Genomic DNA, 70303 nt, shown 5'->3' on the forward strand with positions numbered 1-70303 from the left:
CGATATACATGCGAAGGGTCTCATGATTAATTACAGTAATAAATGACCTTTCCCTAACAACAGCTAGCCGCCTTAAGGTCCTGGAAACCTTGCTTCCAAAATTCCTTAGAGACTGACGCTCTCCCTAACCGCCTCCCAACTTGAAAGTATATAATGGGCCACTGCTCATGACCCCGGTTCAGCTTTTTCTGCCCACGGGTCCTGTCCCCGGGCTTTAATAAAACCACCTTTTTGCACCAAAGACGTCTCTAGAATTTTTCTTGGCCATCGGCTTCGAGCCCTAACTTCTTTCCTACATCAGTACCACACGGTGCCCAGCCCAACTACCCAGCTGGAGGACATGCAGGAGACGTGAACTTCACTCCGTCCCCTCTCCCGAATCCTGGCCCAGCCCCTGACCACTGTGCAACTCAGAAGGACACGCTCAAACTCTGTGCCTCATCTGTAGAACCAGCTAATAGCCCCTGACTCCTAGTATCTGCCCAGAATCTAAGGAAGTCACAGTCAGGAAGCACCACCAAAGTCCTGAGCACAAGGTAAACCCTCTTAAAACTTAAAAAAAAAAAAAAAAGATGAAACTTCTTGTCTTAGTCCATTCAGGCAACTACAACATAGACTGGGTGCTCAAACAACAAACATTTCTCACAGTTCTGGAGGCTAGGAAGACTCAGATCAAGGTGCCTGCCCCCTGTGAGGTCCCTCTTCCCGGTTCATAGCTGGCCGCCTTCTCCCTGTGTCCTCACATGGGGCCAGAGGCCAGGGATCACTGCAGGGGGCCTCATCCGTGAGGGCAATGACCCCACTCATGGGGGTGTCATCCTCATGACCTACTCACCTCCCAGAGGCCCCACGTCCTACCACACTGGGGGTGAGGATTTCACCATGCAAATTTGAGAGGGGGCCAGAAATATTTAGTCCATAGCATCTATGTGATTACATTTCCATTAAAAATAACAAAAATTTTAATTTGTATATTTATTGTACTCATTTAATATAACTGGTATCACAGATTATATGTTCCAAAAATATTGACCATAAACTCTCCCTTCTCAAGTACTCCTCCTGATGCTTTGGGTGCCTTTTGTTGGCTGCCACTGAACAAGAACCAAGATGGCGCCCAGAAATTCCTTTATCCTCCCAAACTCCTCCCTGACAAAAAGGTGCCTAGTTACTACCTTCCCACAGGAAATTACATTAGTCTAGGGTTTGTAAAAATAAGAATGCACGTGGTTCTCCTTTTACCACCTCTTCATTACATTTCAGGAGGAGGGAAGACATTTCACACATAGAAGTCAAGCTATCCTTGGGTAGGAGTCAAGCTTCATGTCCATATCACCAATGCCATGGTGAGATTACGAGTTTAAAGTCCATAAACAACCACACAAGAATGCCCAGGTTCTGAGAATTGGGCCACAGCCTCCTTTCTCAAGACCAGGACCTCGGTGTTTTTAGTCCTTGGGAGGATCATCCCACTCACTCCCACCATCACTGTTATTCTGTAAAGATAGAAAGACTCTTCCTTTCGCTCTCTATCTTCTTGGTGGCTGGGGCCTGGAGAACACCTGTGAAGGAATCCTGACATTTGTCAGATGCCATCCAAATGTGGTAACGACAGGCTGAGTACAGCAGAGCCTGGCAAGCGCATGTTCTTGCCTTCTACACCTGTGTCCCTTGATCGTCCTCGTAACCCACTGTGTCCGGCTTGGAGAATTTCAGCCACTTTTCATGACCACATTTCATGAATGACGGTGCCAGGGCTTAAAACCAGTTGTCTGGGGCGCCTCAGTGGCTCAGTCGATGAAGCCTCTGCCTCTGCCTTCAGCTCAGGTCATGATCCCGGGGTCCTGGGATCAAGTCCCACATCAGGCTCCCGGCTCGGTGGAGAGCCTGCGTTTCTCTCTCCTTCTGCAACTCCCCCTGCTTGTGCTCTCTGTCAAATAAATAAATAAAATCTTTAAAAAAAAAATTAAAATAAAACCAGTTGTCTGACTTTAACCAGCTTGACCTGAACACACTGGTCAGCCAGCCCCTCTCCAGGGAGCACCTATGCATCCCAAGCAAGAGTTAATTATTGGGATCAGAAGGCGGCCGAGGGGGCCATGGCATGGGGCTTTTAGTTCCAGCAAAAGTGGTCTTTCAGGTAAATAACCACTCTTTAATGTTTTTTTATTTTTTTGTTTATTTTTGTTTTATTTTATTTATTTTATTTATTTTATATTTTATTTTATTATTTATTATTTATTTTATTACTTATTTATTTATTTATTATTTATTAATTAATTAACTAAGAACTGCTTTTTTAAAGACCAGAAATCATCCTGGTCATTCACTTTTCTCAGTTTGCTTCTCTCCCTCCTTCCCTTTCTATCTTACACTGTCCAGCCAGCCCCACCCCCAACCCCCGCCTCCACTGGGAGGCACCACAATGGATTCTGCTCCCAGCCCCTCTCCAAGCCTCCTCCAAATGCTCTACTCTGCCTGGCACCCCCTGCCACGCCCAGCAGCCCCCTTCAGTCCCCGTCAGTCCGCCACAACGCCCCCCACATGTCCTCCAGGCACCCGGCGCAGGTGAGGCTCCTCGGGCGGGTTCCCCACTCAGTGCTTCCAAATGCTCACATGGGTCATTTAACAGGAGAGCCCGGTTGGCTCTCAATATGACTTGTAAAATACAAGATTATCAAAAATACTGATTATCAGTAGTGGATGTGGTCCCTTTGGCTACTCACCCATGGAACAGAATCTAAATCCAGTCCTCTCTTCATCTCCGTGCTGAGGGCATCCCAGGGACAGCACGCTGGGGACAAGGTGGGGAGGTTTGTCAAAATATTGCTTCATGACTTGGGATTTAATCTTAACCGTCACAACACCGGTGTGAAAGCCAAGCTGTAAATGTGTCACCTTAAATATGCCATTTTCTTTCCTGATGATTTTAAAAAATTTTAAATTAACAAAAGAAAGCCAGCAAGACAGCAGCCTCTGGGGGCCTTTCGGTCCAGCTGGTCACCATGGAGGACAGGAGGATAGCTCCCCAGGGAAGTCACAGTGCAGAGCTGGCCCTCACCTTCCAGATGAAACCCCACTCATCTGATGACAAGACATAAAACCCTGCTCGGGGCAGCTTCCCATCCCCCAGACCCCGGGGCGGCTTAGAGGGGGTGTACAGACTGCGTTCCAGACCACCAGCATCAGCCTCGCCCCCGAAACCACTGAAGAAGGCTCTCGGAGGCAGGGCTCATGCATTTGCATTTTTTTATGGAGCTCTTTAGGTGATACTTCCAAAACATGACATTGGAGAATGACTGGAGACATCACACTCATACATACATGCAGATGACCTCCATGATGGCCCTTTTCCCATCTTCCATGTGTGAGCAGCCCTCTCCTGTTTTGTTTGTTTGCTTGTTTCAGCTGTATCCACACGTTTGACTGAATTCAGGTAAGGTCTGGTGCTGGCTATTTTATCTCCAGCATGTGGCATTGGCCACCTATGCTCTCCTCCACTGTGAACTGACTTGCACAATTTTACTGTCAGAAAGCAACTGTTCGGCGCGCCCGGGTGGCTCAGTCGTTAAGCATCTGCCTTCGGCTCAGGTCATGATCCCAGGGTCCTGGGATCGAGCCCGGCATCCAGCTCCCTGCTCAGCGGAAGCCTGCTTCTCCCTCTGCCCCTCGCCCTGCTCATGCTCTCTCTCTCTCTATCAAATAAATAAAGCCTTAAAAAAAAAAAAAAAGAAAAAGAAAACAACTGTCCCATTATTTTCAATTTCTTGGGTCACCTCCCTGTCCCTCCGTGCAGGACAAAAAGGGCTTTTAAACAATCCTGTTGTTTTTTACTAATCTCCGGTGACAAAGGAGTCTGCGAAGCCACCTCGTCCGGTGCGGTGGTATTATCTATGGTTCCGTGTGTGGCTGGATAGTTTTAAGCATTAATTCATATGCTTTCTTACTCTCCCACTTTCCTCCCGGTCCGGACCAAGCTGGCTCTGGACTTTGTTTCTCTGAGCTCAAGGCAGACTGAGGGAAGTGACCAGAAGCGGGTCTTTCTGGTTCTTAGAGTCCAAAAGCCTAAATCCTTAGGAGAATGTTCTAGGAGCACCCTTTTAAAAGGCTGTAAAATGAAAGGAAGAAGGGAGTTTGCTTTGAGGGGAGGAAGTTCCCTTTGCCAGGGCAGGTCCTCCTCCTGGCACTGCAGGGCCCAAGGGGACAGCGCTTTGCAGGCGGTGCTGGTGACAGTTTCCCGTCATTCTCAGCAAAACGTCGAGGCCCGACGTGCTACCTAGCGGCAGGACCCCTTATCTCCAGCTGTGCTCTGCGTTTGTGCCTTTCTTTCTAAGCCACTGCGAGGCATCAAATTGTAAATTTTTATATTGAAATGAGGAGATTCATTTGGTTTGAAAATTCAAGAATTAGATGTCATCGTCATCGATGTGATGAAAAAACATACCCTAAAAATAAATCCAGGGGCACCTGGGTGTCTCAGTCAGTTAAGCGTCTGCCTTCGGCTCAGGTCATGATCCCGGGGTCCTGGGATCGAGCCCCGCGTCGGGCTCCCTGCTTGGTGGGGAATCTGCTTCTCCCTCTGCCTGCTCGCGTGCTCTATCTCTCTGTCAAATAAATAATTAAAATCTTAAAAAAAAAGAAAAAGACCTGAACAATAAGGTGACTGAAATAAACAAACAACAGAAGCCTGAAAAGCAAGCAAAACAAAGCAACGGACTATAGAAGTGGACACAGTCAATTTGCTTCTGAGCTTCCTGGAAACCAAGGGCAAGGCAGGGGGGAGCGCTCTGAGTCATATGGAGGGAGAAGCAGAGTAGCTCACCGTAGCGGATGATGGTCCTTTCCAGAAGGACCCAATTCTGCGCTGCCATCCCCCCGCCGGCGTAGACAGGGCTGCGTGGGGTCTGGGAGAGCCAGTAGGAATGCCCATTCTCTACATTGGCTGTTCCTTCTATAGACAGTGTAGAAGGAAGTCCTCTATTGTTGGAGGGCCCTTAAGACTGTGCTTCAGAGGGGCATGAGGTGTCACCTTCTCTCGTTCTCTCCTGACTCCCCAGCCAGCCAGGCTTTTGTCACCGCGGGTCCCCTAGAATTGTCTCCGCCACGCCCCCTGGATCGAGTCTGGCCTCCCGCACGCCATAGTCCGCTGCTTCCTTCTCCTTGGACCCTTTTGTCACTCAGCCTCCCAGGCGCTTCCCTCCCTGGGCCGGCCCCCATCCCACCTGATGACGGGCTGCCCCTTCTCATTCTCCTTCCGTGGGTCCCCCTCACCCTCACGCAGGTGCTCCTAGTAGTATCTCTCTGCTGACCCCCACTCTGTGTCCACTCCCTCGACTCCAACGGCGTACTGACCATCTCCACTTAGAGGGCTAATGGCCTCTGTGTTAATTTCCCAGGGCCACCGTAACTAAATACCGCAGACCGGGCAGCTCAAGGGATTTCCTTCCTCACAGTCCTGGAGGCCAAAAGTCCAAGATCAAGGTATCAGCAGGGTTGGTTTCTCCTGAGGCCTCTCTGCTTGGCTTTTGCGCGGCGGTCTTCTCCCCATGTCCTCAAATGGTCATCCCTCCATACATCCAAATTCCTCTTCCTGTAAGGACTTGAGTCAAACAGGATTAGAGCCACCCCAAGGTCCTCATTTTAACTCATTTTATAGAGGTGTGTCCACCTCTATAGTCCGTTGCTTTGTTTTGCTTGCTTTTCACGCTTCTGTTGTTTGTTTATTTCAGTCACCTTATTGTTCAGGTCTTTTTCTTTTTTTTAAGATTTTAATTATTTATTTGACAGAGAGATAGAGAGAGCACGCGAGCAGGCAGAGGGAGAATCACCCCTTTAAAGGTCCTATCTCCCAAGTGCAGTCACTCTGGGGCCCTGGGGTTAAGGCTTCCGCATGTGAATGGGAGAGGGAGAGGAGAGACAATTCAGCCTTTAGCAGTATCTCAAAATCAACATGCCCACGGGCCATGTTCTTGGTTTCATCTCCCAAATCTGCTTTCCCCATCCCAGTCTATGGCACCTGGTTTCATCCCGCAAATCTGCTTTCCCCATCCCAGTCAACGGCACCCCCGTTGCTCTATGTTGTTCAGACCGAAGTCGCTGGGGACCTCTCTGACTTCTCACTGCAAGGCCCACATGCATTTGGCTAATGTGAATCCTATCTGCTCCAAACCCGTCCCCAGGCACCATGACCCTCTGGGCACCGCTGGACGCACCTTCTCCAAGGACCCTCCTCACCTGCATGGCTCCCCAACAACTCGCTCATCACAGGAGAGAGCATAGTGCTCCTTCCAAACACAAGCCCGGTCGTGTGATTTCTCTGCCACCACCCAACTCAGAATACAACCCCAAATTCCTTTTCTTGCTCTGAGGACTTGCATCATCTGCCCCACTCCCAGTCTCTTATATTTTACGGTTCTTGTCTCTTGGGCTTCTCCTCTGGGCCCCATGCCTACTCCTGCAGGGACCCCTGCCTGGAAAGCTTTTCTTCTGGCAGATGCACCTGTTATCTCTCTTGTCCGACTGAGGGCCTCACCCTGCCTCTGGTATGAGCAGGAGCCAACTCCTATCATCACTCTGCTGCCTTGCCCTGTTTTTTTTTTTTTTCTTTCTAGCCCTTAGCACCATCTGATTCTATGTATTTATTGTTTATGAGTTTCTGCCTTCTCTGATGGACAAAAGCTGCAGGATGACTCACCGTGGGCTCCCTCTGTGTCCCCAGCACAGGGCCTGGCACTCTGCAGTTGCCCAGTAAGTGTGTGTGGCCACCCCGCAGATCAGAAGCAGAAGTGTGCGAGTGGGGGCCCCCTGCTGTTTTCCTCCTTGCTTCTAAGCTGAGGAATTTAAGAGGTGAGGAGGGAGGACAGAGAAGGCAAAGATGTTTCCTACTTAGAGTAGCTTCTGACCTCAGCCCTCCAGGGAGACAGGGACTCTGGGACAGGCTGCGAGGCATCAGGGGTCACCCAGACCCAGCACTTTCTGGAATAGCCCATGGTGGTTCCAAGCCTGTCCCATGCCAGGGCCAGCCACTCGGAGGCCATCCCTGCTCCCTATGACCCGTGCAAGCCGGCAGCCAGATCTTCCAAGTTGTAAAGAGAAGCTGGATTTTTACGTGAAGTTTCTCGATTTTAAACTATTAGTGCAAATGGTTTTAGCATTCTGTTTCTAGTAAGACATGTCACACTGGGTTTGGCCCACCTCAACCAAGTAAGAGCTTTGTTATAAATCAATCTAAAGTGGCTTGACCCATTTTTAAAGTGATTGATTAATGCCTTTACTTCTGGTCTCTAATCATATATTTAAGTCAAAGACCGATTAAGATACAAAACCATGATTCAACTTTACAGACCACGTGGAGGAGAGTACTGCTGTACAGTTAGTTTCTCCTGTCTTACAAGACAGTGCACGGACAGGCAGCCTCACGAGGGGCTCGTGCAACACTTTCATATGAACTGGAATAAATCACCTTCTCCACTAGACATTTTCTGGCATCTGCCGGAAACCTGACATATTAAAACTGCCATCCAGGGGCGCCTGGGTGGCTCAGTCGTTAAGCGTCTGCCTTCGGCTCAGGTCAGGATCCCGGGGTCCTGGGATCGAGCCCCGCATCGGGCCCTGCATCAGGTTCCCTACTCTGCAGGAAGCCTGCTTCCCCCTCTCCCACTCCCCCTGTTTGTATTCCCTCTCTCGCTGTGTCTCTCTCTGTCAAATAAATTAATAAAATATTTTTTTAAAAAACTGCCATACACATGACCACAAATGTGAAAAGCACTCCCTGGATTTGCACAGTACGCAACCTGCACAGCCACACAGGACAACCCCGGGTATGGATGTCTCTGTCCAGGCCATCCTAGGCCTAAACTGGTTTGAGAATTGTCTGAATTCTCCCTTCCTTAGAAAAGATGACAACTTTTACTTGCCTAGCTCTTCATGGTTTGCAAAGTCTCTCTTCATTCATTGGCTAATTGAATCCTGTGCAATACAGAAAGGTGTTATTATGCCTATTTTATGGATAAAGGAATTCTCAGAGAATTTAAGCAATTTGCCTGTGAGATTCTGCAAGTACTTAGAGGCAAAGTGGAGCACCAACCCCAATGCAACCCCAATGCTCTGACCTAAGGGGTCCCTGAGGTCTGGGCTGCTCCATCTGACGTGGGTGGCACTTCACCCTTATCCTTTTGGCTGGTGGGCACTCTCATGCCCACTCGGCCCTTTAGCTCACTCAGCAGTGATCTCCAGTCCCTCCCAGGGCACACAGCCAGGGAGATATCTGGGGGGGACTGTGAACAGTCCTTTTTGCAGTCAGTAAAGAAGGAAGTAGATTTTTGTTTTCTTCCTTCTTTATAGTGGAAAAATTTACTGTTTTACAACCGACATTTTGTACCCAGGACTGAAAGACTTTTACAATGGGGAACATGACCACTGTTGTATTTTATTACTTTGCTGAGTAATTTATCACTCTGCGGGGACCCTGGGTGGCTCAGTCGTTAAGCATCTGCTTTCGGCTCAGATCATGATCCCAGGGTGCTGGGATCAAGCCCCGCATCGGGCTCCCTGCTCGGCGGGAAGCCTGCTTCTCCCTCTCCCTCTCCCCCTGCTTGTGTTCCCTCTCTCGCTGTGTCTTTCTCTGTCAAATAAATAAATAAAATCTTTAAAAAAAAATTATCACTGTGCAGCTACATAAAATTGTCCATTATTGTGAGGTGTAGGCTTCCCAGATAACCATCAACACACCAAGACAAAGACCAATGTATCAGTCATGGTGATAAAGAAGAGCCTGCCAGCAATGTCTGGGAGAGGGGAGGCCCGGCAGGACCGACTGAGGACTGGAAGTTTAGCTTAAGACGGGGCCTTCAGGGCGGGGTGGGGGATGGTTTGAGCGGAATTGGGTGTGGATCTTGGACTCTAGAAACAGCCCGGCAAAGGGTTTGAGGCAGGGATTTGAAGAATCTCGGGGCATAAACTGTTGCTACTTGCCAGTGAAGAATTGGTGGGCCTTCCCAGAGGCTTCAGTAATGAACCATCAAGTCATTGGCCTGGGCCAGAGTCTCCTGGAATAGAGAAGTCAGGCTACTGAAGACAGCAGAACAGTAAGACCTTGTTAATGGAGACAGTGAGCTGTTTTGGGAGTGGGCCTGAGTGGTTTCCGTGCTCATTCTTGAAAGGACAGATTCACTAAAGCAGTTGTGGTTTCTGAAAACCAGTGAGAAAAAACAATATATATATATTTACACATACATATACATATTGTATACATGTGTGTGTGCGCACACACACGTGTATATACACATACATACATATGATCATGTGTGTGTGCGTATTTAAATTGTGCTCAGCATGTCCTAGATCCCCAAATGAATAGAGCAAGAAGCATTCAAGTCAATATAAACTATGCTGTTTGTCGACCAGCTACGGTTCATTTTCTAAGTGTACGTAGGTGTGACAACCCAGTTGCAATGTGGAGTGTCCTTGTGCCTGAAGAAAGGGAAGGAGGAGCAGGGCTCACAGCAAGCTCTTGGCTGTCCCGTATGTTCCTGTTCTGTTTTGGAGTGCATTGACCCATCCCAGCATAGCTGTTGCCCACTTCACATGTTATAGTGGCTCTCATGGATGGACATTGTTTCTCTGGGGAGAAAGATGTAAAGGTTTTATGAAACTTTGGGCCAGCCATTACCAGGAAAGAGACAGAGAACAGGTACAGCTCCCTAAGTTGACTTCCTAACTCTGAGTAGTAGATTTGGAGAGGGGGGCGGGTCAGGAAGGGATGGTGGTAAATTCAGCAGCTGTACCAAGGTCTGGCTATGGAGACTTTGGGAGTCCCAAATGTCCACTCAAAGTCTGAAGGATATTTAAGTGTGAATACCTAAGAGATCATCTGTAGAATCACCAGGCTGGTTTAATCTTTTTTTTTTTTTTAAGTTATTTTTGAGCATTTTAGCCAGAAAAAAGAAAACATATATAAGGGGGGGGGGGGGGGGGGGGGGGACATGTTTAATGATGAGAAATATCTTTAAAATTTTTTTTAATTTTAGATCTTTAAGAACTTACTATGGGGGTACCTGGTGGGCTTAGTTAGTTAAGTGTCGGACTCTCGGTTTTGGCTCAGGTCTTGATCTCAGGGTCATGAGATTGAGCCCCACATCAGGCTCTGTGCTCAGCAGGAGGTCTGCTGGAGATTCTCTCTTCCTCTGCCTCTCTCCCTGCTCACTCATGCCCCCTCTCTCTCTCTTTCTCTTTCAAAAAAAAGAACTTACTATGAATGAAATATTTCTAATTCTTCTCTCATTCAAAGAAAAAATTTATCCAGATCAACACCCCTAAAAAGACTTCTCTTTGTAAGGTGGGGGTGACAGGAGGGCAAAACTCCAGGGGTCACACAAGGGGTTTGGTGAGACCCATTTCATCAGAGCAACCTTTCTTGAAATAGAATTGCATTTGGTAGTTTAATACATTTTAATTTCTCTTGATAGACCAGAGGTAATGTGCTGATGGGGAAGAAAAATTTTCCTCTACCCTTTCGAAGTTCTTGTGGCTGGTCTAAGAATTAAATTGACATGAGACAGATTAACAGGAAAAAGTAAAATTTAATTTCATAACTTGAAAACCCTACATATATAAGAGATTCCAAGACAGAAAGGTAAAATGAGGTTATCTAGTCCCTCTTGAGCTAAGGAATGGGATAGGGGTCTGGGTTTCAAAGGGGAGGAGAGCACTTCACAGGGAGATAAGATGAAGAACAGATGTCTGGTAATCAGATGTCCGCCCTTCCCACAGATGGGTCACCCAGATAAACTTATCTCTACTAATAACCCCAATTCTGGTAAAGACCCTCAATTTGGATTCTTCTACGTAGTTAAGGGAGGGGCAAAAGTTTCTCTTGAGCCCAGAGGGTCTCAGCTGCCTTCAGCTCAAAATAGTCCACATGCCAAAGGGGTGCATTTTGGGGAGACTTACTCTGAACCCCTTCAGGGCATTCTGAGATGAATAATAAAACCTGCACTACTCATTTAGAAACAAATTTAATAAAATGCTAAAAAAAAATAAGAGGGATGGAAGAACATTTGCTATACAAATGAGGCTGAACACTATTCCTGGCTTCTAACTGCTCCCCCCCCCCTGCAAACACCGCCCCTCCCTGCCCTGCACCTGAGTGGGGGAAGGGAAGGAGGCAGAAGCCAGAGGTGCAAATTCATCTCACCTTCCCTCTTAAACCCTTAAGGATGCCCCCCCCCCCCCCCCCCCCCCCCCCCCGCACTGAGATCAAACCAGATTCTTTGAATGGATCTTGGAGCTCTGATCCAGCCCACTTTCAAATGTTGTCAAATGTTTGTTCTTCCAGTGAAATCTGGCGCACCCTCTGCAAAACGCACCCCAGCAGAGGACAAAGGAGGGGATTTGGACCTGCCAGTGCCTGCCCTGCCTTGGTGCCCACCACAGGCATCTCCACGCCTGAACAGGAGTGGCCCTGCCCTACGTAGTTTGTCCCAGCACACACAAAGTGAGCGCACAGGTCTCCCTGTCAGGGGGGTGGGGTGGGGAAGCGGCTCCTTTATGTTCCCTGTCCCATACTGGAGCCACTCACTGCCTCCCTCTTGCCTCACCTTGAGGAGGCTGCCAGTCTGGCTTTGTACACGTTTCTGGTGCAGAGACCTTCCAGTCCCTCCCTGAAGAATCCTCATGGACAAGATAGGCAGCAGGTCTGCTGGGCCCTGGTTCTTCTGGAAAGCAGGACGTGCAGAAGAAAAGGCTATGGGGCAGCCATCCCACCTTGCAAAGTAGCCCCTGTATGCCTCTCCAGTCCTGACTTCTATCACCTCTCATGCAAAGCCCAGGAGGTGGGCTTGAAATAGAGTTCTGGAGGCTGGCCTTTAATGAAGTTTGTTTAACGATAAATTGTTATTGTTAGAGCTGGTGCTGCATTTATTAAAATGTTTTAAAGGGCCCTGCAGGTACCCGGGTGGCGTCTGCACTTTCCCAGGAGCCTGTGATGATGCTGTCATTTATGTCCAAAATGTTGGCATTCAACAATGGAATGTCAACCTTAGTCTTGACACAATGAAAACAAGTTTTGCATTCACTAACACAAACTGAGCATCTTCCACTGGGCCCCCTGAGAGAGAGTAGAGGGAGTGTAGACTGCACTGGGGAGGGCAGTCTTGGATGCTCCAATGCAGACATGTGGCTTGACAAGAGGCAGAACTTAGGACTCCCCAGGCGGAGGTTGGTGGTTCATCCACCCAAAGGCTAATTGTAGAGTGGATTAATTAGAAATGGATTAATTCACATAGGTAGGAAGTGAGTACCTTTATTTTATGGTTTTTAGAGCCACAGGTACCATCTTGAGAGTCTGGAATATGTCCCCAACGTGATGAGGGTAGGTGTTTTGCTAGACGTGTTTTAGGAGAGGCGGTGTAGCGGAGCGTTTTTCTAGTAGTAGGAGAAGTAGCGGTGGTAGTAAGTGGCATTTAGTAGGTGCTGGGTGCTCTTCGAAACCTTTAATATGTTGTAACTCCTTTAACCAGAGTTGCATCTCTCTGAGACTCTCCAGAGGAGTCTGGGGCATCAAGAGGTTAAGTAGCTTCTGTCCTGTTCTGGGTTCTCTGGGAGGCAGAAAGTTTCTTGGGGAGTGGTACTGGGGTCGACCTTTCTGGGAGTGAAGGTGGCAGAGTCAGGCAGAGGAAAGCATCGAGCTGTGGGGCCGTCACCCCTAAGGCGTCCTCCCCCACCCTGAGCAGCTCTGGCTCCCAGGGCGGCCCATCCGAGTGGTCCCGCATTGGAGACAGGGGCTCCAGCTGACCAGCCGTTGGATGCAGATGGCCTCAGAAAGGGGCTGAGCTTGCAGGTCAGGCAGCTGTCGGCAGGGTAGCTGTGGATTTTGTAGGCCGGGGTGGGGCGAGGTGGGGGGGATTAGGGATCGGGGAATCAGCGTCAGTGCAGGGGCTGGGGGAGGGGGGCGGGCAGGCGGGAGGTGGGCACGTGTGGCCAGGAGCTGACCAACATGCAAGTGAAGAGCCCGCCCTCTTGGCGGCACAAGCCCGGTAGCTCAGGAATTCATAAACTGTAGAGGAGAGAAGACATCAAGCAAGAGAAAGGTCACAAAGTCATGTGAAAGGCCAGAGGGTGGCCTCCCCTTCCAGGCCTGGCTGGCAGAGGGGGGCGTCTCCCAGGGAGGCAGTGGGACCTCTTTCCTGCACCTCTGCTCTCTGTGACAGGACACCGACAATCAAGGCCAGAGGCCCAGGCTTCAGTCTAGCTTGGAGGAGGTGTCCGACCAGCGCTCTGGCAGATGGATACCGCACCCCGGGGAAGCCTGGCACAGACCTGAGGCCAGAGATGCCCTGGTCTAGCCCAGAAAAGCCTGTCGTCCCTCCCTCCCCCCACTTCCAGGTGCCTCCCCCGGGTAACAGAGGGTGGCTCAGGCAGCTCCAAAGCAAGGAGAGCCCCCCACTACCACCCCCAGCCCACTGGACCCAGGAAGTCCTCTGAGGGCAGAGCTGGGGGCCACCAGGACCTCTCAGGTTAGCAAGGCAGGAATCCTGGTCCTTCCTGCTGGACAGGGTCCGAGGGAAGCCATGCAACCACCAAATGCTGCTTCTCCTTCCCTCCTTCTCAAGCGAAAATTTTTTATCACAATTACCCTATTTTCCGTCCATCGTTATGAATCAGATGTGTTGGGGACAGTTGAAGTTATAACTTAGCCTCCGGAGCCAGGCCCAAGGAAACTCACTGATCTCAGCAAGGGCACACCAGCCAGCACCCCGTCCTACGTCCTGCCACGTGGGGTGTCTCGCCCTGGAGGGGAGAACAGCTGGGAACGAGGACCGAGGTCGGCTGCGTGGGACTTGGGGCACGGCGGGAGGCTGACAAAGGGAAGCAGGAGACGAGAGGGGTTCTTCCGTCACTAACAGCTTCTGTGGGCTCCCCGCACTCCCCGGCACACCCCCTTGCCCCTGGAACTGCCTGCCTCTGGGTTCTGGAGCCAAGCGGCCTTTAGGATTTGGGGGCTCTGAGAGCAGAACGGCCTCCCTTGCAGGAGCCCCAGCCCCTCATTCCTCCTTAGCTGTCCAAGAGACACCCAAGACCAGACACCCAGTTCTGGTCTCAGCACACCTGTGGGACCCTGGGAGCTCTGTGTCCTCCCGGAGACCGTGTGTCCTCAGCTGTACAATGGGGATCCCTATGCGCCCATCCAGAGGTCACCGGCATGCTGGATGTTTAAGAAAAGGTCATTGTTATTTTTACAGAGCCTTGGAGCCAAGCCTTGCAACTTGCTTCAACGGTGACAAAGAACAAATACTGAAAACTTCTTCCTTGTTTGAACAACCGGGATGCGGATTCCTCTGAAGAACTCGCTGAGAGCAAGGTGTCTGCCGCAAGGGGCGTGAGGAATGGTGGTGTTTTGCCGGGAGTGGTGTTTAGGAGGGCCCCCCCCCCCCCCCCCCCCCTCTGCAGGAGGCACCAAACCTCCTGCGCTCAGGTTTCAAGTGGCTGAGACACTTGTCACTCCTCAGAGAGCGCTCCGCTGGGAATAAATTCTCTGTCCCATCTTTTCCAGGGATGTGTTCATTCTCTTTCGCTCCTGCTGACTGTGGGTACCAAGGGGACTCTTGGAGCTGGTTAACTCAACAACTAAAGTACAAAATTATCTCCTCCATCATGAGTAGCATGGGGCCAAAATTCTTATTAATGGCAGACCATGAATTATTCCCATCAACAGACTTGCTTTCAGGGCACACATTTTAAAACCAGTCAGTTCAATGGTTATGTGTACAACACTTTTTAAATCTATGAAATATTCCATACATACAACAGAATACATATAATGCAAAAAGAAGGTATAAAGAGAAAAGAAAGGGGACACCTATGTCATCCTGGTCCTGGCTAACAGATCGTCACCAATACCCAGCGGTCAGTCCCCTCACTTCGTATCCTCTCCCATTACACGCCCTTCATTCCCACTGGGGGAAACCACAACGCCAAATCTGGGTTTGCCCATTTCTTTCTATGGGTTTAGTATGTATGTATATCTGTAGATACCTCTAAGCAATATATCATCTAATGTTGAACGTTTAGATATTTATGTAAATGAAATCACCTGCGTGTGTCCTGGGACAACTTGCTTTTTTGCTCAACGTTTTGTGGGATTTATTCATGGTAATGGGTACAGCTGTGGTTTACACGCTTTCAATCTTTTGAATATACCAGTACATAGGTATCCTGTTTCTTATTAGAAAGAGCTGACAGGAGTTTCCTGTCAGCCTTTGGGTGATTTCCAGGTTTCTGCAATAGAAACAGTGCTTCTGTGAACACTCCCGTGGAAGTTTCTGGGCACACTGCAAGAGTGTCTTTAGGACGCACACTCAAGAGGAATTTCTGGGTGAAAGGTTTACCTATCTTCAACATGATACTGAAAAGGTTTCCAAAGTGGTTCTAGCAGTTTAAACCCTCCTCCCTTCTCGCCATCCCCTCCACCCGCCCCACTCCTCTAGCTGACTCAGTTTGGGCCATACATAGTATTGAGCAACTTTAATTTTTGCCAGTCTTGTGTGTATGTTTGTGTGTGTGTGTGTGTGTGCTCGTGTGTTAAAATATGCACCACATAAAATTTACCATCTTAACTGTTTTTAGGTGTGCAGTTCAGTGGTTTTTAAATGTATTCAATTTTTTGTGCAGCCATCACCACCCTCCATCTCCAGAACTTTCCATCTAGTCCAGTTGAAACTGTTCGCCTTAAACAGTAACCCCCTCCCCCCTGGCACCCCCCGCTCCATGAATCTGACGACTCTGGGGACCTCGGATCAGTGGAATCGTATAGGATCTGTGCCTTCGTGTCTGGCTTATTGCACTCAACATAATGTCCTCAGGGCTGCTCCACGTTGGAGGACTCGCTGAGTTTTAATCTGTGGTCCATGTACTATGATGGTGTGTGTGTGTGTGTGTGTGTGTGTGTGTGTGTGTGTGTATTTTCCAGGGGATGGGTTAGAGGACTTGAGACCACGCAGTTGAGGGAACTGCCCACCAGCCCCTGTGCGCCCCTTGTCTTCACATGTGATGCGGAAGCTTGAAGAGCACAGGGCAGGGAAGGATGTTGTCTTGGTCAGCTCGGGCTGCTACAGCAAAATACCACGGGCAGGGCACCTTCCTTAAACAACGGATGTTGATTTCTCAGAGTTCTGGAGGCTGGAAGTCCAAGATCAGGATGCTGGCCGGTTTGGTTCCTGGTGAGGGCTCTCTTCCTGGCTTGCAAATGGCAGCCTTCTTGCTGTGTCTTCAGCGGCCTTTGCTTCGGGTGTGCGCATGAAGGGAGGGAGACAGAGACAGAGACTGAGACAGACAGACACACATACAGAGATCTCTCTTCCTCTTCTTATATGGGCCATCAACCCTGCCAGTCACCAATCCACCCCGTGACCTCAGTTATCTAAAAGCCCTATCACATTGGGGGTTAGGACTTCAACATACCAATTTGGGGGAAGATAATTCAGTCCACAACAGACGTAAAGTGGGGGACAGCAAAGACAAGCTGGAACCCATATGCGCGGGCTGGAGCCCATCAGGCCAGATGGTAGCCCATGACCTTGATGAGGGTGTCCTACGCAAGCTGGCGCAAGGGCTCATCGTTGCAGAGCCAAACACACACATCTGGCCCAGGAGCTGGAGAAGCTGGAGGATCCGGGGGCGAGGCCTGGCTCCTGCTCATGCACGGCGGTGTGTCAGCTGACCATCAACACGCAACAGGAGCAAAATCCAGTCCTGCTTCACTTCTGCCCTCCAGACCCCCCAAGATCCCTTATGGCCCAACCCCATCCCCTTCGTGCACACAAAGTAGGGCATCCTGGTGAAGTCATGTCATTGCAAAGCTACCATATCTCCCAAAAATTACAGCACTTTTATTTTCACATATGGTCTTTAATTCACCCGAATAAACTCACACGTCTGACGTGACATAGGATTCTAACTCCATCTTTTTCCATGTGATACTCGGTTTCCGTGAGACTTCTCCACACATCTGTACGCCACCTGTTAACACTTCACGTCTCCATACATATGTGGTTCTGTTTCTTGACTCTCTGCTCTTCCCCATTCACTGTTTCTTCTTTTCCCCATGCCAGGACCTTGTATAGTTTTTTATAATGAAGTCATCAGACTCAATCTCCTACAATTGGTCTTCTGAGACAGTTTATTTGGGAAGAATCCTGCTGCGTCAGTGCTTCTGACAGGTGTGTCTTGGCCCTTTGCTCCTTCATGCTCTTGCATAGACATTTTAGACTAAGCTCAGCGATGAGCTCCAACACACAGGTGTCAGAATTTTGGCTGCAGTTGTGTTAAATGTATGACATCGATTTGAGGGGACAGTTGACAACCTTATAATACTACATCTTCTATACATGAATTGTATTTCTTTCTATTTATTTAGTCTTTAATACCTTTCAGTAAAGGCTTATAATTTTTTCCGTAAGAGTTTTCCCATATTTTGGTAAGATTTATTCAAGGTAACTTATTTTTTATTGCCTTATTAAGTGGTATACCTTTGTAGTTTTCTTTTTCAACTTTTCATGATGACACATTTCAAAGATGCAGAAAATCTGAAAGATTAGTACAATGAACACATGTACACACTCCTCCTAGAGCCAACAACTATTAACATTTTCCCAAAGGCGGCATTTTTTGATGAGCCATTTGAAATTAAACTGCACACATCATGACACTTCATGCCTTAATATTTCCACATGCCTCTTCTGAGAATGACATTCTCCCACAAAATCAGCTACCAATTGTTACAATAAACGATACATTTAAAAAGAGCACTTCCAGCGGCTGGTTGGAATCATCTGCAAATAATGACAGACTAGTTCCTTCCATTGTAATTCTCATCACGTTAATTTCTCACCTTTGTTGAAACACTCCATACAATGTTGAGTAGAATGCTAGCAACAATCCCTTCCATTTCACCATTAAGGGTGATATTTTTGGGGATTTTTATGGATCTCCTTTAGCATGTAAGAAAGCTTCCTTTTATTTCATCTTTGCAAAGGACTTCTTTTTTTTTTAATCACAAAGGCATGTTGAATTTTATTGAATGCTCTTTTTAAATATATTAAGGTAACTTTATGATTTACGTTATTGTGTTGAACTATACTGATAGCTTTTCTAATGTTAAAGCAATATTCTATTACCAGGATAAATCCAACTTGATCATAATCTTTCTTGTAGGGTGGTGGATTCGTTTTGTTAATATTTGTTACATTTATATTCATGAGTTAGATTGGCTTGTAATTTTCCTTGAACTATTTTTGCTGGTTTAGGTATTGATAAATAAGTGAATATTTTCTGTTTTTCGATTCCTTGGAAGAATTTTTGAAAGACTAGAATAATAAGTTTCTTAACTGTTCCTAGGAGTTAACCTGGAAAATCATCTGGTCAATTATTTGGTGTAAGTGTCTATTTATGTCCATTAATATAGTCTGCTCATTGTGTTGACGAGGGAGCAGAAAGCTAGCTGAGGAGAAAGCAGACACCCTCCCCCCACACCCAGACGGGATATATGTGACATTCTTCAGGCACACCCGGGGGCCCTAAAGCTAAGGAAAGGAAAAACAAATAGTTAACTTATTGAGATCACAATCCTGCAAGACAGAAGTCTCCCTCAGTTTACAAAAGTCTCAGCAATTTACAAGAACAAAGCATTTCTATCAATAACCTAGCTTCCAGAAAGAAAGGTAGATACAATTAAATGTCCTTATAACCTGCAGCCCATTGAAAGATACTTGAATTGGGCAGAGTGTACTGTTCCTCCAGGAAGCTCCCAACTATTTTAATGTTAATGTCTTGCTAGAGGGAAAAACAACCTTCACTTGACAATGGCAAGTATCCTGTGAGTCTTTTTTAACATATGAAAATCCTTTTGAGGGCGCCTGGGTGGCTCAGTTGGTTAAGCGACTGCCTTCGGCTCAGGTCATGATCCTGGAGTCCCGGAATCGAGTCCCGCATAGGGCTCCCTGCTCAGCGGGGAGTCTGCTTCTCCCTCTCACCCTCCCCCCTCTCATGCTCTCTTTCTCTATCTCATTCTCTCTCAAATAAATAAATAAAATCTTTAAAAAAAAAAAAAGAAAAGAAAAGAAAATCCTTTTGAAATCTCCCTTTTCCTTTCCTCCCCCAACTCCCAAGTATATAATCAGCCACCACTCACAACCCCGGTGCAGCAACTCTTTCTGCCCACCGGTCCTGTCCCCTGGCTTTAATAAACTACCATTTTGCACCAAAGACCTCTCAAGAATTCTTTCTTGGTCGTCGGCTCCGGACTTCACCCCACCGAACCACACCTATATTCCAAAACCACATCAGTGTTGTTCACATCTTCTGTATTTTCACTGATGTTTATTTGTTTATTTGACCTTTGATGGCCAAGAGAGAAGGTGGTGGATTTGTAAAGATCTTGTAATAATAATAATAATATATCTCCAGGTCTTTATTCCCAGGTCTATTTTGTCCATTATTAATGTAGCCAAACCAGCTTTCTTTTACATATGTTCATTCTACATATGTCTCATAAATAGCATAGCGTCTGATTGTCTTTAAAAACTAGACAATCTGATAATCTATGTATTTTTTAATCCATTCATATTAACTGGACAGTTTAGAGTATTTACATGTATTATGATCGCTGATGTATTTTGCATACACTTCTCCACGTATATTTTGCGCTTTCTTTTTGTCCCGTTTTTTCTGGGTTGAATCTTACTCCTTCCCCCCGCCCCCCCCCAGCATTCTTCGCTTCATTTAGTTTGGCTGCATTGAGTTCTTTCCCACTTACTCCATTCTTTCTTCTTTAGGTTGGACAGAATCAATATACACTTTATTTCTTATTCTATTTTTAAGGTTTTATTTATTTATTTGAGAGAGAGAGCATGTGAGAGAGAGAGAGAGAGCTCGCGAGCATGAGCTGGTGGGGGGACACAGAAGGCAGAAGCAGAGGGGGAAGCAGGCTCCCCGCTGAGCAGGGACCCCCCCCCCATGCGGGGCTCGACCCCAGGACCCTGGGATCATGACCTGAGCCGAAGGCAGACGCTTCACGACTGCGCCACCCAGGCAGCCCTCTGCTAAGTTATCTTTAAGAATCCTTGCTTCTAGGGGCGCCTGGGTGGCGCAGTTGGTGTCCGGCTCTTGGTTTTGGCTCAGGTCATGATCTCAGGGTCGTGAGATCCAGTTCCATCTCGGGCTCTGGGCCTGCCACTACGATGCCTTCTTCACTTCCCCAGATACATACTCCCATTTCACTTTTGTTGCTGAGGATTTCCCAAGTTTTCTTGCACATTCGGCTGTAATTTTAAAGGACATTAATAATATACACTCCAGCCAGCCTTGTTGGTTGTTTTGTAGTGTGAGCATTATTTCAGGATATCTACTCTGCCATATGAACAGAACTCTGTTGCCGATTTTTAACATATAATAATAGTATTTTATTTTCATTGTATCACAGCTACTGCCATTGGTAAGCAATTCTGATTTTTCACTTGTATTCATGAACGAAGTGGTAATGTGGGCTTGACTTCAGAGTCGATTTGATTCAGTGGTTCAATGATGCCAGGAAGAACTGGTTTCTAGTGTTCTCTATGCTGTCATTTTTGATGGAGGAGCTTTCTTTATCTGCAGCTAGCTTCCTGGTGATGGAAAGACGGTGATCAACAATTCCTGAGACTACTCGCTTCTCCCTCCAAGCACAAGGAAGTGGGTCTCTGCAAGTTCCCTTAAAAGAGTGAGAAAAGGGCACCTGGGTGGCTCAGTTGGTTAAGCGACTGCCTTCGGCTCAGGTCATGATCCTGGAGTCCCAGGATCGGGTCCCGCATCGGGCTCCCTGCTCGGCAGGGAGTCTGCTTCTCCCTCTGACCCTCCCCTCCCTCTCATGCTCTCTGTCTCTCATTATCTCTGTCTCAAATAAATAAATAAATAAAAATCTTTAAAAAAAAAAAAAGAGTGAGAAAACCCCCAAACCTCCTTCCCTAAGCCCCACATCTCACTGGTCATAAGTGGGTTGTGTGTTCATCCCTGAAGTGGCAATTCTGGCAGGGAATGAGATTAAGCTGCTGAGCCAGAGACTGGCTGCATGCCCACCCCTAGCGCTGAGGTCAAGTGGGCTACCCAGGCTGATAGCCGGCTCCAGGGAGGTGTATATACTCCAACAAAAATTCCATGAAGCTGTCAAGAGAAGGGGAAATGCACGTTGAGAGAGTAACCCGCAGAAGAGGGCTGGATATAGAGACACACAAGCCACCTGGTATGAATGTGGACATCAGGGGTTTGGTGGAACAATGGTGTCATTCCTAGACAGCTCCAAGCCACTACACAGAAATAAGTGACTTGCCAGGAGGACACAGTCTGACCTATCTGCTGTACCTGGTCCTGGAATGTCTTCTACTTGGGATGACCTGGACACCCGTGAAGTACGAGAGATGGGTGGGTCCTGGCATATTCAGGATGGTCCCCTTTGTGGATCTAAGCGTGGGAGCCCAAGGACAGTGTGGGAGGGAAGAATTTACTAGGAAAGTCCAGCTCCCAGGCCAAAGAGGCATGTGATTTGGAATGAATTGGGTTTTCGTCTTCCACTTTATTGGAGAGCAATCCAGGTTGCTTTGTGTTTTGCAAACAGCACTGGAAAGAGCTTCTGAAGGACAGGGAAAAGATAGGCCTTTTGGACTAAGGTTTATCTCACCCTCTTTCCTCTCCCCCGTCCCTTGCCTGCGGTGCGTGGGAAGGCCTCTCGCCACTCCTGGGGGCGTCGGGAGGGTGTGGGGGGGGTACTTGGAAGCTGAAGGCAAAGAAAGGCTGGCCCAGGCAGGCTGGAGGGTCCTCGGCGCACAGCCCTGTGTCCTGGGCGCTGGTGCCTGGGCCAGGGGTCCTCAGGGGCTGGCTCTCGGGTCCAGGAGCTCAGGGGGAGCAGCAGCTCCTGGGGCTCACGCGGGGACCCAATCTCCCCAGAATTCCCTTCCTTAATCCCAATTCGAGGCGCTCACAACAGGAGCGGTCCAGGGGAGGAAGGGAGGGAGACACGCTCCTACCGGCCCTACACTGCCCGGGGGGTGGGGGGTGAGTGGGGAACGAAGCCGGGAGCTTCAAGGGGTCCCCCCAGCCGGCCTGAGTCAGGAGCGCTTCTCGGGCTTTCCCTGGGGGAAACTCCTCCTCCCGTCGCCCCTGCCCGGACCCGCCCCGCGCGGGGCCGCCGCACCGGCCAGTCCCCTCCCCCTGCCGGAGGTGACCCGGGACCGCGTTTAGGGGTGTCGCCCTGGGCACTCGGACACCGCCTCCCGGGATTAAAGCGAGAGCCGGGGAGTGTCGGGGAGTTGGGCGCCGGGCAGGGGAAGACGAGCTCCGCAGGAGGCGGAGGAGGTGGAGGAAGAGGAGGAAGGGCAAGGGGCGGAGAGCGCCGGGCCCCGGAGCCCGGCAGGTAAGCCGCGCGCGCTGCCGGTTCTCCGTGCCGAGTCTGGGGTGCGGGTCCCGGGCGCGAAAGGAAGGATATGGGCGCCGGGGGACAACCCAAGCGCCCCCCGCGCTGGGTGGCGGCGGCTGGACGTGAGGCCTGGCGTGAGCAGCGCGAGCGCAGCAGGTGCGTCCTCCCGCCGGCGGGACGCTCCGGGCCGGGCCGGGCAAAGGGCCCTCGGTGGGGCTGGAGGGTGTGGCGCGCCTGGGACCCCTTGGTGCACCGCTCGGAGGCTCCCGGGCCACTGCGTTGGCTTCGCGCGGCCCGGGCACGTTGCTCCGAGTCCCTGGCTCATTGGTCGGAGCAGAGCGTGCCTCGGGGTCGGCCCCCTCGGCCAGAGTCGGCTCCTGGACCACCTGCCTCCTGCGGCCCGGGGCTGGGGAGCAGGGGAGCCTTTTCTTTGGGGGGACAAGGAGGACAGAGAGTTGTCTATCCGTTTCTTTGTTTCGGGAAAATCTCTGCGGCCCCGGAGTGTTACCTGAACTCCTCCTGCTTCTTGGTTCCCTCCCGAGGTGGGGAGAAACTGGAAACTCGCTGAGATTCCGGGAGCGATACGGCGGGAGCGGCGGGGAAGGGCTCCCCGAGGGCCCCCGGGCGAGGCGCGAAGCTCGGCCGTCCCGGCGAGGGGGTGTCGGCAGCCCGGACCCCGGCGGCGGCGACCAGAGTCAGGCCGCCCGGGCACCGGGGGTCCGCAGGAGCCCGCCGGGGAGGAGCGGTCCTGGCCCCGGGCGCGCGCTCCCTGCCGGGGACCAGGCCGGCCCCTGGGCGCTTCCGTGCGCCGCCCGCGGTCCAGCGGGACTCGAGTGTGGCCGCGCGGCGGAGCGCACCAGCCTGGCAGCGGACGTCCTGCCCGCCGCCCCACGGGCCCTGCGGGAGAATTGCCTTACGGCCCCGAAGTTCGGGCGTCCCCGCCTCAGAGGGCACTTGGGTGCCCGGAGCCCTGAGGGCGCAGCGTGGTGGCCCAGAATTGCGAAGCCCGAATCCTTTTTCCAGCGCACAGGCGGCGGGCCTGGTCAAGAGGAATCCTAGCGGCTCGCGGCCCGAGGTCCACCTGGTGGTCAGGCGTCACCCCGGGCTCGGCTCTGACACAGCGCACTCCTCGATTCCAACTGGTTAAGTGGTCCTGGGACTAGGATGGGGGCGCCCAGGGGGCACGCTGATCTTGGGTGGTGGAGCTGGCAGCTGTAGAGGGTCACCCGAATCATGGAAAATTACAAAGGCTGCCAAGCCGAGATCAAGGTGTTTAGGAAACCCGAAGGGAGCGGAGGCTTGTTGACCTAGCCTAGGAGGTCGGGGAAGGTTTTCCAGGAAGTGACGCTGCCACTGGTCTCTCCTGAAGCCGGGAGGCCGCTAGGAATGTGGGCAGAGATGACCCAGGCCCAGGAACCTGGGGGCGCAGGCCCCCACGGAGCCCAGGCTCCCAGGCTGCCCCTGCTGCGCGGGGTGAGGGGAGCCTGGTGGGCCCGGTGAACGGCAGCTGCTTCCGTTTTCCCAGCTTTTGCAGAGCTGAGGCTTTCCTCCCTGCCCCCAGCGCAGCAGACCTTAATGGGAGGTTGGGGTTATCTGGAAAGGCAAGGGCACCACCAAGCAAGCAAAGGCTAAGCTCCCTAGTTGGGGGAGTCCCCTCAGTGGGGGGCTTGTGCCTGGAGGTCCGTCATTCAACACCTTCCTCTCTGTTTTTGTTTTGCTTTTTGTTTTTAAATATCAGCGGTTGGGCAGCATGGGCCTTTGCTCTTGGCCTCGACAAGTCCAGCAAGCAACTTTCCTCTTCAGCATTCCCTAGGTCACCCTTCTCCGGCCGAGTCTGTGCTGCTGCCGGAGCCCTGGACAGGGCTCGGAGCTCGGGCCTCGCACCCTTGGCTGCTCACCGGGATTGTAAGAGAAAATGTGGCCACGTTGGTATTATAATAACAGCAAACATGGATGAGGCACTTTCTTCCTGTCAGGCGTCATTCCAAACTCTTTATAACATCCTTCACTTCACTGTGAGTTAACTGAGGCAGAGAGGCAAGATGCTTGCCCAAGGTCTGTGACCTGTGGGGAGCCATGGGGCTGAAGCCTGGCCATCCGGCTCTGCAGGGCTCTGGCCAGTCCTGTGACTGCCTTTTCCAGGAGATTGGAATGTCACAGGTGCTAGTGTGGAAGGCCAGGGTAGCTGAGAATGGGGCCCAAGGATTCCTCAGGCAGCAGGGGCTTGCTGGCAGGCCGGGCTGCTTCCCCCTGCCCACAGCCCCACCTGGGCTCTGTGCTGAACCTTCCAGAGTGACCAGGGCAGGAGTGTCTGGGACTCCTTGGTGGGGCAGTGCAGAGGGCTGAGCTCCCTGGCTAATGGGGCGATGAGGAACACGACTCGGGTCGAAATGTCCGGTAGACAGTGCAGCCCGGACACATGCGGGCCTCCCGGGAAGTGAACACCAGGAGTCCAGGCTGGTGGCCCTCACTCTTTCCCACCCACACCCTGTGGCAGGAGTCCCGGGAGAGCTCTGTGATCATATGGGGTCACTGCCCCGGTTCCAGTCGCAGCAGCAGACGGACAGGGGATCTCAGTTCTCTATTTTTCTAAACCCTCCAGAAAAATCTCAGGTTTGTGGGGCTGGGAGTCAAGTCCAAGCCTTGGTAATGGGAGCAGGAAATGGAAAGGAAATGGACTGGGTCAGTTTAGTGGTCAGTCAGTTTTGGTTACTTAAGGATTAGAAGCTGGCCTGCTGGTGAGGAGGGTGAAAGGGGGTCTGGAGAGGCACTAGGGCTCTGCACGCTTTCCCACCTCTGCTTACTCCCACTGCTCAGAATTTCCTGGGGTCATCCCGCTTCCCACAACTGCTGAGCCTTTCCTGCTTTTCCTTGCCCCCCTTTCCAGGGCAGCTGCAGGAGCCCCCTGACGTTGGGTCTGCCCCAAGACATGTTGGTGGCCCCTGGGGATGGGGTGCAAGGGCATCACGTGAGTCCCATCCTGGCTTGGTACCAGGGGACCCTAAAGGCCATCTCAGGGAGCCCTGGCTTGCAAGCCTCCAGGAGTAGTGGGCCTGGCTGTGGAGGAGGGGACTCGTACGCTCTGTGCCATTGACCATCGTGGCCCCAGCTACGTGTGGAATCCTGGGGAGTCGCAAAGGGCTTGGCTGATCAAACAGGCAGTTTCGGGGGACAACCTAGAGGCAAAGCTTGAGGTCAGGAAGGAGAAGAGCCAGCCTAGGACTTGGTCTGTCCTGGCCACTGGACAGTGGTCGGGAGCAGAGGACCCAGGGCATGTGGAAATGTCACGGTCAGCCTTAGAGGCATCGAGGAAGAAGGCAGACGCTGATTTTCTGGTGGGGATGTGGGCAGTTACTTGGATTGTGAACAGGGAAGAGGGAAGGTGGCCCAAAGACACACTTGTAAGGGTACCTGGGTGGCTCAGTTGGTGAAACGTCTGTCTTGGGCTCGAGTCATGATCTCAGGGTCCTGGGATTGAGTCCTGTGTTGGCTCCCTGCTCAGCGGGGAGCCTGCTTCTCCCTCTCCCTCTGCCCCCCACCCCCACTCCTGCTCTCTCTGATGCGCGCTCTCTCTCTCTCCCTCTCTCTCAAATCAGTGAATAAGATCCAAAAAAAGGAAAGACAGGTTTGTAGAGGTGAGTGCAGGGGAGGAGGATAGGGCTTGCTCTGGGTGAAAATTCCAGGCATTTTGTCAGTGTGGATCGCGCTCAGCTGTGAGGCATCACCGGGGTGTGTGTGCAGGGGGCCGAGGGTGCAGAAAGAGGATAAGAAAGCACAGAATGGGGGCACCTGGGTGGCTCAGTCGTTAAGCGTCTGCCTTCGGCTCAGGTCATGATCCCGGGGTCCTGGGATCGAGTCCCGCATCGGGCTCCCTGCTCTGAGGGGAGCCTGCTTCTCCCTCTCCCACTCCCCCTGCTTGTGTTCCCTCTCTCGCTGTGTCTCTCTCTGTCAAATAAATAAATAAACTCTTTAAAAAAATTTTTAAAAAAAGCACAGAATGTTTAAAGGGCACCAAGTCTTGGCAGGCACCATGGCTGAAGCCTGGAAGTTCATGGAGGTTCATGGAAGCGCAGAATTGACAGAAGGATCAAGTGGATCCTTCAGGTGGAACCGGGAATAGGCTGTGGCATCAAGTGGACGCTCGACAGAGAAATATCTTCAAGTGAGAGCTGAACTGGAAAATGAAACAGCCCGGGCTTCATGTGGCATGAGACTCAGCGCCAGCATCCCCCAAGGCCCCAAGGGGCCTTCCTGGTGGGACACCACACTGACCTCATTTCAACCCTTGATCAGAACTCCGGGGATGCGGAGCCTGTGTTTTCTAGGGATGTCAGGCTTGGAGGTCCTTCTGCGAGTGTCTGACCACAGGCAATATAAGATCATCCTGCCTAACCCCCCAGCCAAAGCTCAGTTCTGTTCTAGAACATGCTTGGATAAAATACTTGTGGATAGCCCGCCTTCCATATTGGATCAAACATTTCTCAGTTTGAAGAACTCTTCTTTCGAAGGCAACTCGTCGATATTTTTTTGTTAAAGATTTTATTTATTGGGGCGCCTGAGTGGCTCAGTCGTTAGGCATCTGATTTTATTTATTTATTTGACAGAGACATGGCAAGAGAGGGAACAGGGGAATGGGAGAGGGAGAAGCAGACTTTCCGCTACACAGGGAGCCCGAGGCGGGGCTCGATCCCAGGACCCTGGGATCATGACCCGAGCTGAAGGCAGGCGCTTAATGACTGAGCCACCCAGGCGCCCCCAACTCGTCGATATTTAAACCTGCATTGTTGGAAATGTGGTTTTCCCGGGTTGAGTTAAACCTGCCTTTCTGATATTGCTGACCATTTGGATCCTGCTTGCTTTTGTCCTTTGGATTTGCACAGAATAACTGAATCTATTTTGCACGTAGCCGTCCCTTCCATACTAGCAGGTAAACCTTAGTTGCCGTCATGATGTTATTATTGTGTGCCCATCATGTGTGTTGGCCACGGTGCTAGAAACAGACACACTTGGTCCTCGAAACAACCCTGTTTATTGATTATCTCATTTCACAGATGGGCTTGGACGAGGTCTTGAACCCTTGGCCGTGGCCTTTGCACAGCCTCGGTTCTCCTCCCTCCCGGAGGGACCTGGGCTCCTCTCCAGCCAGCCTGTCACATTAGGTATGCAGTCAGTGCTGTTCACCTGCGTCTGTGAGGTCACCCACGTCCTCACCTTGGAGGCTGGTTTTGTCCAGGTGTGGACTTCCCAGCCTGCTCGCTCTCTCTCGAATTCCATCGTACTCATTTGGCCTCTGGAACTCGGAAAATATCGGAACACTTTCTTGTCTGCTACAGAGCTTAGCTTGAAAGAAAGAAAGCAAGAAAAAAGGACCCGACCCAATTCCTGCCGTAAAAAGTTTGCAGTCACACCGGGACAATGAGGCATTCATAGAAAAAGAAACGTGGAAGACGCAGGCAGAGCCTCTCCTGAGATTCTGTCTCTGCCTCTGTCTCTGTCTATCTCTGTCTCATTCCCATGTGAATCACTGTGCAGACCTCTCGTCCATCCATCTTAACTGTTACTTAAACCCACCACTGGCCCATAACCGGCATCGAACTGGGCTTTGTATCCGCGACAGGACGCGACAGCATCTTTTTGGATGATGTCATTTTATGCGGTGGTTGAGACATTAGGGGCTCTGAGCGACCATTTGTTTATTGGATAGGGAGTGTCTATTGGCCTGGCTTGCTTTGGAGTTTGAAGGAGAGGTACGGGGGCGGGGGGGTGGGGGTGTCAAGGACGGTGGGGCCTCGTCATCCTGTCACGCCTCATCCCCTGGTCTTAAAGGCGCCCGGTGGGGTTCCACAGCAGCAAATGCTTGAAAGGTGGTGTGCGGTGAGCTCAGCGGGGACTGCATTATAAGGAAGACCCCAGGGGGCCCCCTGGATGGGAGTTCGAATCGATTGGCCTCATTTGCATTGACTTGCTGGTTTTCAAAATACGGCTCCAGGAGATGCTTTCTGAGATCCCCAAAGAAAAGACCTTTGTGGTTGGAAAGGGCTTCGTCACGCCATGGGCAGGCAGGACTGCATCGCACGGCCCCGGCACGGTCCTGCTGAGCCGTGGCCCGGCAGGTGCTCGGGGATGACTCAGCTCTCCGAAAAGAGCCCGGAGTGACTGAAACCGCCGGGTTGTGTTGTGTTGTGCTGTGTTGTGTGACTCAAGTGGGCCACTTTGTCCGTGTTGGCACGGGAGCCGGCCGAGGACAAGGAAGGACGAGGAACTTTGTCACATATTTGCTCTTTTGTCACTTGCAGGAAAAATGCATTGTTATGGCTGCCTTTCCGGAATCAAGGACAATCATCTGTGTCCTCGAAGTGACAGGAAAGCATTTGAGAGACCGTGTCGTCTCTCACTCCCTCGGCTGTCTTGTTCTGTTCAAAACCCAGGGGCAGAGATGCATGTCACTGCGGGGATGCCTGTGGTTTGTGTCTGTGTGTTTTGCTTGGTTTTGTGTGTTTTTTGGGCGCACAACGTTATTTATGCAAATGCCTGTTTTGAACATGAACGGACCCAGTGTGGCTCCTGGTCCTGCTGGACGACGGTGGCTCTTGCAGATCCAGTTCCAGAGGGAGGCACTTGTCCTTCCCTGCTTTTCAGCCAGAGAAATTACAGGCTGAGCACCACTCCTGTCTCCTGTTCAAAGTCCGCGGGGGCCCATCTGGGCGCACTGGGTGTTTCTGACTCAGGTTTTGCGGGCCGTGGGAACTCTGGATGAGATGGGATTATCCTGTGATTACTTCAGGGTCCTGTGGCTTTTACTGGACCGTTCGTGGCCGCGGCCGCCTGCACTCCTTCCTCTCCTGGCTTCCTGGTCTCTCGCTGTTAGGGATCACGAATGGATAGGAAGCGTGGATTTCGAGGCCTGACTGATCGTTCCTTTCAGAGGGCTCTTAAACTGGGAACGCCGCCAGGGGGATCAAATTCTCATTTCCTGAAACTGCACCCAAGCCTAGAACTGGTGAGATAGCTCAGAGGCCTGAAAATGCTCAGGCAGGACGCTTCGGAAAGTAACCCCAGGGATGTGCTGCGATTTTCTGCCCCGCGTGGACCAGCGTGGAGTGGGGGTACTGTCTTGATGTATCTAAGGAGCAGACATAGGACAGGTTTATTAGTAGGTGAGGATCACACCATTTAAAGGCTTACATGGTGATCCTCCCCACCTGTATATTGGACAGTGTACTTTCCTTGTACCCAGACAGGTGTTGACCTTTTATTTAAATTAAAAAAAATCTCAGAGCTGGGGCGCCTGGGTGGCTCAGTCGTTAAGCGTCTGCCTTCGGCTCAGGTCATGATCCCGGGGTCCTGGGATCGAGCCCGCATCGGGCTCCCTGCTCGGTGGGAAGCCTGCTTCTCCCTCTCCCACTCCCCCTGCTTGTGTTCCCTCTCTCTCAGTGTCTCTCTCTGTCAAATAAATGAATAAAATATTTTAAAAACATCTCAAAGCTATTAATATGAACTCATTCTTGTATTTTCTTTCTTTCTTTTTTTTTTTTATTAAGGAGGCTTCAAAGCCCAGCATAGATCCTGACACGGGGCTTGAACTCACAACCCTGAGACCAAGACCTGAAATGAGATTGAAAGTCAGGTGCTCAACCGACTGAGCCACCCAGGCGCCCCCTCATTCTTGTATTTTAGCTTTACGTGAAAAGTAAATAAATGACCTGTGCATTTTTATTGTGACGTATTCATTGGAGGCTTCCCAAGACCAAAAAGCCATACTCGCATTTTTATTTATAGCAAGTTGATGGTTTTTTTGGTGGGTTTTTGTTTGTTTTTAGTTTAACGAGTCCACTAATAATTGTGCTTTGGGGATAGAAGGCAGTAAGTGGGCTGGGGCTGGTTCTATTGCATTTAGCTCCACCGGCTTTTCAGAGCTGGTGGACTTGGGACTTTGGGAGAAACACCAGAGGAAATCTGCAAACCTGCAAACGCCGCATATCGGGCGCCTCCCCCTTGCCCGCTGGAAGCAACATCTATCGGTTTTATAATCACTTTTTTCTTTTAAGATTTTTATTTATCTATTTGACAGAGAGACAGCGAGAGAGGGAACACAAGCAGGGGGAGTGGGAGAGGGAGAAAAAGGCTCCCCGCGGAGCAGGGAGCTCGATGCGGGGGCTCGATCCCAGGACCCAAGGATCATGACCTGAGCTGAAGGCAGACGCTGAACGACTGAGCCACCCAGGCGCCGCCCCTATAATCACTTTTATTTGACAAAAACAGAGGCAGCACTTACCATATGCCAGGCACTGAGAGCTACATTGGTACCAACTCATTTCACACCCCAACAGCCCTGTAGTGGGTGCTACTCTTAATCCCCTTTTGCAGATGAGACCACTGAGGCACAGGAACATTAGCTGACGTGCCCCAGGCCACAGGTCCCAGAGGTCATGGGCTTAGCCACCGTACTGCCTGCTGCCATTTGGGCAACTACTGTGTGCCCGGGGGGTTTACAGGTGGTGTGAAGCCCAGAGCTTTCTCATCGGGAATGTGGTCTTGCGGATGCAGGATCTGGAAGGCTATTTCTCGAAGTATTCTTTGGTCATTCCAAGACAGCAGGGAGGGGCGGAGAGAAACCCTTCACGTGCGCTCAGGAGGGAAACAGTGATGCTAGAATGGAGGCATTCCGTGCTGATGGTTTTTCTAGAAATTACTATTAACTGTTCACAAACATCTGCAAACAACAGATTTTACTGCAAACCCTAGAAACTGTCAAAATTAGTTCTGAAATATTTTCTTTTCTGGATTTGGGGTAGTATGTGAAGAAATGGGTGCGTGTGGATGTGTTTTATGGAATTTTTTCCCCAGGTGTTTATTAAGAAGTGGGAGATTGCATATGGCTTATTTAGAAAGTCAGGTGTGGCCTCCATCTGGTACTAAGTTCTGGGCCACCTGCTCCACAGTGGGTGCCCACCCCTTCCTCCCCGTGGACCGTCTGCAGGAGCGAGCCAGGGGGCATCTCAGGGCCTGCTGTGGCTCACTGGACCCCCTCCTTAAGTCCTCACCCGAATGGGACCGTGCCCACCTCCACATCCATTTCTGTCCCAGATTCAGAGAGGTGCAGGCACTGGCCTGATGACGCAGGGAGTGGCAGTGCCGTGAGCTGACCCCCAGTCTTTGCCCCCCCTTAACCTCCCCTGAACGTGAGGGTCGGTGAGTCACCTTTGCATGCTTCCAGTCCCTGCGACCTCTGTAGCCAGAGGCAGCCTGGGGGACGTCTCGGCCGCGAGAGCCGTGGTACCTACAACCATCCCCGAAGCTAAGGCAGGTGAGCACCAAGCTCCTTGCACGTGCGTTGTGTGGGGAAGAGGTGGGCAAGGTGAAGGCCAAGGTGAATGGGAAAACTGCCCTTTGTTCCGGAGAGAGCTAACTCTCCTCTAGTCTTCTAGTTCTTTCTCCATGTGTCTCCTAAAAACGAACCGGTATCGAAATAACACAGTCTTATCGTTCTTTCTTCTAGGTCATCTTAAACGTCCCAAATCTTTGCCATTACCTGATGCAGCTGATAAAATCAGGATGGCTTTAAACTCAGTAAGTGGTTAATTATTACCTTCCCAGACTTTTCTTTGTTTCCTTATCCCCACTGTGATTTTCCAAAGTGTGTGCTGGGTGGCATTTTAAGCCCTGGCTGCAGGGACAGCGAGTGCTCTGTGGATGCTGGTCATGGCGCTCTCTCAGGTAGGGTGTGTGGGAGCGGGTTAGGGTGCAGACACACCACAGCTGCTCCCGCGGAGAGCGCCCCAAAGCTGTCGGGTGGGTGTAAGGTATGTGCACTGCTCAAACCTGGGCCTCTTCTCTTCCTGCCCTGCGGGTGAGTTTCAGGGTGAGCAGTCCGGACAGCCAGGGGCAGAAGGGTGCTGGGAGGGAGTAAGTCCCAGGGGAGAACAGGTGTGTGGGGCATCACCGGCCGGCAGACCCCTGCACAGCCCAGTGTCCTGATAAACTGGGGGAGGCCGTGATGGAATGTAGCATTGGGCTGACTGTCCCTCTCCCTGGATGCTCCCTAGCCCCGCAACAACTCTGGAGACAAATGCAGTATCTTTGTTCCCCATTATATCTCACTGGTTCATCTTATCCCTGCGAATGGGTGCATGCAATACAGAGTTGTGGTCAATAACCAATATTTTCCATATCTTGTATCTGGAAAAGAGCCCTTTTGTTTTTCCTTCTTTAGCAGTTGCTGGTTTTTAATTTTCACTGGTTCCATTTTAAATTGCATATCCCCTGCACAGGGCTTCGCCGGGACAGACCGCCGTGCCTGCCACAACCTTTCCTGGGTGGGACAGCATGTTCTTAGATGCTTCCGATAGAGACCAAACCCATGTGCTCTTTTTCTTTTGGCCTTTGGTGCCCCATTTAGATTAGAGATTACACTGTTTCCCTTTCTGTCCACTGCTCTGGTTCAGAGTTACAATCTTTGCACTTCTGAAGGAGAGCATCGGTGAGTTATTAAGCAGAGGTTAACTCTGGCCGCCGGCACTTGGCTCATTCCGGTATAATCTCGCTTCCCTGGAGGCCCCCCCTTTAAAATGCTAAGCATTGCGTTGCCTCGGCTCAGAATACCGGCCCTGTCCTGAGACCACACGGTCAACAAGAAGCAGGAGGAGAAATGAATGAATGAGTGGGAAGAAGTTTGAGGGGCCCTCAGATAGGAGGGCAAATGTGGCCTCCCCACATGGCCCCGCCAGTGGGTGATTGGGGAGGGCGGAAGCAGGGGACGTGCAGGCTGGCCGGCAGGGGTCTTGCAGGGGCAGCCAGAGAAGGCAGTGTTTAAGTGGGCAGAGGGCGAGGAGAAGGGTGTTCACAGAGATGGATGAGGCAGGAATAAAAGCTGTAGCTGGGGCAGCACCTTCCATGTCATGTGCGCAGAGACCCGGCGGCTCCCTGCAGAGGCGCTCGTGCCTTGGGAGGATGCTCCTCGCAGCAGGACTGCGCTGCAAACCCTTTACATGTCCCGTAGTAAATGGTGACACGTCTCCTAAGGGAGGAGGAGGTAGAAAAGGAACTTTTAGAATAACATGTATAGTATGAACCTTCAGGTAAATTTTTTAACCTCTATCACTCAACGTTCTTCTCTGCAAAATGGGTCCATGAGTCACGCCTGCACCTTCGTAGGGGTGTGGTCGGGTCTCCAGGAGGCCGCGAGTGCAGACGCCTGGCGGCCCCTCGACCATTACCTTTCTCGCTATAATCTCCATCTCAGGGTTTGGGTGTCAACCGCTGCCCAGACTTCCACACATTTTTTTCTTTAAATTTAAAAAAAAAATTTTTTAGTAAATCTCAGTGTTGACCATTTACTTTCTCTTTATTTCAAAAAATGATCAGTGAACAAACAAATGCAAAAACCGTTGGCAATTAATTGAAAGTTCTGGTTTAGTCAGTCTGGGTAAGTTCAGAGAAGAATCTGCAGCAGCTTTTCGGCCCCTTGTCTAAGTGTGACGGACGCGCGCCTAACCTTGAGGGTAACTGGGGTTTTATATCATGTACCTTCTCTGTCATTGTTTAGGGGTCACCGCCAGGAGTTGGACCTTACTACGAAAACCATGGATACCAGCCTGAAAGCCTCTATCTCCCGCGGCCCACCACGGTCCCCAGCGCCTACCCGGTGTATCCGGTCCCGTACTACCCATCCGAGGGGCCCCAGTCCACCCCGAGGGTGCTGACGCACACTTCGACACCCACCATCCGCGTGCAGCCCAAGTCCCCATCGGGGACGGCGTGCACTGCAAGTAGGACCCTTTTGCGTTTCTTTCCTACAACAGAACCGGCGCTGGGGTCTGTCTTCTCCAGGGGGTCTGTCCTCTGTCGCTGACTGCCCTCCTCCCTCTGCCGGGGCTTGTCCCGTGCTCTCCCCCTCTCCCTCGATGTCCCAGCTTTCACCCTCTTGCCTCCTGCCTGGGACCCTTGGAGAGCTGCCAGCCTGCGAAGCCCTTCCTTCACTTTCCTTAACTCTCCTGGGCCAGCTTGGCCCGTACCACCCAGGGTGGTCTTCCAAGCCGGGCCTCTCTGCCCTGTTCTTACCGGCGTGGCTTGTCGGTGCGTCATCCTGAGTGAATGGTAAGCTCCGATGCGGGAGTCACCTACCCACCCTTTCTTTGTGGCGTGGTTCCCTGGACACAGCAAGTCACGCTTAAGGTGCTGGACGAGGGCGGCTTGGCGCTCAGCGAAGGAAGTGGCTGGTGTGGTTGGCACTCGGAAGGATGTCTGGGCTTTAAGGGTCTCGTGGACAGAGCAGGGTGGGCGTAGAGCGGGTGAGGGCTCCAAGGACTGATCCCTTCAATGCCACGTGCTTCTAACTCTTACTCATCTCCTTTCTTCTTGCATCCTCCCAGCTTTTTTACAAATTTTTTTAATTGTTATTTTTTTCCCAGCTTTTTTTTTTGAGATTTTATTTATTTATTTATTTTTTATTATTATTTTTAATATTTTATTGATTTATTTGACAGAGAGAGAGAGCAAGAGAGGGGACACAAGCAGGGGGAGCGGGGGAGGGAGAAGCAGGCTCCCCGCCGAGCAGGGAGCCCGATGGGGGGCTCGACCCCAGGACCCCGGGATCACGACCTGAGCGGAAGGCAGACGCTCAATGACTGAGCCACCCAGGTGCCCCTAAAGATTTTATTTATTTGAGAGAGAGCAGGAGCGGGGGTGGGGGGGAGGGTGCAGATGGAGAAACAGATTCCCGCTGAGCAGAGAGCCCGACAGTGGGGCTTGATCCCAGGACCCCGGGATCACGACCTGAGCCGCCCAGGTGCCCCGCCCTCCCGGCTTTTAGTGCCAGCCAGTGCGAGTGCCGAGAACTGCCAGGTACCAGCCAGTCGGAGTACTGGTGGCTAAACAATTAACGTTTTTGCTGACGATGTTTTCTCTATTTTGCGAGCGTGCATGTACACGCAGGGTGCACAGTTAAAGAGTAATGATAAAGTGAATTTCCACGTGCCCCCAGCACATCATAAAGCATGGAAAGGAGTCCCTAACACCTGTGTTGCTAGAAGCCCCGGCGTGCCCCTCCCCAGACCCCGCAGCCCTGAGCCAGCGCTGTCCCCCTTCTTCCCGCCTGACGCTGGCCTCCGCGTCTCACCCTTTGCAAACGGCTCTTGGTCCGTCCTTCTCCCCGTCAGCGTCTACTTTTGTTTATTCCCTCCTCCACCCGTTCCTGTCTGATCAGGGAAGTCCTGGTCTCGTGCTTTTGTCTCTCTGGTGGCAGCTGGGGAGGCTGAGACCAGTGGTTCTTAATCGGGCGTGATTTTGGCCCCCAGGGATCTTGAGAGTATCTGGAGACAGTTTGGGTTTGTTGTAACTGGGGAGAGGCTGCGACTCTGGGTGGGTGCCTGGGATGCTGGTGACACCTATGTGCACAGGACAGCGTCCCACAACCAGACACCTGGCCGAGAAGTCAGTAGTGCCACGCCCCGGGGTCCTGGTCTGAGGTCGTCGTGGGGGTTGGGAGGAAGCCAGGGTCAAGAGAGTTCAGGAACCCCCAACAGTGGTATCTGCCTCCCCCCAAAAAAGGGCTGTGGTCCGAAACCAAGGGTTCCCTCTAGAGGTTGGCACGTCCAAAGGGTGGACTTCATACGAGTGACCGTCCAACCCAGGCGGACAAGATGAGCCCACTTGCCTGACACCTGCATCTCCACTTTCCCGGGGGAAAAAACCTGGTGATGGCAAGCAGTCGGACGGGAACCTATCAATCCCTCAGCAGTGACTTCATAAGGGAAGAGCACCAGCCTATGGTTCTACATGATAAAACCGGCCTTTCAACTCAAAAATTGCTTAGCGAACTTATCTTGCTATTTTATTTTTTTAAAGATTTTATTTATTTTATGTAACAGAGAGAGAGAGAGGGAGAGCGCACAAGCAGGGGGAGCGGCAGGCTTCCCGCAAAGCAGGGAGCCCGATGCGGGGCTCGATCCCAGGACCCTGGGATCATGACCTGAGCCGAAGGCAGATGCTTAACCAACTGAGCCACCCAGGTGCCCCTAGAATTTTATTTCTGGGTAGGGAATGAGGTAAGGGTCTTTCTATATTTTCACATCAGAAAATAGCAAACTATATAAACAGTGAATTCAGTAAGAAATGCTTTTCCTGCTAATTAAAAATATTACTTCAGTAGCATATTAAATTCCTATATATATCTGAATGTTTCTGGACTCCGTCTGGTTCCATTTCTGTGTGAGTATGTTCCGGGGTTTTTATTCAGGTTTTTTTTTGTTGTTAAAATGTTTTATTTATTCATGAGAGTCAGAGAGAGAGAGAGGCAGAGGCAGAGGCAGAGGGAGAAGCAGGCTCCCCGCCAAGCAGGGAGCCCGATGTGGGACTCGATCCCAGGACCCTGGGATCATGACCTGAGCCGAGGGCAGACACTTAACCAACTGAGCCACCCAGGCGCCCCTTACCTTGCTATTTTAAAAACCATTTTATTGACTTACACAGAAACATGTACATTTTATAAGTTTAATGTTTGGCCTTGGAAGTATTTTTTTTAATTAATAGACTATTTTTTAGAGTAGTTTTTGGCTTACAGAAAAATTGAGTACCAAGTTCCCATATACCCCTTCTTTCACCTCCGAGTTTTTCCCATCATCTTGCCTTAGTGTGCTACACTGTTACAGTCGATGAACCAAGGCTGGTACGTTATTAACTAAGTCCATAGTTTTATTAGGATCACACCCTTTTTGTTGTATATTCTGTAGCTTTTGACCAATGTATAATGACATGTCCATTACAGTAAAATACAGAAGCGTTTCAGTGCCCTCAAAATCCCCCGTGCTCCGCCCACTCGTCCCGGTCTTGTTCCCCCAGCACTTGGCAACCGCTGATCTTCTGTCTCCGTAGTTCTGCCTTTTTTCACAGTGTCATGTATCTGGAATCATGCAGTACGTAGCCTTGTCAGAGCCTTGATAGTGTTTTGCAAGTTACTTAAATAGCACAAATCCAGAAGAACCCATCAGGAGTGCAAGGGCCATCCAGGGACTCCCTGGATCTATTTGCTAGAGCACCAGCCCTCAATGTTTCACACTGAGTCCCCACGCATACACATCTTCACGTCTGGGGTTTGGAGAACTGAAGGTCAACAGTCTGTGATGCAGATGGTTGGCCCTGGACATGGTAGGGCTGAATCAACCACAGACGAAATTGGTAATGATGAAGGCACATGAATAGTACGTTGTAGTTAAACGCAACAGTGGTGCAATTGTCAACCAGACAACTGATTGCAAGATGCCTGCCCACCAAAGGTAGGATCGGGGGTTCCCGCTGCCTGCGTGCTCCTCGCAGGAGCTGGGCGGATTGCCATACGCTCGGCGAGAGGTTCAGAATACTTAATTTAATAGCTCTTAGCTCACCAGGCACGTTATTTTATGCTACAACAGGAAAGCCCCCCCACACAGGAAGAAATCGTTCTTGGCTAATGAGTCAAATTGGGCATTTGGAATTTCCCCTGAGTTTCCTCTGCCACTCCGCCCTGCCCAGCCCTGAGACATAATCACTGTAGGCCCAGTTCTGATCACGTGGCCCGTGGCTCGGTGGCCCGTGGCTCTCCTCAGACCAGTGGCCTCCGCCTCCCCCGTGAGCCTGCTAGGACTGCAGATGCACACCTCCCCTTCCCCAGCAGACTCTGAATTCCCGGTGATGAGGGCCAGGAAACGGGGCGGGGGGGTCCCCGGCCTCCCCCACACTCCGGGACACCTAGCTGGCTGTCCTCCCGTAAACTGAGGGGGTGGGAGGGTCTATGAATGCCCCCCCCCCCCCGCCTCTCCCCGATTCCTCTGAGGAAAGCTTGCACCTGCGTAGGAACTGCTGGGTGTGGTGTGCTTGGCGCTTGCTAGGCTTTTGGTTTACACGCTGACCAGCAATGACCTGTCGGCTTGTTTTAACTGGAGAACGTTGGTGACCTTCTCCAAATGACTTTATTCTTAGCTGCGATGTGAACCCAGTGCTGCTCCTGCCTCAAACCAAAGGGCGGATGTCAGCCCTGCCCGGTGGAACATTCCACAGGGACGGGATTGGTCTACCTCTGCCCTCTCTAGAAGGGCAGCCCCCGGCCACAGGGGGCTGCTGAGCATCTGAATTTACATAACTATGAATAAAAGACTTTAATAAATTTCATGATAAGTGACTGAAGTGCAAAAAGCCTCACGTGGCTAATGGCTGTCGATGGGACGCTGCAGGTCTGCGTCATCCGTTCCCTAAACTGTCTTGGGTAAGACCGTTTACTCTGCCTTGAGCACCACTACTACCAGGGAGGTGACAGTCGGGGACGTTATTGTTTCCCATGCTAGTAATCACCAAAACAAGGCATTTTTCCTCTTTCAGGCAGTTTTTTACATGAATCATTTATTTGACTATTCTTTTTTTTTTTTTTTAAGGTTTTATTTATTTGACAAAGAGAGACACAGTGAGAGAGGGATCACAAGCAGGGGGAGTGGGAGAGGAAGGAGCAGGCTTCCCGCGGAGCAGGGAGCCCGATGCGGGGCTCGATCCCAGGACCCCGGGATCATGACACGAGCCGAAGGCAGACGCTTAACGACTGAGACAGCCAGGCGCCTCCTTATTTGATTATTCTAAGATCATACTTTTTTTTTTTTTAAGAGTTATTTATTTATTTATTGGGGGTGGGGAGCCCAATGCAGGGCTCGATCTCACAACCCTGAGATGGTGACCTGAGCCAAAACCAAGAGTCGGATGGTTCACCGACTGAGCCACCCAAGCGCCCCAAGACCATCCTTTTTAAAACTTAAGTATAGGTCGCTTCATATCATGGCTTCCTGCTTTTGTGCTCTAAAAAACTGAGTGCTGTGGGAGAGGTAAGACCTCCCCAGATATGTTCTTAAAATTGCAAGTCTCAATAAGTGTCTGCGAAGTTATTGCTTGATATGCTGTCCTCTAAAAGTAGTGGGTAAAATTTGAGAGTGTAACTTCTAAGAAACTCTGCGACTCCATTGTGTGCCCCCCTCTTTCCCCAGAGGCCAAGAAAGTGCTGTGCATCACGGTCTCCCTGGGGGCCGTCCTGGCGGGAGCCGTGGTGGCCGCTGTCCTGCTCTGGAAGTTCAGTAAGTGTCAGAGGGGGGCCCAGTCTTCCCGATGTGCCTGCTCTCCGTGGGTGGACCTCCAGCCCTTCCTGCAGTTTCTCTCCCCCAACCAGCTGTCTTGTCTTTCCTTCTCTTTGGTGATGGGGACACATGAATAACCATTCTCGTCCGATCGCATTGTCCGGGTGGTTATGAGTGACTCTTGTGCTGTGAGTGGAGTACTGACCCGCTCCGACTACATCCAGTGCTTTGGGGCGCTGGGCACCGCCCGGCACCGGGGAAGCACAGACTCCCCGCCTTGGGGCCACACCTGTCCCCGAGTCTCGGTGTGCCGCATCACCTGCTAGGTGCTGGGGCGTGCCCGTCCTGTGCCAGCTCGTGAGCCACAGCCAGCCTTTTCCGTCAGCCCGGGGCAGTGCACACTCAGGCTTTGATGGGGCACAGATTCACTGTGGCAGAGGGGACGTGGGCTGCTGTCCGAGTCCAAGGCCACGGGCCCCTCCCACTCGATGCACCGGGGGCTACTTTGTTGCTGACTGCTGGCCCTGTTCGCTTTGCTGTCGATGGTGGCAGGGACACATCTGCTCCTTACTAAAATAAACGGGGGAAAGGTTCTTCTCTCCTGTTGCTTGGGGCCCGGAGAGTGGACTCCGGAACTCGTGGTGGGTACGTGAGGTTTTCTTGGCGTCTCGGGCTGACTGGGTCTCCCTCCTGTCTCTCTGCAAGTGGAGAACAAATGCATGGTGGCCGGGGTAGAGTGCGGCTCCTCGGGAACCTGCATCAGCCCCTCTCACTGGTGCGACGGGGTCCTGCACTGCCCCAGCGGGGAGGATGAGAACCGATGCGGTAAGTCAAGGCACTGTGTGCACCTGCGGAGGCCACCAGTCTGCCCTGGTGCCCAGCCTGCGGCCCGTACCCGGCGTGGTGGCCAGCCCTGTGTCTGGTGTGGCCACCCAGTAGGTCACCGAACCGCGACCTGGAGGCTGCGCCTTTGGTCTAACCCCAGATGAGGAGCCAGGCTCAGAGAGGGTGCGCTCCTGGCCCAGCATCACACAGCGATGGGAGGGAGACGGCGGGGCTGGGGCCACTCGGACGGTGTGCTCCCAAGCGGAGAGTTGGGAGTGCGCTCTGTATTTTCAGAGCCAGCTCGCCTTTAACGTGATGTGTCGGTCTTGTCACAGAGCGGGCACCTGGCTCTGGCTTTTTATTATTTCCTGTTAATTGTTAGGAGTGATTTCAAGGGTGGTGAAGTGGATGTCCTGGAAATGGTGCCTGAGCAGGCGGGGTGCCCATATCCACTGGCGGCCACCCCCAGCGTGACCCTGACCCCGGGCTGGGACCTGTTTCCCAGTCGCCTCCGTGTCGTGCGGGTGGCCGGACCTGGAGGGGCCAGCCTCGTCCGCCGTGCATTTAACTGACCCCCACCCCTGCTGTGGAGCTGGCCCATTTCTCCTGACGAGCTTTTAGTTTGTCCTCCCGCAGAACGTGTTAACCAACCAGCCTGGCCGGACGCGCGGGGCCGTGGCCGTGGTGCTGCGGGACTGCGCCCCCGAGTCCTGCTTCCTGCTGCGCGCTCTGACATGCTTACTGGAGAACCTCTTGTTTTCAAACAGACAATTCAAAATTGCCGCATCCAGAGGGATCACCAGGAATACCACGAGCAGCTTTCCTCTTCTCCCCTCAGGTTTCTCCTAACTCCTCAGGGTTTCATTTAAACACGGGCGGGGCCCTGGCGGGCGGAGGATGGATGCAGGTCCCCTTTCTTGTCCTGCACCATCCCCTGTGGGGATGCTGCCCTGCACGCCCTCCCCGCCCGGTCCCAGCTCTGTGCGGCCCTTGGGGTCACCTGTGTCCGAAGTGGATGCCACTGTGTCCCGCGATCTGCGCCCGCGTCCCAGGGACTGTCTGCACTTGGCAATGACCCGCTCGAGCCTTAAACTTCCAACCCAGCGCCTTGTCTGTGTGTTGGTGATGATGTGTTTGTCACCATCCCTTAAGTAGGGGGTGTCGAGGCTCGTGGTGCGTGGTTAAGCTATCACACGTGATGGCTTTTGTGTTTTCATACATGTGCACGCATGTGTGCAAGGAGAAACTCGAGCAAGACAAACTTGTTCTGTTCCCTGCAGACTCTCCCCTCCCTCTCTCTCTTCTTAATGTTTAAGTTGTGTTTATTTAAATACTTTGAGTTAATATCCTCAGGTAGATCAAAATCAGGAAGTACCAAAGGATGTACAGGGAAAACTTCTCCCCCCCTGCGCTCACACATACACACACACACACGCGCGCCCATTCACCAGCCAATCACGCTTCTTTCTCAGGGGCAACAAATACACGTTTCTTGCTTCTCCTTCTGGAGAGTTTTTAAGTGCGAAAGCAAATACGTGTGTGCGTATTTCCTACTGTCCTCATTGCTCAATGCTCACTGCCCAGCTGACCGCACAGGTCTTGATGACACATCCTGGGGACCCTTTGTGGTTGGGACAGGAGCCCCCGCTTTCCCGTGGCGGCACACCCCGTGCTCCGGTGTGTGGCTCCAGAGCCCTGGGCGTCCTCTCTTCTCGATGGACATAACACGTGTGTTCCAACCATAGGAGCACATCGGTCGGGAACACCCCCAGAAGTAAAACTGCTGGGTCCGGAGCATTTGCACATTTGTAATTTGGTAGACCCACCTGAATTTGGGATTGTAGAATTTCCACATCAGTTATTTATATAAAACAAGATAGATGAACACGGCATTGTGTATGTATTCTGTATCAGATCAGAACACACATTTGATGTGCTTTTAATTTGTCCACCTGTCGAGCGGAAATTATTCTCAATGAAATGCACATCTTCTGACGATAAAGAGCATCACCCGTCCCGTGGATAAAGTTCAAGTATATGTGGAGGGCTTTCTTTTCCTAAGAGTATGTGCGTATATGTGTGTGTGTGGGTGTATGTATATATATATGTGGAACCTATGCATATCGTTAAGATTAGTTTACTTTCTACATCTGTTGCCATGGTTTCGGAGACTGCTCAATGTCACAGGAGAAACCGAAGGGCGGCTCGGGGTAACCCAGTGAGCACACGGTTTTGTACACTTGAGCCTGGCTGAGAGGGAAGACCTCAGGTGTTCTCACCACAGAGGAAAGTGGTAGCTGTGTGAGGCGACGGGTAGGTCACCCAGCCTGATCGATCGTGGCACCCACTTCACAGTGTGTGCATGCCTCCGAATGCCAGGTCATACCCCTTAAGTTTATACCATTGTTCTTGGTCAGTTGTACCTCAGTAAAGCCGAAAAAATTCCCAAGACTTAAAAAAAGAGAAGAACTTGAGCTTGAGACCATCTCCAGCTCTCCTGTCATGTTTTCCTAGTTGGCATTTTTTTTTAAGTTTTTTATTTAAATTCCAGTTAGTGAACGTACAGTGGAATATTGGTTTGAGGTGTGCAACACAGAGATGCAACCCGTGCTCATCACAGCATGTGCCCTCCTGACTCCCCATCAGCTCTCCTAGTTAGCATTTGATCGCAGAGACACGGAAGGGAAAAAAAAGTCTCTAAAATGACCGTAAATCAAGAAGGCAATGTCTCAAAAAAAAAAAAAGAAGGCAATGTCTCCTTTACTTTCTGCTGTGCCGCAGCGTCTGTTTTATTTTTAATTTTGGAATTATATTTAATTCCAGTGACTTTTTAAAAAATCTAATGAACTTTATTTTTCAGCAGTGGTGAGTGTATAGAAGATTAAGCAGATAGTACGGACTTCCTGTGTCCCCTCCCCACCTCCACACCTGCCGCATGTTTAACACCTTGCGTTGGTAGGGGGCTTTCATTTTAATTGATGAGCCAGTGATTAATACATTCTTCTTAATGGAAGTTCTTAGTTCATACTAGGGTTCTTTCTTGGCGTGTGGACAAACGTACAATGTATTTACATTTGGACAGTGGGTTTGAATAAATGCATCATGACCCATATCCACCGTTACGGTATCATACAGAGCATTTCCATTGCTCTGAAAACCATCTGTGTTCTGCCTATTCACCCCTTCCTCCCCTGGCCCCTGGCAACCACCAACGTTTTTACTGTCTCCATAGTTGTGCTCTTTCCAGAATGTCACGTGTTGGAATCATATACCTTGTAGCCTTTTCAGATTGGTTTCTGTCACTTAGTGACAAGCACTTAAGCTTCCTCCCTGGCTTTTCCTGGCTTGATGGCTCATTTTTTTTAGCACCAAATAATATTCTGTTGTCTGGATGGAGCATAGTGTGTCTATCCACTCATGTAGCACGTGGCTAGCTTGCACATGGGGTTTGGGATCACTCGTCCCGGAAGCATCAGGAAATAATCAGACCACGGCTGTTCATTTCACAGGGAATGAGCCCGGAGGTGTCGGTCAGAAGGTCAAGGGAGTTGTGGCCACAGAACGGGGCGGGGGGGGGGGGGGGAATGAGGTCTGTGATAACCAGGTCCTCATTTTATATTTTACAGCCTGTGTATCCCCCCCGCCCCCAGACCTCTGAGCACGGTTTCACATGCTTTTAGGCTTTGCATAAGTGACACCGTGTGGAACACAGCATTCAGCAGCGTGCCCTCACGCTGTTTTCAAGGTCATTTGTTAGTGCCTGACTGGTCAATCCTCAAGCCACATGGGATCCCGCTCTGTGGCTGTGCCCCTCTGCACGCAGCCACCTGCTCAAGGAAAATTCTCAGGATTCTGGATTGTGGGAAAAGGCACTGGAATAGAGAGAGGCTTGAACTATGTCTGTAATGTTTCATTTCTTTAAACAAAAGAGTTGAGGTCGTTTGGGCAAAGCGTTGCTGGATTTAGAGGTAGAGCCGGGCACCAGGGCACTTGGCACATCTTGGGGTGCTCTGCCAGGATCCAGGGTGTTGGGCAAGAGGGGTCAGTTTGTTGTTCAAAATGATTGTTTAGAGATCATTTTTAAAAAACCCTTTACCTTATTCATTTACTTAAAAAAAGAATTAGCTTTATCAAGGTATAATTCACATACCATAAAATTCACCCTCCAGAATATAAAATTTGGTGGTTTTTACACATCCGCGAGTAAGTGCGGCCATCCCCACGTCAATTTTGGAATACTTTCATCACCTGCTAAGGGAACCCTGAGCGGTCCCCCGCTTGTCCCTCCTCCTGCCCCCAGCCCCACCCCAGGCCCCAAGCAACCACTCATCTACCCTCTGTTGCTGTGGATTTCCTACTTGGGGCAGTTCATGGAAACAGGGACGTACGCGGGTTGTAGCGTGGGCCAGCGCTTGGCTCCTTCCAAGGCTGGATGATGTTCCGTGGTAGAGATGGACCACACTGTGTTCATTCATCCGCTGACGGTCGCTTAGGTTTTCTCACCCTCTGGCTATTGGGAATAGTGCTGTTGAACATCTGCAGGCGAGTCCTTGGCTGGTCACCTGCTGTCAGTTCTTTGGGGTAACGAGCACTTGAGGGCCCGGGAGGGATAGAGCAGGGACACCCCCTCGGGTGTGGTCAGTGCCTAGGGAACAGGGGACCCAGTGCGGTCACCTCCGAGCCTTTGTGTCGAGGGCTGGGAGGGCTCGGGTGGTGTTAGGACAGCCTCCCGAAACTCACAGAGCCTCTCCCCTACTGCAGTTCGCCTCTACGGCCCGAACTTCATCCTCCAGGTGTACTCGGCCCAGAGGAAGTCCTGGCACCCAGTGTGTCAGGACGACTGGAATGACAGCTACGGGAGGGCCGCGTGCCAGGACATGGGCTACCGGTGAGTGTGGCCCCAGCCGCAGAGACGCAGGAAAGATCCTCTCCGCCCCTCCCTGGACATGCCAGCACACCGATGCTGGGGACAGTGGTCTCCTGCCCGGAGCTGGTCGGGGAAACCAGCAGGTGCCTCACCACACCCCCCCAACCCCCCGGCATCCAGTGATCAAGACTCACTGCCGCCTCCTGGGCCTCCATCCACACCCGGTTACTCGGGGATGTCCGGTGCTGCAGTCACCAAGGTCCAAGGTGCCATCTGAGGGCCTTGGTGGCTCTTTTGTCCCAGAGCCTCTGGCAGCGTTGAAGCCTCACCTCCCCAGCCGCCCTGGGTGGGGCCTGGGTGGAGCCAGGCGGGGGCGGGGCCAGAGGGAACAGATGGTCCTTGACCTTCACTGTATGCATGCTTGGGGGAGGCCCCAAAGCCTTTGAACGGGAGAGAAGTGACATCAGATTTATATGGAAGAGAATTCAGTCCTGCATGGGGCCACGGGGAGGGTGGAAGAGGCAGGAGGGCCCATCCGAGGGATTACCAGCTGGGGGCTCACCGGAGCATCCCTTGAGTGCATGGCAACCGTCTGACCCCATGGGGGAAAGGCTGTGTGATCTTATTGCCACCACCTCTTCCTTGGGGTGTCCCCATATGACTTCTGTGCAATACTAAGGGGTTCTCCATATGCCAGTTTTTAAAATTAATTACTGCTTAATAAGAAACTTGGCATCTTAGCTGGTAAAATATTTCCAAATGTCATCCTCAAATTGCAATTGAATGACATAGTGAGGCCCCCGTCACAGTTCAGGACCTTATGGGATTTTATAGCTGGGGGTGTTTTAACTTAAGTTACATCTACTCACACATCCCTATTCTCATGGTTTCTTTATCCGAACCCAAACCAGATTAGAAAAAGACCAACCGGGAGCTTTTACCCAACACTTCTGGGTTATTGTGGGGAAAGATGGTTCTAACACAACCTCACTTGATTAGAACTTGTGATTTTGTTTTCCAAATGCTAAGGTGTTCCTCTTAATCCGAACACTGTGCAAGAGAAGTATGATGATATCACAGGATTTGCAATTGCTTATAACGAAGACATTGTTCTGATTAACATTTTCTGCCTCTTTTAGGAATAGTTTTTATTCTAGCCAAGGAATTGTGGATGACAGCGGAGCCACCAGCTTTATGAAGCTGAACATAAGTGCTGGCAGTCTGGATCTCTATAAGAAACTGTACCACAGGTATTCGGTGACTTCTTTTTTCCTTTAAGAAAATTTGTAATGAGAGTGAGTAGGAGACACCATGGAGAATCATGGTGCCGAGGCTGATTTCTCTGAGCCGTAATTCTGGGTATCGATGAGTTTCTCATTGGGAGGAAATTGGACTCTAAGCGGGGCTGGTTGTTCTGGGTTCATTCTTGGGAAGCAGCTAAGGGTTACTGGCCATTTTGTTTATGCTCTTGATGGCATTGGATAACATTGTAAAATGGAGAGTCCTCCTTGCTGCTTTTCTATTCTTTTTTTTTTTTTTAAGATTTTATTTATTTGAGTGAGAGAGAGCAAGCATAAGCGGGGGGGGGGGGGGGGAGGGGCAGAGGGAGAGGGAGAAGCAGGCTCCCCACGTAGCAAGGAGCCCAATGCAAGGCTCGATCCCAGGACTCTGGGATCATGACCTGAGCCGAAGGCAGATGCTTAACCGACTGAGCCACCCTTTACTCCCTGGACTTTAGAGATATACATGCTACGTGAAAGGGTGTGTCTCCAGGAATCCCAGAGAAAGCCTCAGGGTCCCAACCAGGGTGACCAACTGATCCTGCTTTGCCCTGGACTTTGCCAGTTTCAGCCCGGAAGTCCTGCTTCCCAAGGATCTCCTCAGACCCAAGCAGCAGGGACGGCTGGTCCCCCAGCCCTAAGCCACCTTGTCAGATGATGCCGTGCCAGGGGTCGGCATCATTCTGGGGGCCTGGGAGGGGGTGACTAGTTCAGTTTAGCCGATGTGTCCTGGACCTCGAAGCCAACTTGTGGGCCTGGGCAGGTCATTGTGTGTCCAGTGGTTGGAAATGAACCTGAGCAACAGATCACATGATTGATGGCTTAACTGATTGGGGGTGGAGGAAAGGGTGGGTTTAAGCTGCTTGTTCTGTTTTGCATATATGTTTAAAGCCTTTGCAGTCTCCTAGGATCATCATTATTATCTGAATGTTCTCTAATGTAAAGGTCACACAGTGTCCTTTGTGCATGAGCCTTGGTCAGCTCCCAGGTCCCTATCACTCATCCGCAGGTGGCTAGCCAAGCCATCTCCTCCCTATCGGCCAGGTGCCAGGGGCTGCACTTGATGGGAGAATGCAGTAACCAACCATGCGGCCCCTCCTTTCCTTTGAGTGGGAGGCTGGGAGCAGTTTGCATTCCTGGTGCCTGCTGACGGCCGTGGCTAGGGGGCTGACTTCCGCCCAAGCCGCTCAGCCTGGCTGTCCCCAGGAATGTGACAGGGTGAGCCCAGGAGGAGGGCTGTGCTCGCCAGGTGCACGCAGGAAAACAGCGGGGCTGTGTTCTGCCTTCCCGGGAAGCTAAACACAGCTGCCGGGGCTCTTTGTAAATGCTGGGTGTTTCTGTTCTTCCTGCGAACGCTTACATGCAGCATCGGGGCTGAGCAGGGACAGAAGGCTGCCTCCTCTCCACAAGAGCCCCGGGGACTCACCGGGTGGCTGCTGGGTTTGGAGGGAAGACGAGGAGATCATTGCCTGGCATGGGGTGTCCCATACATGTGGGGGGGGGCGTGGAAGGCTCCTTTCTCTTTGCTTTGATACCTGAATTGCGGGCTCCCAGTGGGGCTCACCTGAGCGGCCGTGGCGTGCCCACAAGCTGGTGGCTGCACACTGCACGTCCACATAGAGGACAGTCGGCTTTACGGTTCTTAGAAAACATCTTCTTTTAATGGGAACGTGTCTTCTCTTGGCATTGTTATGCCCCGTAGCCGAAGACCACCAGGACCCGCAGGGTCCGTGGAACCGTGGGGCCTCTCGGTGTGAGGGTGTCAGAGGGGACTTTGTGTATAGGACTTGGGCTTGTGTTGGATCATTTTGGGGAGGTTCAGGGAAGCGGGGCTTTGCTTGGATTAGATGCTATTAGGAAGCGAGGTGATTCTGTGATTGGTATCTTAACGCTGTTTTTCTAGAAGGGGGCGGGCATGAAGGCGGGCTACCTCGGGATTGGCAAACAAGTGCCATCACTCGTGGTGGCCAGCAGAGGGGGCTGTTGGTCACCGTGTGGCTTGGACACGGTTCGTTGTCTGGCCCCGTGCGGACCCTGAAATCGCCGACGTTCAGGGGAACACACAGCCGGAGGCAGATGCCTGCATGTTAGGGCTGCTTCTCTCCCTCACGATGCATTAGGGGAAAATTCCCTCTGAGACAGACTGCATTGGTTATTCGTCTTTCAACTGGAACCTCAAACACTTACCTCGCAAACGAGTAACTTTTCTTTGGCTCTCGAGCAGATGATTGGTTGTCTTGCTTTCTGTGCAGTAAGTTGTAAAGCAGTCATAGGAACCCAGACAAAATCAGAGGGTGATTTCAAGGTCTGGGAATAAAAATAGTAGCTCATGTTATTGGGTGCCTGCCCTGACGGCCACTCTGATGGTACCCTCATTATCCCACTCTACAGATGGGAGAAACTGAGGCACGGGGCCACAGGGTACACAGCAGCGACTTGAAACCCGGGCTTTGACTCGGTGTCTGCTCTTGGCCAGTGTCCCCCGTGCAGATCTAATCTCCTCATCTGAGTCCTCAATCGTGGGCCCTTCCACGCCTGGGGAGGCCGGGGAGTGAGAACATTGGAAGAAAACGTGTATTTCTAAGTATTTTGAGAGTCAAGCATCTCCTACTTATTATAGTGACCAGAATGTCCCCTGTTCTTTTGCAGTGATGTCTGTTCTTCAAAAACGGTGGTTTCTTTACGCTGTATAGGTAAGTGATTCTTGCTTACCCGCTTTTTTTCCTAAATAGGGAACACACTGAACCTTCAGAAACACCTCCCCTGTGTCTAGGGAGGTGGGGTGATGGGTTGGGATATGCCCAGAGGCTTCGCACCATCTGCACCCCAGCTGCCCCCCAAGGAACACCTTTCTGGAATTGCGGTGTGCTGGAGATGCCTTCAGCCTCGGGTCCAGAAACAGCCGTCCCGTGAAGATGGGCAATCTCAGGAAACTGACGGGCGCCCCTCTCCTGCCATCCCCAGCCGGGGCTGTTCCCATCTTCATGCTGGGATGAGTTACAGCTTCCAAACTTTGATCAGTGTGGGAGGCACTGTCCTGCGCTCCCCTCTCTGGGGTGGACCAGTCCTGTTTTCCAACGGGACACTGGTTCCGAAGCTCAGCTTTTCAGCGTGAAGAGGTGAATCTAGCAGCTGCTCCCGGGGAGCGGGAGGGGGGCTGCGTGACACAGCGGTCCCGGCCGGCTGCCACTTCCCAGCCAGGCTCAGCTCAAGCTATCTCAGGCCCCAAGAAAATGTGCCCGCCCCACCCTCCAGCCCTTGCCGTCCACCTCGTGGGGCATGAGGTCCACACACTCGAGCAGTTTGCAGGTGCACTGGATGAACACTCACGGAACCCCAGCGTCTTTACGCTGGCGGTGACAGGGACAGGACAGGGGACTGGAGGGGCTCGGAGATTGATCCAGGGAAGCCCCTGGGACTTCAGCACCCCCTCCAGTCTCCCCTTCTCGTTTGGTTCTGGTCCACCTGTGCCTCCGAGGCCCCCGCACCATGTGCCCCCTGCCACCAGGAGCCTCTGTCCTGTAAAGTGGGCTCTTTCCCCACCGGTGCGCCCGAGTTTCCACAAAGGAAGCCTCGTTTCCCTTTCTGGCCAAGAACTTGGCACAAGTGGGACCAGGCCAGGCCTGGCATTGAGGGCTCACACTCTCTCCCCCACCTCCCTCTCCCTCCTCCCTCTTTCCTCAGTCTTCCCCACCTTCTTCCTCCCCTTTCCTCCTCCTCTTCCCTCCTCCCTCCTTCCCATCCTCCTTTGCTTTGTTCAGGAGTCTTGGGGCCTCTGAGCCTTCAGTCTCCCCATGAGTCAAGCAGGCCCAGGCTCTTTGTTATCCAAGACCCCCACCTGGGCATGCAGGAGACACTGATGGGATCCATGCCCAATTCCGAATCAAGTGCCAGCTGAAGTGCGCTTCCCCGCGGTCTGGGGGGCTGGCGGATCCTCTCCTCCCCTCAACCAGCAAGAGACCAGGACACATTCTCTCAAATTCAGACCCCAGACGAATGGGAATAGGAGGCAGCTACAGTGGCCCACCAGCCTGGCAGGAGACTGGATGGAGCCGGCTGGGCGCACACTGCGGGGGCCGTGGGGCGGCCCTGCTCCTGCCCACGGGCACTGTGCTTGTCGCTTTCAGAGTGCGGGGTCACAGGGAAGATGATCCGCCAGAGCCGGATCGTGGGCGGGAGCAGCGCCTCCCTGGGGGACTGGCCCTGGCAGGTCAGCCTGCACGTCCAGGGCACGCACGTCTGCGGAGGCTCTATCATCACCCCCGAGTGGATCGTGACGGCCGCCCACTGTGTGGAGGAGTAAGTCCATGGGGGTGGGGGGCTCAGGGGCGTGGCTCACGGGTTTGGAGGTGGCTCGGGCCATGGGACCGGGAGTGAAGTGTCTGACCTCTTCAGGCCCCGGTTTCTTTGCCTGTTCGTGGGGCACAGCTCCCGCTTCGTGGCCTGCTGGAGGGGCAGGTGGGCGCATGCGTGGGCAGCGGGGGCCGAGCCCATCCCCCACCCCTTCAGCAGGTATGTGCGGGCGTCCCCAGTGGGCAGGGCTCTGGGCGGGTCACAGTGTGTGAGGGGAGCCTGCATCCTAGCTGAGTTCTCAGGAGCCCTGACCTTGTGGGAGGCCTGGTCTCCCCCGATGCTTGTCCTCAAGACGGCACACCAGGGGACCTCACATTGCTCTGTCCGAAGGTTCCCTGGGACCCACAGTTAGGCAGCCTTGGCCACGGCGTTGCCCACACAGATGGGTAGGGAGCGGGGAGGGTAGCCATCATTTATAGTGTTGGCCTTTATCCTTAAACGTAGAGTTTTTTTGTCACATGCCTATTTTGGAAGAAAGTTCGCTCCGCAGAGCTGTCTTTCTGATTTAGAATGAGCTTGTACCTGGCTTGGGTCCTGGCCCTGCCATTCCCTAGCTGTGTGGCCTCAGGCCAGTCACACAAGGTGTCTGACCACGGCATCCCCTCTGCACATCTGTAGGACAGGCGAGCCTGCTCGTCCCAGGGGCTGTGGGGAGGGTGGAGGGAGCGATGTTTCCTTCCTTACCTCCTCCCACCTCCTTCCTCCTTCTGATGGCTTCCCAGGATCTGGGATTCTCTTAAAAAGGGAACACCTAGATAAAGCTAATGCCCTGATGACTGTTTGACCTAGAGTCTAGGCATCCACATACATTTATTAAGCACCTACTGTGTGCCAGAAGATGCCCTACCACATAAAGGTAGGTAAGACCCAGTCCTGGCAGAAATGAGGTTTGAGGGTGCCTGGGTGGCTCGGTCCTTGAGCGTCTGCCTTCGGCTCAGGTCATGATCCCAGGGTCCTGGGATCGAGCCCCGCATCGGGCTCCCTGCTCCACGGGAAGCCTGCTTCTCCCTCTCCCACTCCCCCTGCTTGTGTTCCCTCTCTCGCTGTGTCTCTCTGTCAAACAAATAAATAAAATATTTAAAAAAAAAAAAAGAAATGAGGTTTGAAATCTCAGGGAGGCATCAGGCCCAAGAGAAAGTGTTCTTAGAACCTGGAGCAGAGCACAGGAGGGACGGGCTGCATGGGGATGTAGAGGGGGCAGGAATGGGGGCCACGGTATGGTGCCAAGGGAGGGGAGCCTGAGATCTCCTCGTCAGCCTCACCATGTATCTTCTCGCGGGTCCTGTCACCTCTGGGAGACTTGGCTCCAGTGTGTGACTTTTGGATATCACCAAATGAGTGTTCACGTTCGTGCTTCTGAGACGCTGAGTGGTGTTCGGCGCTGTCTTCCAGACCGCTGAACAACCCCCGGTATTGGACGGCCTTCGCAGGAATCCTGAGACAATCTTTCATGTTCTATGGACATGGATACCGAGTGGGAAAAGTGATTTCCCATCCCAATTACGATTCCAAGACCAAGAACAATGACATCGCTCTAATGAAGTTGCAGACACCTCTGACTTTTAACGGTACGTACCCGTGTCCGTGGGGCTCAGGGTGCGTGGACGACTTTGACCACACCTTACGGACAGAGGTGGATTGGAACAAACCCCGGGCCGTGTTAGCCGGAGGGTGGGATGCGGAGGGCTGGCTCACAGGGCACCCGGCACAGCCGAGAATGTACCTGCGGCTCTCGGGGGAGGCCGTCAGCGGCTCGCCCGTCCTGCACCGATCAGAGTGATGATTTCACCAACGCGCGGAAGTCCAGAAGGGGTTTCCAGCCACAGCACTGTTGACATTTGGGGTTGGCTGCTCTTGGGTAGGACAGGTAGCAGGAGCCCTGGCGTCCACCCCCTAGATGCCAGTGGTGCCCTTCAGTTGTGACAACAATGTGTCCCGTCCCCCGGGGGCGACGTCACCTCTAGTTGAGAGCTACTGGTCGAACATTCGTCAGTACTTTCCTTTTTCACAAGAATCCTGAAGGTAAGATACTTCACAATTTACAGCAATAAAAAACACACATGGTTTCCCTTAGCTTCGTATTCGGCCCCCGTTCTGGACCGTCCAAGGGTCCCTCCGGAATGTTCCAGCCCACATGGGTACAGATGAAGCAGAGCCTTGTCCCTCTCCTCGAGGTGTTTGGATTCAAGTTGGGATACAGTTTAGACCCAGAGGAGCCGGTCGGGGGGCGCTGGTGTCCAGCAGGGGCCTCCGAGGTGCAGGCTGGGAGCGCCCGTAACTGTGAATATTTAGAAGCAGAACTAGCACATAATCCCATTTCCAAGCAGCATACCTTCCAGAGGAGGGAGCAGACTGCCTATAGGAAGGCGGGGCCGTGGGGCCGCGGGGCCGGAAAGTGGGAGTGCCAAGACACATCGGAATCTGGAATTTTCCTTGAGCGATGGTGGCAGTCCCAGGCCGAGCTGCGTACAGGCGGGGAAGGTCCGGGTGAAGACTGTTGCGGGAAACCTTGCGTAGACCAGACCCGTTCACCATGCTTTCTCTTCCTGGAACAGACAAAGTGAAACCAGTGTGTCTGCCCAACCCAGGCATGATGCTAGAGCCGGATCAGTCCTGCTGGATTTCCGGGTGGGGGGCCACCTATGAGAAAGGTGAGGCTCCAGGGCACGCAGCTCAGCGGGTCCCCTGGGAAAACAGGATGGGGTTTGGAAGTGGGAGGTCCTGGGTTTAATCCTGGTTCTGTTACCACATGATTAGATGACTTTGGGTGATTCACCCAGTGTCCATGCCTCAGTTTCTCCACCTGCTGAATGGGAAAAAATCGTACCTGCCCTACTTAGCACAGTATTCTGATTAAGCTCCAGCGGAACAGTGTGTGGAAACTGCTTTTCTGAACTATAAAAGCCACTTAACCGTGAGAGGTGTACAAGCCCTGTGATCGCACCCCCTTGTTGCTAACGGGTTGCCCTGGAAGCCCGCCATGCCCTTCGATGGCTGAGTGACCGTGGGCTCGCGTGCCCCATGACGGCCAGCGGCAGGCTGCCAGAGCTTTGTCCCCATGCCCTGACGCCCCAGAGAGACAGGAGGGCCCACACCGTCCCGGCACAGGCCTGCTCAGCTGGCTTCCTTATAATTTGCTTTCATCTCCGAGAATACTTTTCAGATCAAGGAATCCTAGCTGTTTCATGTTTATGAAGTGCTGGAAGTGCTTACTGGTACAAAGAAGCATCTTATGTATGGTTCACACCCTTCTGAAAAGTGTTTAAGGCACACACACACACCTCCTTTAAAGCAAGGTGAAAAGTACCAAGCGGGGTGATGTGGGGGGGCGTGTCAGGGAGGTGGTGGTGGGCTCGGCATCCAGGCGTCTAGTGTGAACACAGTTACTGCAGGTGAGCCTCCGGTTGGTGTTCGTGGCTTCACAGTGGCCAGGACAGATGGGAAAATCACGGATTTGTGGGGCACCTCCCATGGGCTGGGAATGCAGCACTGAACAAAATAAGGCAATCTCCATGTTTTCTCGTGGATATCTGGGGGCATAATGTGGTCAGACAAACAGGAAACAAATGACGGAACTAGGTGCTTTCAAACAGCAAGAAGTTGTGACAGCAGGGGCCTGGCTGCTTTGAAGAGGTGATCAGGGAAGGCTTCTTGGGAGAGGCAACATTTGAGCTGAGATCTGAATGACCAGGCTGTTTAAGGAACCAAAGGGTCAGTGTGGCTGGGGCACAGTGAGCCAGGGGTGAGGGTGTAGGCCATGCAGGGCCTCCTAGGCTATGGGGAGGACACTGGCTTTTATTCTTAGTGAGATAGGGAGCCATCAGGAGGTTTTAAGGAGAATAACAGGCACATGGATGGCTCAGTCAGTTAAGCGTCTGACTCGTGATTTCGGCTCAGGTCATGATCTCAGGGTCTTGAGATGGAGCTCGGCTTCGGGCTCCATGCTCAGAGAGGAGTCTACCTGAGGATTCTCTCTCCGTCTGCCCCTCCTTCTGCTCACGCATGCGCTCTTTCTCTCAAATAAATCTTATTTTTAAAAAAGGAGAATGACATGATCTGGTGGCCCTTTGGGGAGTAAAAAGGATGCCTCCTGCCTGCAGGAGGGGGGCTGAACTCAAGTGTGGGGAATCATTGCTGTGGTCCTCCCTGACCAGCTCAGCTGTGGGTGGTGGGCTGGGAGGTGGGGACACCAAGCATGTTCGGGACGGAGCCACCACCTTGCAGATGGAGTGAATATCAGCAGCGGGGAGAGTGAGGGATCCAGGGAGGGCAGCTCTTTGCTTCGTGATCTGAGCCCCAGGGTGGGCGGTGGTGCCACTTCCTGAGCCAGGAAGTACGGGGTGGTGAGGATTTGGGGTGGAGGAGAGCAGTGAGAGGCTCTGTTTTGGCTCCTGAAGCCCGTGGTGCCTGGAGGACACCCATGTGGAGGTGGCAAGATGGGAGGGGAGTGGTAGAGATGACAAGGGTCCACGCTGGTTGACAGAAGTTTTAAAGTGCATGGGAGCCGAGAGGTGGGGCGGTATGTGGAGGGCCACGGGGCTGTTGAAGGTGGAAACACAGGAGCACCCCGTGGGCCCGGGAATGGTCTGGTGAGGAGGGAGCCCCAAACCAAGTCGCTGTGTGGTGAGAGAGGAGGTTCTAGAAGACGGACGGCATTCCAGAGCCCCCGGGGGCAGGGAGGTGTCCCTGAAAAGGAAGAGCCACACTCGGCACACTGCACCCGTAGCAAGGATGACCCAGTGTCCCGGGACAGGACTTGGGGGGAGCAGTGAGGGCGGGGAGGGGCCGTGCCCATCGGTCTCCTGTCGCAGGAGCATGTCCCCAGGAGGGAGTCCTCTGTTCCCGCGGGAGCTGCTGGCCCCACAGCAGCTCTGTGTCGACCTCTGTCTCAGGGAAGACCTCGGACGAGCTGAACGCAGTCATGGTGCCCCTCATCGAGCCTGGGCGCTGCAACAGCAAGTACATCTACAACAATCTGGTCACGCCGACCATGATCTGCGCGGGCTATCTGCGGGGAAGCATCGACTCCTGCCAGGTGACTGCAAGGTGTCAGGCCCGCCGTGGCCCACCCCGACCCCCACCCTCGGTGCGTGGCCAGTTGTGTGCGTGGGTTGTGGTCTGAACTTCTGCTCTTGCCGCGTCCCCCAGGGTGACAGTGGAGGTCCCCTGGTCACTTTGAAGAGCCGCATCTGGTGGTTGATTGGGGACACGAGCTGGGGATCCGGCTGTGCCAAAGCTAACAGACCAGGAGTGTACGGAAACGTGACAGTATTTACGGACTGGATTTACCGACAAATGAGGGTAACTTCCCTGTCCCCCTCCTCACCGAGCACTCTGAGTCTGGTGTCAAAGCCCAGAAGTCTGCGGGGTGTGGCCTGCCTGCAGGAGGCTGACGGCTGACCCCCCCACCCACCCAGCACCGCGCAAACTCTGCCTCCCGGGGCCCCGGTTTGCAGTCAGCATCGCCCTCCCTGTCCTCCGCCGTCCACCCTCGCTGCTGCCCGGGTGCAAAAACCCAGGGCGGTGCCTCTCCGAGTCCGGAGCCGAGCGAACACGGGCTTCCCTGTGCTCTGCTGACCATGCTTAGCTCTGACTCAGCTGGCTCTGCTCACCACCACCACCACCCACCCCGCCCCCGACTCATCAAATCAAATTCCGCTGATGGGCAGAGAGCAGAGCAAGGCAGATCAGCCGGATCTCTGTGCCCCGGGGTGGAGGAGCAGCTGGGGTTCCCTCGTACAAGGAAAAGTGGTGAAGACCAGAATTTGGGTATAGCTTCCCTGGGAGCCCAGGAGCAGGGCCCACAAACACGGAAAGTTGAAAATATCCTGTATCAAACCAGAGGGGTGCCAGCCCAACTCCTTGACCTTCGTGCCGTAGGAGAGATATCTCTTGGTCCCACTCAGCTTGCTCATTTGGTGAGAAGTCAGTCTAGGAGAAAAAAATAATTTGCTACTACCGTTTTATGGCTGAAGAAAATAACATCATTTCTTTTTTCCTTTTTGAACAGGCAAACAGCTAATCCGTGTGGTCTTTGTCCTTGGTACTGTTCCTCAAGGAAATGAAGGGGCTGATTCTTCATTCCCTGAGCATAATGTATTTTTAGAAAAGATTTGAAGGTCCTTTCATTGTTATTAAATAGTGAATTCGTCTGTCTTTGGCACTCTCCACAGTTCTGTGCAGGCCACAGACCCTTTGCTCCCTGACCCCTAGTCTAAAAGGGGTGACCAGGCCCAGCTGGCTGCGGGCGCCTAGGGGCCGAGGCAAAGCAATGGGTTGGAGGCTGCCCCGTTGGGATCTTCCTTCCGAGCCCACTGCGGGGGCCGCTTCTGGATGTACCTGGGGCCGGTGACTTCTCAGCTGCTGGATGGCTGGAGATAGAAAGGGAGAAAGCTGGGTGGGACCATCAGCGGCAAGCTTCTGGGGTCACTGCTGGGGAGGGCTGCCCGCGGCCAGTCTCCCCACAGGGGTCTTCGCTGATCAATTTTTAATGCCTTCTCAGCAGCCCCGGGTGGTGGCTGGAAACAAAGGGACCAGCCCTTCATGGCTGAAGACAAGAACCTCTGCTCCTGCTCGCGAGGGCGAGAGTGTGGACAGTTCCCTCCGAACAAGGAAAACCATTGCAAACACGAGCCCCCTGTGCACGGCTGGGCTGGTGGCCGCCGCGTGTTGGGGGGACACCCCCGAGGGAGACCCAGCCTCACTCCCCACCCTCTTCCTTGGAGATTGTGGGGTGCCATGGTGACCCTCTTGAGGCCTTGCTGATCACATGGAAATTGAGGTCACCCCAGGGGAAATCAGGGATGATTGAAGATAGACTGTTTCCATGTCAAGCTGCTGCGTGGAACTACCTCAGTGCTCAGCGAGTCTTGGCCCCTGCCTCTAAGTAGTTGCTACTTTTGGCTCTTTGAAACTGTTGTCCTTGCCAAGTGCAAACAGCAGTGGACTTGAGCTGCTTTGCAAAGCGTTCTGTACACCAGCGTGCTGAAGAGCAGCGCCTAGGCTTGCAACAAAGAAGAGAAAGGGGTGTTTTGGACTCTGCCCCTTCCTGCCCTTCAGGCTTCCCCTGGAGGGAAGGGCCATGGTTGAATCGCCGAGCGTGGAGCATCAGTGGTCATGCTGTGAGTACTGCTTTCCTGCCTCCACTCTAGCACACTGGTTTCCCAGAAGAAAATGAATGATTCTACTGCTGCCGCTTAACCTTAAAGCAGAAGGTCGTGGGGTCCCGTTCCCAGGATGCTTCTGATCCATGTGCCTCCTCGGCACCATCCCCGGGGACCTTCCAAACCCTCCGCACCCCACCTGCTCCTCAGGCCAGATTTTAAAAAACATTGTCGTGGTGAGAACGTGTTCCTTCCTTAGCGTCTTTTTCTGTGACCACTGTTTGTCTTACTTTGTATCTTCTTTTGTTTTGTATCTTTTTTAAACTGTGAAATTCAATTGTGAAATACTGTAAAAATAAATTATACATTTTTTTCCCCCAAATGTTTATGGATTCTTTGGAGATCTGCATGGTACGCAGAACCAGTCTGTATCTCCCTGTAAGGCAATGATGCTGGGTAACTGCTGTCCAGGGGAGGCAGGGGCGAGGGGGGCTGGTCTGAAGGCTGAGGTGAGGCAGGGAGCGCGGGCAGATGTGGTCTTACGGTTGGTCCGGTCGGCCCCTGGGGCTGGCCTGTTGGAGATGACCCGTGGTATCTCCTGCATGGGCATCACCCATGGCTCCCACTTGCCCCAGACTCAGACCCTGAGACCCAACTCTTCCAGACCTCTCTGCCCATTATCCCACACATCGCAGGCCCAACCTATCCAAAAATGCATTCAGCATCTTGTCCCCTAAAGCTGTCTTCCTGAAGTCCTTGTCAGTTCTTGGGGACAGTGCTACCCTCAGCTCTCATGGATGCTAGCCCCGGGGAGTCAGGGACTGTGAGCAGGAGAGTAAGACTGGATGAGTTTTTTCTCTGCCTGAGAACAGAAATCCATTCGAATCCTTCGCATTCCGCAAATCCCGTGGGTCCTCCATACATGACAGGGAATTGTCTTCATTATATCAAGATGTGTTAAAATTATGGAAAAAGTTGTAATAAAAGGTAAAACACGCCTTTTTGTTAGGCAATAATACCCTTAAACACATCTGAGTCATTCATGGTAATTAGGTACCGTAAAATCAACACAAACACTGAAATAGCGAGCCATTGCTATTGATTCCCCACAAACGGGGACAGGGTCAGGTGCCCGTGAGCCTCCAGTCTTTGTGAACCGACCAGTTCATGACCTTGTTTTGTGGGTGTTTGTGTTTAAGGACACCTAACTGAATATACACTGTTGTTGCATTAACACTGAGCTCACGGCCAATGGCACCATGAGTCCTTGTAGGAGCTTAGCCACACACGTGCTTTCTCTCTGAAGCATGTCACAGCCTGGGGCTTAGGACAGCACTTCCCCACTACACCTGGGGCCATTTTAAACAGCGAGATCACCGGCAAAAATACCAAAATGCTGGAAACGTGGCACTAACTAGACCAGGAAAGCATGCTTGTTCACAGCGGGAGCTGAAACCAGGCGGTGCTTCACCTTGTCAGTCCTCAGCTGGGAACATCAGGCGCCCCACGTTTTTGGCCGCTATGCACACGTCCACCAAAGCTCTGCGAGTGTTGAGTATGAAATTACAAATAGATTTTAGCAAGTAGGTGGATTAGCAAATAAAGGATCCGCGAATAACGGATCACAATTCCTAGAATGTCCACATGGCATGGCAGCTGACAATCGCAGTTATATTTTCCATGCTGGAGTCGCCTTGTGAGTGGTTTTACTTGTGGGTGAGGCTGTTTTCACTTAGAAGATCTAGCCAGAATGCTGAAGCCAGGGAGATATTGATACTTTGTATTAAAATCTTTCTAGGAGGGCCGCCTGGGTGGCTCAGTCGTTGAGCATCTGCCTTCGGCTCAGGTCATGATCCCAGGGTCCTGGGATCGAGCCCCGAGTCAGGAGCCCTGCTCAGTGGGAAGCCTGCTTCTCCCTCTCCTTCTCCCCCTGCTTGTGTTCCCTCTCCCGCTGTGTGTCTCTTTGTCAAATAAAATCTTCAAAAAAAAAATTGTCTTTATTAAAAAATAAATAAATAAAATCTTTAAAGGAGCACCTGGGTGGCTCAGTCGGTTGGGTGTCTGCCTTCGGCTCAGGTCATGATCCCAGAACCCTGGGATCGAGTCCCGCATTGGGCTCCCTGCTCCGCGGGGAGCCTGCTTCTCCCTCTCCCGCTCCCCCTGCTTGTGTTCCCACTCTCGCTGTCTCTCTCTCTCTGTCAAATAAATAAAATCTTTTTTTTTTTTTTAAAGATTTTATTTATTTTTTAGAGAGCGAGCGAGAGAGAAACAGCATGAGAGGGGAGAGGGTCAGAGGGAGAAGCAGGCTCCCCGCTGAGCCGGGAGCCCGATGTGGGACTTGATCCCAGGACCCCGGGATCACGACCTGAGCCGAAGGCAGACGCTTAACCATCTGAGCCACCCAGGCACCCTAAATAAAATCTTTAAAATAAAATAAAGCCTTTATAAACGATGTAAGTTAATTTACTTAATATAAGTAAATCCCAAATAGTAATTAGAGAAAAGTGAATACACCAGTGTTGATTAAAGTGAATAATTTGTGCTGGTCATTATGTTGCCTCTTGATGCTGGCTCTGCAGGTCAGTTCCCAGCATTGAAACCTGTGCCTGCCTCAATGTCCCTCCAGCTGAGTTGTTAATGGGGGACAGTCCTGTCTTGAACCCAGGCTCTGGGCCGGTTCTCAGCCCTTTCTCTCTGTTCTCCTATGGCTTACCTGATCCCGCTCTGATCCCAGAGTCTCTTCCCTTCCATCCAAGCCCTCACCCTGAGCCTGGCTTTGTAAGGAGCTGCACACGCCCCTGGTTGGAGCCAAACCCCACGGCCCAAGCCCTCTGCCACACTGGACTCAGCGAGGGTGATGTATGATACGACACACACCAGAACTCCTTCTCCCAATAAACCCGGCGTTTTAAGAAAAGTACCAGAGTGAAGTGACATCTAAAAATTCACTAATGTCCCAGCTGCCCCATTTTTTAAGGGACCAACCCCAAAAATGGTGTTTGCTAGAAGCTCACTGTGACGACAGAGACTGAGCTTATAGCCAACTGAAATCCCACAGAACCACTTAGAGCTTTCTTCCCTGGGAGGAAAAGAGTAGGTCTGACAAATGGAGAGCCAAGGTCCCTGTGCCTTTTGCTGTCTTCGCTGCTCCGTGGTGGAGGATTTGTCACCTGAATTCTTGTCCTCTGAAACAAAAACTGGCATCTGGGGGACTTTTCTGGCTGGCTGGCTGCTTTCATCTTCGCTTTTCCTCGAGAAGGACAGTAATAAAAGCAAGGGCTCTGAAGCTTCTCAGAAGACCATCAAGAATCCAGAAAGTCCTCTGAACAAATGCCCAGTGTGTCCCAGACCCCACTCCCTCTTACAGCATTTATTAAGCGCCTACAGCATGTCAGTCCCTGTGTCCTGGAAAAATCCAGACTTCCTATTTCAGTCAGTTCGATTCCATCCAGCCCTTGTCCTTGCTCTGCTCCAAACTCAGCCCCATCCTGTGGGGTCATCGGAGCCCCAGACCAGACTTACCCAAAGTGAGGGTTCATGAGTGGACATTGTAGATATTCTAGCATATTCTTCACAGAGAGATGGACCTTCCTACTAGTGTTCGAGAGTGGGCAGCAGAATCTGGAGAGGCAGGCTCTGATCCTGGCAGCGTCCCTCCTGTGTGGGGTAGGGATGGCGGATGGGAGAACGGGGAGGGCACTTCAACCCCTCGTCTGAGCCTGGCTGTCCTCTGAGCGAAGAAGCACACCAAGTGGACTCCAGAGCTCTCTCTCTCCGAGTCCCGAACACATGGGAGAAGGGACAGTCCACTTCTCCCTTGTCGATGGCTGGTCAGAACAAGCCTGAGGAATCCCTAGACACTTGCTGTTTGGGGCCAAAAAGAAAGTGACTGCAAGCACCTTGTGAGCAGGTGTGCTCCCTGGGGAAATTCCATTCTCCGGAGCACATACTCTCAGTTCTCTCCTTCTCGCTTCTCTTTCAATGTCCAGGAAAATTGTAACCACAGCGAAGAAGACCCCTGAGCCACACTGACATCTCTCGGCTGCTCCCAGAGATGTTAATCAGGAGCAGAGAAGCTGGCCTGGATCTATGTGCTCAAGGGGCACGTGCCCCCGACCGCCTGCTGGAGGAGCGCCTGCACCACCCGCCTGCCTTCACTCTTGCAAAAGTCTCTGTGCATTGGTAACAGCGTTTCCTTTTAGCCCGCGGGAAACCCGCCCCTGCCAGTGGTCAGTAGGTGTGTAACTGGCATGAAAGGCCTAAGGTGCTGCCCCACGCTGGGAGCTGATTGCGACTTGTTGAATGCCCATTCTTCTCCCGGCATCCTCTCTTGTAAGCAAATTCTGATTGTGCTAAAGCACTGGGGATTGTAGCCTCCCAAGGGTCATAAGGGACCTGGGAGATGGGCCTGGATGGGAGGGGACGTGTCACTAGTCGGCTACCTGGGAGAGGCAGTCGCCCGGCTCGGCCTGAAGCCCCCAGTGCCTGGGAAGGCACGGCTCCTGGGGCAGCTCCCCCCTTTCTGGACACCTGGTAGAAAGTGCTCCCACTGCCCACACTGGTTGTGTAGGATGTCTCCCCGGAAAGCATTCGCTCCCAGCACTCCTTTGGACGGCTCTCTTGCAGGCAACTCGACCCTCTTTACAGGACCTGCTGGCAGATCCCTTTGTGCCCCGCCTGGCCACAGCCCGCTGTTCGCGTTCCTGCGCCCGAGGCCCCCGCGGCTGGGTGTCTGCGTGTGTCCCCAGCCCTGGCCAGACCAAGGAGAACAGTCGGGACTCTGCAGGGCTCCCCCAGGGCAATTCAAGGTCAGACATCTGCCTGCAAAACCCCGCTGGGCGCCACCCCCCCACCGCCCCACCCCCCCCAGACGGGCTTGAACAGTTTCATCGCCCAGCAGGCCACCAGGCGACAGGAAAGCCGGGCACGTGATCAACCACTGATGCGTTTGCTCGTTTCTTTTTGTCTTTTTGTGAAATAATCAGTTAACACCCACCACCTCACATACTTAAGTCTTTTTCTTGTGATAAGAACTTTTAAGGGTTACTCTCTTCGCAACTCTCAAATGCACAACATAGTATTGTCAACGTGTTTATCTTCTAACTGGAAGCCTGGGCCTTTGACCCCCTTCACCCACTCCTCCTGTTCCATTTGTATTCCATCGCTTTACCTTTAGTCCCCGTCTGCCCCCGGCCGCTCGTGAACAACCACGTTCTCCGCTCGGCCGCGGAGGGGAGCGTTAGTGCCCCAACGTCTGCCCCACTGGGGTCCCACCCGCTGTCATTCTCAGGCTTCTCCCCCCAGAACACAAGGCGTCAGAGCCATGTCTGGTAGAAACGGGTTTATTACAAATCGGTGAAATACAGCTTTTAAGAGTGCCCACGCACATGGCACGAATGCTCCCAAAACATCAGCTGCATGAAAGCAAGTGGCCCAAAGCAGAAACAAAGCCTTCTACGACGCTTCGCATGCACCGGTCCCCGGTGGGAGACGGAGAGGGCTCGGGAGGAACAATCCCGGGGGCGGAAAATCATTTTTCCTGACTGGGAAGGCGGCGGCGGCAGCCCTCCAGGACAAATCCCGATCGCCGTCACGACCTGCATCCTCTTGCTAGCTCCCTGCCCGCTCAGGGACAAGCACAGACAACGACTGGAAAGACTGGCTGCTAACTCCTGTGACGTGGTTGGGGGGCCGGGGGCGGGGAGAGTGCGCGCCCGCTCCCAGCAGATGTGCCCCGGAGGCGCGGGTGGGACCGGGAGCCCGCCTTAGCTGGGGAACTTGGCCAGGCGGCGCCGAGCCTGGGCCAGCCGCAAGAGCCGCTCCTTCAGGAACTTCCTTTTGTCACTGGTGTCACTGTGTTCCTTCAGGAGCCAGTTGTAGGTGTCCTTGTCCTGGAGCAGCTGCAGCATGCCCTTCTGCAGCTTCTGGCCGTACACTTGCAGGATGAAGTACTGGATGATCAGGGGGATGTGGCTGGAGATGCGGTTGGTGGCCTCCTGGCAGGGAAGAAGAGGTCACAGAGAGGGGGGGCTGGCTGCAGCCTGCGAGCGTCAGGAGGGGCTGGGCGGCTGGCCGGGCAGGTGCACGCCCCTGCCTGGGTCTCCAACCCAGCACTGTCGTCTGGGCTGGAGGCAGCGAGGAACCGGGTGCAGGGAGCCCCCAGCCCTGACTCCACCACCCTACCGTGGACTCCTGACCATTCGAGTTCCTTCTGATCAGAGAGGGTAAAATGGGCTTGAGGAGGGTAAATGGACGGACTGTGTACAAAAACCCCATTTTCAAGTGATTAGCAACTCTGCTGGAAAGATCTTACGACTTTTATTTTTAATCCACACTAAGATTATTTAGAAGAAAAAAGGCTGGGCTCTCAAAAGCCGCAGAGGGGCACCCTCTGCCGTCTCTGCGTGTCTAAAGTCAGTTTTTCAACCCTCCCTCCTCCCTCCTCCCTCCCCAGGCCCCACCTGTTGGTGAAAAGCCTCTTTCCTGAGACAGGCTGCCCTCACAGGAAGCCCATCCACCCAGTCCCTCAGCAAGCTTGTGCCTCCACTCCCTCCCCCAGAAAATCGTGAGACAATGAGCACCCGGCCTCATGAGATGGTGAAAAAGATGAAACAAGCTGAAAGGGAAAAGTTGGAAAAGAGGCCAGGTGTGGGGTAAGCGCTCGGTGAAGGCCTCTGGACAGGTGATGTGGCAGAGCTGGGACACTGCTCTGTGCTCCAGGATGACAGCTAGCGAGGGGTGTGGCCGGCCACCATGTGGAGATGGAGGGAAGGGGATGAGGAGCCAGCAGGGGATCCCACAGACGGGCCATGTCTGCAGGAAACGATCTCTTCGGGACTGGGGAAGAAATTTCTGAGTGGTGACAGTCAGCTGCCCTGGCCCTCTGCCCTGACCCTCCCGGGGCCCACGGGGCCATTGTGCCAATCGCTGACTTAGGGTCACCTGCCCGATTTCACGATGATGAACGCACAGGGAGAGGGACAACTGCAGGGGCGTCTGCAACCTGATCACGGAACAGCACATGCCCTCTTGCTGCAAAGGGGAGTTGAGGATGTAGGTGGAGTTAAGCTCATCAGCTGGCGTTAAACTAGGGAGAGTATCCTGCATTATCTGGAGGGCCCGTGCAAAGAAGGGAGGCAGGCAGCGGATTCGGACGGGGTGTGATCCGGAAGGAGGTCTGAGATGCAGCATCACTGGCTTTGGAGACGGAGGAGGGCCGCGCACCGAGGACCACGGGCAGCCTCCAGAAGCTGCACGAGGCAAAGAGACAGATTCTCCCCTAGAACCTCAAGAAGGAGCACAGTCCCACTGAAACCTTAATTTTAGCCAGGGAGGATCATACTTAACGGAGAAAAGTTGCATTCTCGTTAAAGTCAGACAAGACGAGGCTGCCTGTTGGCTCCCCTGTTGTTTCCGGTTGTACTGAAAGGACCAGAAGAGGAAGCTTCGGGTATAAGGGGGATATAAAGCCACTCCAGCGTGGTGAGTGTTCATTGGGAAAATGCACAAGAACTGGCTGCAGAAACCATATCTAACAACAAACAGAAGACAAAATGGAAGAAAAGACTCACAGCAGAGATGTAGGAATCAACTTCAGAAGTGTGCACAAAATCTATGCAAAGAAAACATTAAAACACTTCTGAGGCTCCCCCAAAAGGAGATCTTCAAGTGGAGGGACCCTCTATGTTCTTGGACAGAAAAGTTCACGTCATAAAGATGTCGACTCTCCTTGGCAGACTGATAAATGAATATAATCGCAATAAGGATGCCCAGCAGCTCTCTTCTCATGAGGAACGGGATAAGCTAGTTCTACAATTCATACTGAAACTGGAACAAACAAGAAGGGGCGGAAAATTTCTGCTTAAAGAGAGGTGGGAGCACAGATTGTTGCCTGCCCATGTTCACAGCAGCATTACCCAGAGTAGCCCGAAGGTGCAAACAAGTGAAATGCACATGGACAGATGAGCGGATAAGCCAAATGTGGTCGGTCCATGTGACCGAGTATCACTCTACTCTAAAAGGAAGGGCATTACAGCAAAGACAAACCTTGAGGACATTATGCTAAGTATAAGCCAGACACAAAAGGACAGAGATTGCACAAGTCTACTTATCCGAGCTACCTAGAATATGAAAATCCATAAAATTGGAAGGTAGAATGGGAAGGCCAGGGGTGGTGGGAGGGGATGGGGAATCAGTGTTTCATGGAGACAGGGTGGGGACAGTCCTGGAGGTGGACGGTGGGGACGGCTGCACGACCGTGTGAGTGTGCTGAATGCCACTGACCTGGGAACGTAAAGATGGTTAAGATGGTAATGGTATGTGATGTGTATTTTGCCACACTATAGAAAAGAAGAAGAAGTAGGCAGCATTTGGGAGGGTACCAGCTGCACTGGACATTTAAGCCTTGTATAAAAAGCTGCTAATATAATCATGTCGATACTGATATGTGAAAAGCAAACCAACAGAAAAGAATTCAGGATCTAGAAAAAGACCCCAGGACACAGAGGAAGAGAGAGGGTGACTGATTATGGGCATATTGTGCATCAGTAGGCCCGGGACAGGGTCTTTGGTGATGGTTCTAGGACAACCATCAGCCATCTAGAGCAAGCCTCATTCTGGACATCAAGTAATTCCAAATGGATCACAGGTTTAAATATAAAAGTTGAAATGATACGTTACTGAAGAAAATATTGTAGACTTTGTTTCTAAATCTCAGAGACAAAGTCCAATGGCTTAAGTGGAGACATTATAAGACAAAAAGCACGGAAGCCCCACAAGGAAACAACTATTAAGTCCAATCCATAAATCTAGAAACCTCCAGCATGGTCTAAAACCACCATAAAGAAAGCCACAAGGCAGATGACAAACTCTGGGGTATTTGCACCACAAATCACCGGAATCTGAGACACTGCTCTACAGAGTTTCTGCTGGAGGGATGGTTTCCTGAACAGGAAACAGAAATAACTCTTATGCTGTGAAACCATGTCCCACCTCATTGTAATAAGAGAAAATACAACAAGATGTCATGTTCCACCGATCATAATATCAAAAAGCCAACAACTTCAGTGGAGACCAAACTGCAAATGTGGAGGAAACAGGCCATCTGTGGGGAGAATTTACCAATGCAATTGAGTGTACCCTCACCCAGGTATGATACTTTCATAGATCAGCGTGGCCCAGCTAAAGGGCTCAGTTATTCAATCAAACGCTAACTTAGGTATTGCTGTGGAGGTATTTTGTAAATGTGGTTAACATCTCCATTTAGCTGATTCTGAGTAAGGGAGGTTATCTAAAATCATGAGGGTGGGCCTCATCTAATCAGTTGAAGGCCTTAAGTGCCAAACAGAGATTTTCCTGAAGAAGAAGAAAGCTTTCCCTCGGAGATGTCAAGAAAGCAGAGAAGGACCTCTTTTGGGGAGAAGAGCTGGCTCAGGACGGGGTGGGTGGGGGACCCCTCTCGCCATCGACTCATTTTCCTCTCGGGATTCTGTGTGTGCGTGCATTACCTCCTCTCAACGCCTCTGTGAGGCACATGACCAGACAGGTGGTAGGCTTGACTGCGGGAGAAGCCAAGGTGCATAGGTGCCTCCTGACTCGCCCTTCACAGGCCTCACTCATGTGGGCGCACATCCCAGTGTCTGCAGTCAATGGCGTCTGACCCTTGGTTTAGAGGCTGCTCCTCCAAGTGTGGTCTCTGTCCGGTAGTGCGGGCATCCCCTGGGAGCCCGTTAGAAATGCAGAATCCTGACCCCACCTCAGACCTGCAATCCACATCTGCATTACAACCAGATCCCAGGAGACCTGTGTGCACAGTCGAGTTTGAGAAGCCTTAAAGCATTCAAATAGTGAGCTGATGGAGATATCTGGTAAACCAAGAGATGACTACTTGCTTTACACGTCCAGATTCTGACCTATCTCAATGGCTCTGAGGTGTGCATCCTTCCCCAGCATGGATGAGACTGCTTTTCACATTATCTGAAACAGACAGTAGCCATCAAAGCATGTGTCTCTGTGAGTGGATTCTACTGGGCACACGGCCATTGCATCCCAACACTGAGCTAAGGCGCCCTACCCACACTCATCTCACTGAAGATTCACAAGAACTGTGAGGAGATACAGCTTTACAGAGAAGAAAGCTGAGGCTCAGAGAGGTCAAGTAACTTGGCCAGGGCTGCACAGCCTGTTGACACCAGAAGGGAGTGGCTCCGAGCCACAGCCCCTGCTCTCCTCTCCCAGGCTCGATGCCTCCATGGAGGCTCACGGAGAGGCCTGGAAGACGAGCCGGCTGGTGGTCACCACACAGAGACCGGGAGGCCAAAGAGAGGCAATCACAAGACAAGGACACGTAATGAAAACCGCCTCCCAGAGACGCCCGCAGACTCACCTGACGGTAAGCCAGCAAATGCTCAAAGATTTCAGACAAGGAGATGTTTACTGAAGAAACTTCCTCGGAGCTCATGCTGTTTATTTTTTTGTTCTTCTTTTCCTCCTCCGACACCTTTTCTCGGACCCTCTGCAATGCACGCTGATACACCTGGTCCTGGCAGTAGACGATCTGCTCCATTTGGAAGTGAAGGCGGATGGACTTCTCAGCTTCTTCTTCTAGTTCAAATTTAATGTCTTCAATTTTGGACTATGGCAAAAGAGAAGCACAACGAAGCGCCCTCAGAAACAAATTACCGGCTCAAGGAAGGAGGTCCTCTGTGGAGCCCACAGCTAGCTGGCTCCCAGGTGAACCAAGATAGCACTTTGCTGTCGGGCAGCCTTCTGCACCCCACACTGGCTTGTCTAGGATGGGGCTCCCACCCTGCTTGGGGCTCGGGACCTCCGGGAGCCCGACCCCCCACCTGAACCTGGGAACCCGCACGGGCCAATGTCTCAGCTTCTTTCTTTCTCTTTGGGGGGCTTTCCCATCGAAGCAGGACTACACGCCCCATCAGAGAGCTCAGGAGGGTAAAAGGGGGTGGGGCAAAATGTAAATCTGTTCAATTCTGTACGCTTCATGTTTGGAGAATCTGGCTGCCACCAGGCCGGGGTGTAGATCTCTCACACAGAAAATATCTGGACTCCCCAGAGCTCGCACTCGGGGCCACGGAGTGTGACACACAGTGCGAGGTGCACCCCAAACATTTTCTTGTGTGTTCATTCTGTGTTCATTCCAGGCAGCGTAAGTAGCCCACCCCAAGCCCCCGAGCCTGCACAAGGCCAAGCCAGTCTTCCCAGCGGTGCTGGGTGCTAGGGGTGCAATGTGTGTGTCCCCCCAAATTTATATGTTGAAGCCTAATCCCCAGTGTGATGGCATTGGGGGGGGCCTTTAGGGGGTCAGGCCATGACAATGAAGTCCTTACAGATGGGGTCCATGCCCTTGTAAGAAGAGACACCTGAGTGCTTTCTTTCTCCCTTACTCTCTCCCTCTCTCCCTGTCTCTCTGTGTCGTGAGGATACGAGGAGAAAGCAGCCACAAGCCAGGGATCGGGCCCTCATCAGACATGGGATCTAAAGCACCTCGATCTGGGCCCCCCAGCCTCCGGAACGTGAGCATTCAGTGACTATCACGTAAGCTGGCTAGGCTGCGCTCTGGGCCACGGGGGCCCGAGCTGAGCCGCGGGGGAGCCCCTGTTTCTGAGAGCGGAAGAGTCTCTCAACAGCGTGAAGTGGGGGGTCTTACTTCCTCCTGACTCTTCGCTCTTGGGAGACGCCATCTGCTCGTGCGGCCTCCTCAGTGACTTTCAAGGTTCGGGCCATTTTCTTCAGAGGCAATAATGTTCCACCCAAACTATGGGTCTCCTTCGTTCCTGTGATTTTGAGGATTTTATTTCTATATTCCGTCTCACTCACTCGGTCTGCCTTACTGCTTCTAACCAGACATCGTTGGTGATTCCACAACTGAAGTTCACTAATGAGCTTGACTATTTGCTTCTCCAAATACCCAGTAAAGTTGAAATGGCCTTAACCCAAGAAATCTGTTTTCCAGCATCAGGCTGACTTTTTTGTTTTTTTTTAATAACATGTGGTCAGTTTTACCTTGGTAGTTCTGTAAAGGTTGAAAAATTCAGCAAAATTTGCTTTCGAAATATCTGTGAAGGCAGCTTGGACCATATCTGAGGAAAAAACAAGACTCATACATAATCATAGGTTGCAAACAACAACAACAACAACAACAAAAGAGGATGAAGAAATGTCCAGAAATGGAAGTTTCCTCCCCTCCCTTCTGCCCCTTATTCCCACTCAGGGACGGAGGCGTGCCTTTTTTGCTGGAGAGCTCTCTGGAAGAATTTCAAAGTCCAATTGTCCCCTGGCATATTTCTTTGACATTTAAAATTTTTATCCTGGGGCGCCTGGGTGGC

The 70303-nt window shown here is 52.2% G+C and overlaps 2 protein-coding genes across 2 annotated transcripts in view; one reads left to right on the top strand and one right to left on the bottom strand.

The window, feature by feature from the left end:
- Positions 1-22418: 22418 nt before the first annotated feature.
- On the top strand, positions 22419-56253 carry TMPRSS2 (transmembrane serine protease 2). Its single transcript, XM_021679201.1, has 13 exons — positions 22419-22438; positions 31941-32011; positions 33987-34209; positions 39442-39528; positions 40234-40353; positions 45115-45241; positions 46360-46470; positions 49150-49193; positions 50628-50799; positions 52246-52421; positions 53409-53504; positions 55746-55888; positions 56002-56253. The coding sequence occupies exons 2-13, from the start codon at positions 31997-31999 to the stop codon at positions 56251-56253; spliced, it is 1566 nt and encodes a 521-aa protein (XP_021534876.1). The 5' UTR covers positions 22419-22438; positions 31941-31996.
- Positions 56254-63342: 7089 nt separating this feature from the next.
- MX1 (MX dynamin like GTPase 1) overlaps positions 63343-70303 on the bottom strand; it is a 31295-nt gene continuing 24334 nt past the window's right edge. The window contains exons 13-15 of the mRNA XM_021679202.2: positions 69981-70057; positions 68341-68589; positions 63343-63952 (exon numbers count right to left, since the gene is read on the bottom strand). Coding sequence (XP_021534877.1) covers positions 63722-63952; positions 68341-68589; positions 69981-70057 — 557 coding nt within the window. The 3' untranslated portion in view covers positions 63343-63721. The remainder of the gene's footprint in view (positions 63953-68340; positions 68590-69980; positions 70058-70303) is intronic.

Source organism: Neomonachus schauinslandi, chromosome 1 (genome assembly GCF_002201575.2).
Source record: "Neomonachus schauinslandi chromosome 1, ASM220157v2, whole genome shotgun sequence".
In the NCBI taxonomy this organism is placed as follows: Eukaryota; Metazoa; Chordata; class Mammalia; order Carnivora; family Phocidae; genus Neomonachus; species Neomonachus schauinslandi.

Coding starts and splice junctions, on each gene's coding strand:
- TMPRSS2 (XM_021679201.1), top strand. Junction 49,194..50,627: donor GGTTTCTTTACGCTGTATAG/GTAAGTGATTCT, acceptor TGTCGCTTTCAG/AGTGCGGGGTCACAGGGAAG. Junction 52,422..53,408: donor GACACCTCTGACTTTTAACG/GTACGTACCCGT, acceptor TTCCTGGAACAG/ACAAAGTGAAACCAGTGTGT.